Source organism: Hippoglossus hippoglossus, chromosome 13 (genome assembly GCF_009819705.1).
Source record: "Hippoglossus hippoglossus isolate fHipHip1 chromosome 13, fHipHip1.pri, whole genome shotgun sequence".
Classification (NCBI taxonomy): domain Eukaryota; kingdom Metazoa; phylum Chordata; class Actinopteri; order Pleuronectiformes; family Pleuronectidae; genus Hippoglossus; species Hippoglossus hippoglossus.
Window position 1 is genome coordinate 22,614,916 of NC_047163.1, and position 72,089 is coordinate 22,687,004.

At 42.4% G+C, this 72,089-nt stretch overlaps 1 protein-coding gene across 1 annotated transcript; it reads left to right on the forward strand.

The window, feature by feature from the left end:
• The first annotated feature begins 35,418 nt into the window (after nucleotides 1-35,418).
• smtla (somatolactin alpha) lies at nucleotides 35,419-39,638 on the forward strand. The gene is made up of 5 exons (XM_034605527.1): nucleotides 35,419-35,548; nucleotides 35,788-35,975; nucleotides 37,314-37,427; nucleotides 38,812-38,991; nucleotides 39,119-39,638. The coding sequence occupies exons 1-5, from the start codon at nucleotides 35,533-35,535 to the stop codon at nucleotides 39,311-39,313; spliced, it is 693 nt and encodes a 230-aa protein (XP_034461418.1). The 5' UTR covers nucleotides 35,419-35,532; the 3' UTR covers nucleotides 39,314-39,638.
• Nucleotides 39,639-72,089: the final 32,451 nt, after the last annotated feature.

A 72,089-nucleotide genomic window follows, 5' to 3' on the forward strand; every position in this document is an offset into this window, starting at 1 on the left:
AAATTTATATATGCACACTTTTAATGTAAAATCAATGCACTTGCCATTTTTGTCAATCAGTCTACCCTGAATAACTAATTAATTCAACATGACATTTAAAAAAATATATATATATATATATATCCAAAGGCGATTTTAAGATATCACCAGGTCACAGTGACCTTGACCTTTGAATTTCAAATTCCAACCAGATCATCTTTGAGTCCAAGTGAATGTTTGTGCCAAATGTAGTGAAATTCCCTATGGGTGTTCTCTATATATCATGTTCACATGAACATAAGGTCACTGTGACCTTGACCTGCACCAAAATCTTATCAGTTCATCTTTGAGTCCAAGTTAATATTTGTACCCAATTTGAAGAAATGTCCTCAAGGCATTCTTGAGATAGGATGTACACAAGAATGGGACGGAGAGACGTATATGAACAGAACACATGGAAATAATTATGCCTCCTGCCTCTGGCTGTCACCGCCATGGAGTCATAAAAACTGAAACCTCTTAATTACAAAGAATTCAGTACTTAATCAGAACAATGTAGGAACCCCTTCGTCAGTAATTACCGCTTTGATTCTTCTCTCCGAGTAAGTATCTACAAGCTCTGCACACCTGGATTCGGAAAGTTTATCCCATTCTTCCTGGCACATCCTCTCAAGCTCCGTTAAATTGGATGGGAAGTGTCTGTGAACTGTGAAAAGATGGCAGACTTGTCCCATACAACCTCCAGTGTCTATATACCGTGTGCTTCAGGTCATTGTCGTGCTGAAGGTGAATCGTCATCCTGTCACGTACACTGTGGAGCAGGTTTCCATCAGGGACATCCTGCAGTCATTGTTCCCTCAATTCTCACAGTCTCCCTGTGCTTGCCAATGAGAAATCCCCCTGTAGCATGATGCCTCTCTTTATGAGTGTTATTACCCTGGTGATTAGCAGTGCCTGGTGTTAACTAGACATACTTGACAAGCTTGGATTTGGAAGTGTAAATTTGTTTGTCTCACCGTACCAGAGAACATTTTACCTTATACTCCCTCAAGTCTTTTAAAAGCCTTTTGATAAAAACAGGGTCTGATTGATGTAGTGTTTACATCAAAGATATGTTATCCCTTCAGCAGGTTCTCCATCTCTGCAGAGACATTTTAGAGCTCTGCTAGAGGGATTCTCCGGAATGTGGTCACCTCCCCGACCAAGCCCTTTCTTCCCTTGCTCCTCAGTTTGACCCGATGTCCGATCCTGATCGCTCCAAGCTTCTGGAGCATCACCCTTATTCAAACCACTCTGTATTACCCTTACCATAGTTTATGCCTCACTGCAATTTTATAGCAGAGGTCTCATGAGTCTCCCTTGGTTTTGTTTTTGCTCTCCCATGCAGGACAGTGTCCAGTCAGCTCAGATTGCTACAGGTGAAACAAAGTTAGGGAGAAATCTCAAAGATAATTACAGTAAACACAATCCACCTTTTGCACATAAAATCTAAAACCATGTTTTCACCTCGTCATGATGAATGTTTTGGTTGGATTATTGGTGAACCATCGATTGGCTAAAATAGCATCTGCAAATCTATGACACAAAAAGGATCTGATGGTTTCTGAAGTCATTGTATGTAATATCCTATACTGATGTATCAGATATTCATTTTCCAGTGAGAACAGTTCAGTCTGATGTTATGAGTCATATGCCCTGCAGCAGCAACATCAGACACAGTAATGTGGGAATTGACAATAAGATGGAACTTATTGTAGTGTATGTAGAGTTCAATCCTATCCTCAGAGGCTTTAATACAGACTTCAGCACCATGGACAGAGACATTTAACTCTCAAACAGAAGATGCAGTGTTTGACCTGAACACGTTTTACACTGCACTCATGAGTCTGTAGCTACTACATGTGGTTCACTCAGCATCGGATTAAAAGCACGCTTTTCAGAATAAAGTGCAATTACAGCACCTTTAATGGTTAATTCTCTCTATGATTTTCTCATTAGAAATGCAAGTCTTCATGGTGTCTTAGACAAGCAGACTAAAAGAAGATCTTACAGGGCCAGTCAAAACACAGCACTATGTCGGTTGAATAGCATCCGCACTCTTCTGCAATCGGAGGGGAAATTGTGTATTTTTAAAATCTTTTTAAACCAACCGTAGTCATCTTGGGTGGCACAGGATGCAGAAAATAGTGTCGAGGGAAACCTTGTTTTGGCGGTACGTTTGCATGTGGAGTCAGTAAAATGACTCGTTCCCCTGAAAAGACATTGCCCCAAAAAAAGAGTACATCGTCAGCGGGGAGGTTGCTCTTGTTGTTTCCCGAAGCAAAGATTATGAATTATGAAAACAGCAACAGGCCAGAAGTGGAAAGGAAGGAGAATGCTCCCTAAAATGGGTGCCCAATTGTATTACACACACACTCTTCAAACTGCTTTTAATACACAGCCGACTATGCAACAAAACACAATAAATTTACTTTTAAAATAGGTACTGGCATTCGCACACAGCACAAGGTTATTCTTACACAACAGTGCATAAACCATGACAATGTTTGTGTAATGTTCAAGCATTATTGCAAAAGGAAAGATTTCAAGGATAGTGAAGGAGAATTTTCCATAGAAGATGCAGCTGCTTGATTCTTGTAGAAAAATCTAAATGGTTCTTGCTATTGAATCATTCCTTATGCAAGCAAGTCAATTGATGAACTTTAATACATATGGACCTTGAAAATATGTTAACGTACATACCTCCTACACTTAATATTTCAATGTCAGTCGGAATAGTCATGAGCTGCTGCATGTAAATATCCCATATTCACTGAAATAAGCCATACATATCCTATAATAACCCTACTGACTAATAAGACAACTGTAGTTGTTTTTTGGACATTCATATTATTCTACTATAATTATGTTCGTCCATTGGAAGAGGTGGACCGAAACGTCTAAAACCTCGGAGGAAAGACTTCCTCATTTATCTGTACAAGTCTTCCAGTTCAGTTAGTGTTCCCATCGCAGCTGCATGATGAGTCACCTCAGGGAATTTCGTGTTTGTTGGGTTTAATTGCTGTGCTGTAATTTTTAAAATGACTTTAAAGGTGACTCGATCAAGATGTGTCCGCCAACGTCTGCATGCCTGCATGTGCATGGTCACATTCACTGATGTGGTGACTTGAATTTGATACACTTATTCGTGAAGTGACAACTACAACGATTTTTTAAATGTTTAAGTTTAAATCATCTAAATATAATGTACATTACTGCGTTGCCTCTTTTCTCATTCTATCTGTTGGCCATCCTAGCAACAAAAAAAACAAAACTGTATGTTTCTTTTTCTGCCCTTGTTTACCTTTTGTTTTTGGCAAGATGATGAAACAGTTTCCACATGTAGGAATGTTCAACTCGTAGTAAACCGATCTCTGCACATTGAAGTGTGGTGCACAATGTGTGTACAAGTCACTCAATATCTATTTCCACAGACACTATCCTGTAGCTCTGTGCAGCCAGGGCACCTCCCCCAAGCTGGCCACACTCAGCCTGTAAACATCCTATTTCAAATCAAACCGTCACAGGGATATACAGTAAGTCAATATCAAGAAGACTGTGTGCAGTTAAACAGGCCCACTATTTCCTCTGAGTCAGTGATAGTACCCGAAAACACTTCAGTGAAGCCAATGTAATCAGGCTGAGATGGGATTTGTGAATGATCACCCCGGACCTGGAACTGCAGATAAATTGATCACACACTGAGGGGAAAGTGTAGAAACTATAAATCGTATCTTACTATAAGCCAAACGGGGGGATAAGAAGGGTAATGGCCCACTGTCCTTTAAGGTCTGGTCAGTTTGCCCAGACATTAAAACTGGTCTGTCTGGTACGAGTTTCCATCCAATCATCTATTATCTATACTGTTGATCCGTTAAGGGTCACAAGGGGGCAGGAGCCAGCAAACATTGGGCGAGAGGCGGGGTACACTCTGGACAGGCCACCAGCATGTGGCAGGCCTGGTACTTGTTTCATGAAATCTATTATACCACAAGCTGTCCTCAGCCGAGCGTTGTTAATCTGGAGATGGTTTTCAATGAAAACCTTTAGAAGTAAAATTCCATCTGTGGCTTTTATTCATTTGCTTAAACAGTGTAGCCATCTGACAATGGGTAAAATCACTCTGTACTGTCAAGGAGTGGCCGAGACACAAACCCCACATTACACAAGAATTTCTGGAGTCATCGATCAATTTACAATCAAAATTGCTTAACATAAAGTAAGAGCATTCTTTTAGCTTCAGGATGATTAATGTACTGAAATTCAAACGAAACAATAAAACAATAAATGAACTTCCTGACCAGAAACAGGAGAAAACGTGGTCAAAAGGAAAGAGGCAGCCCACACCCTGCTAACCCCTTCCAACCGTGCCATCTTATAGGTAGCGGCAGGCCAATCAGTTGCAAGGTCTCCTGTGGTCCACCAATCACAATGGCACAGACCTATTTGCATAGGAAACAGGCCAAATTTCACCATAAACGACTGTAGCTTAAACAGTAGCATTAGCTGGAAATCCTACTCTTAAATTTACCTATATTGATTTTAGAATGAAGCTTATATTAGGATTTAAGATGATCTATTACTGTATTTAGGTCAAATTTCTAGTATAAAATAAGACTCTTTTTGACTGTGTGTTTTGTTTTTATCACAACGTGAAATAGCGAAGATGCTCCTGTACACAGTCTAAAGTGTGCATAAGCAATTTGTGCAGGATGGAAGGAGCTATGACTAAAAATCTTGGACACTGTCCATAATTGGAATGTGTTTGGTTAGTTGATGTTAAATGTTCATCAACAAAAAACTAGGACATAAGAACATTTCTAAATAAATGCAAGACTTTGTTATTGAGTACCAGCTATAAGGCCATTAATATGGTCATTTTAAAGAAATAGAAAAATATATAATTAAACTGCGAATTGGCCTGATTCAGGCAGGGTTCCATGGCTGCGGGGATACACATTGCACAGAGCAAATGCCTGCAGTCAAAGAAAGCTCACATGACATCTGGGATGGTGTTTGCCAGACGGCATGTGGGAGAGTCTGAGACAAAGTGGGGGAAGGTTCTAAGGTCTGATGATGAGCCTCAAGATGTGCTTTTGACCATCCATCCATCTATCTATGCATAAAAAAACCCTACAAGTTTAACAAGCCCTATTCATAATTTTGAGTACAAAAGACTGTTTTTGAGAGTGAGGAGGATTTGTATTCCCTTGATATTTCCACACCTGGCCAAAGAAACAGCAAAGTGAATACACGATTTGTGTTTTCAAAGTTTCTTCAAAGACACAGCCCGGTTGTCCGGACAGGTTCCACCACCTTACATACAAAATTCAGACATCATCCCAAAGAGGGGAAATGTGCACAGCGCCCTACAAAAGAACAAGTGTAGAAATAAGAAAAAAAGAGAATTAAGTTATTCAAATGCATTTCATTTTTCTCTTCAAAACAACAACAAAACCAAAGAAAACCAGTAGAGTACGTTCACAAAGGCCAAGTTTTAAATCAAGAAACACATATTATTACTTGAGAAATTGCTCAAAATGTTTTAAAATGTTTTAAAATGTCTCATAATGTCATAATGTCTGAAAACTGCCACTTCAACCAGAGCTGCACACAAATCCAAGGGGTCCATTTCCAATTCCTTCACCTAATTTGGTGCAAATCAGCCAATACACTCTCAGTATATTTTGCGTTCTGCTGTTTCAAATTAAAATTCAATTAAAAGAAAAGTGTTCAGTATCCTTGAATAGAGCATTCATTTGTGGGCTTTTTTTATTCTGCTGTCTCAGGTGAGATCGCTTTGTTTAGCATTTTCACTCTGTGCTCTGGAAGCCCTTGACATCAGCTTAATGATTTGAAAAATCAAACAAACAAAAAAAGAGACCGCAGGTAAATCCAACCCTGTGCACCTCTGTATTCTCAGAGAGGGCATTTCTGCATCCGCCAGAGCTATTTTGAACAACACACAGAAACTCATGCATGAATATTGATTTTATTCCCCCCCCCCCCATCCATTGCTGCCAATTACAGAGTGTCAGATAATTGCCTGTAGGCTGAAAGGCAGAGTTAATCTATTTTGTAGAAAGTCTAATAATGTTTGAAGAAAAACTGAATTTACTCACTACATGTGCGTCCCTGTGCGGACTCCTTTGGGACACGGGTTAGGGGGAGGCTCACCCGCTCAGTGCCACATAATTATCAGAATAATCTGTGACACGGATCAAAATTCAGCTCTGATTGCAGGTGGGACACAGCACATTTAGACTCTGTTTTAGACGACTCCAGTTTGCTCTGTTGCTTTTCGACGCCAAACAGAACGCAGCCCTGAATAGACCCGACACTCCTACTTCAATGGCTGTGAGTTCAGGACCTGAAAACTGGCAGAAGTACACAACAACATTCTTCTTCAGACGATTCACAAAATAAGAAGTAAATGTGTTGCGCTACATGAAAAATTCATATTTGGTGCTGCCGGAAAGCAATAAGACAGTGATACGTTTTTCATTGATTCGGTTCAGCACTTCATCACACTGGGTTTGAAAAAGAACAATTGACTATGAGGTTAAAGAGCGACTGTGAAATGTAAAAGTATTTGAACGTTGTCGATTATTGATTATTCCTGCCCTTGTTGCTGGCGCCAAACAACAACAAGAAAGTTTTAATGCACGTGGTTTCTGAACACATGAATGGTCAGCTGTCTGGTTGAGTTGAAGCCTAATACTTACATTCGAAAGTATAAGCATCAAATGTTTTGGTCTCGTCACCATTGCCTCTTTGAAAAGTGTCCTGGGATAGGTTGGGTTGGGAAGGATCTGCCCATTGGAGCTTTCTTTGCTCAAGTTTGGAGGAGGGGGGGGGGGGGCTTAGTCGTGTCCCTGTGATTGCAATCAGTCTTCAAATGCAGCCTCCAATGGATGCAGCCCCTGAATCGAGACAAAGCTATGGACAGGGTATTGTGTGTGTCTAACCAGTAGGTCTGCGTTAAAGGACAATTCTAAACCTGGATGCAAATCAAAGTCTCCAGTGTTTCCAGGTCCGGTGCTTTGTCTAATTACTGTCACTTTTCCATACGACTTGCCTGCAGTAACAAATACGTGGTAGAGGCTTAGCTAAATATATATTTGGGCTGTACCCAACAAGGAATTTGGCCGTTCAACACAAATATCCAATGATGTATCACAGTAAGTGATGTATCACCACTGTGCCATGTGTGTCTCCTTTCAGATCCTGGTCTAGGTGGAACCTGCTCCCACTCCGTCAGTTGTAGTCGTGGCCCGCTCAGCTCAGTGTCCATATCTGGCAGTATAGTTTCTTGTTGTTTTTTGTTGTTGGCTTGAACACAGAAAAGACCTAAAGAGATATGGAGCTTTAGATCTTGAAATCACATGTGCCGTGTTCTTTGTACTTGTGTCAGTTAAATTGTGTCCAACCCCGATATAAAAACTTTCTTCTGAAGGTTTGAAACTTCTGACACTTACTGCACTGTCCTCAGCAGCAACTTATCTGTAACTAAAACAAAGCAGGGATTATTTGCATATTCTATTTATCTCTTCTGTCTCATCCCTAATATGCGTGTTGATATCCAAACCTGTGTCTGTTAGGTTTTGACTGCTCTCATAAAAGTGCCATTCATCATGCCTCAATGGCACCAGTGCTAGCTGCAAATGACAACTACTGTCAGGATCTGACATTGCCATCGCAGCGAGTAGGGCCAAGTGGGAGCGGCTTGAGATAACATAAAGCAGGGTTGTTTGACGTGAGGAGAGCAACCGGTAGTTAGACACTCAATCAGGAGGGGGACAGACGGGCTTGCCAATCTCCAAGGGTCACAAAGCAGCCTCCATCTGTCACTCTGAAGCCCCCAGCTCTCCAATACTCGTCCACATGCAGACAGAGAGACACTGGAAACCACTAAAGGCAGCGATACCACGCAGAGCCAACATAGCAGGAGGAGAGCGACTGCTAATGAGGAGAGTGAAGCTCTTTACAGGCCAGTCACAGGCACTGATGGGGCTTAAAAGACAGTCAAGGAGCCAAAAGGGGATGAGAAAAGCCAACATAATCATTTTGATATCAGGCCAAAGAGGGAAAAGGCTCCTTTAACCAACTCAGTGTTTTGCTAATCAAAACCAGAAAACACTTCATTCAACAGCGTAAAAATGCAAAGGGACTTTCAAGGTAATGGGCGGCATTTATGGTGTTTTTATCTGCGCTGACATGCACATTAAGGTCAGGGGGGCCCATCCATACAGTTACACCTAGAACTGAATCGGGCCTTTCTTCTTGCTTAAGTCTCTTCTTGGGCGTGTAACATTTCTCAGCATATGGTTTATAGACATCGCCCCCATCTAGGCAGCTTATACACTAATGTGGAGGGAAAGGCCCGTCTCCCACAAGAAAGCAAAGTGTACATAATTTAATGCGCCCAACTCAGCAATCTCATGAAATAATGATGTGGCGTCTGTTTGCGCAAAGGGTCCGTTTTATTATTCTGGCAAAAATAAGAGGAAGACAGCAATCAGGTCGCGTAAGTGGTACATTTAAACAATTTTGTTAGCTTGTCTGCTGTCACTCAAATGGGGCTATTTAAGATAAAGGGGCTCTCAGAAAATTCCCTTGAGCTGAAAATGCCAAACATAAGCACTCCTGCCCCCAGAATGCGCCGTTTAAACAGACCACACGGCAAACCAAATTATGATGTGTTATTTCATGTGCATATTTGAACTCTGATATTTGCCTACAGCGTTTGTTTCTATCTGTTCAAACACATCTGCAATTTGTAACGCTCAATATGAATTGTGTTTTTATACTCGTTTTGGTTTCTCTCCTCGTTGGATCAGTTCAATGAATCTTCAGATCCAAACCAGAGGAGCTTCACTTGCAGAGATACACGTGTTGCCACAGTTTTAATTATGAACATCTCAATATAGCATTTCCCTGACGAACTCGTGACATAATACAAGAGGCGGCACGAGGGGGCCAGAGAATGACAGGCGGTGCGGCTGGCAGTGCTGCCAGAGCGGCACGAGGGGCGTAATCTTGTTGTGAAAGCGCTGATATGCCTTGAGACACCACATTAGGAGGCCATCCTCGCTTGTCATCAGAGCTTTAATTGCCACGGCCAGGTGCAAACAGCATGTAATCTTGTTTGTCAGATGCGTAGTTTTATTTTCTAATTTCGTCCTTTTGACAAGCAATTTGGGAACGGCGAGGGATTTGAGGGGGCGAGCAGGCGGCCGCGAGGCTCGCGGGGTGGAGTCGGATTTGGCAAAGCTGTGAGGGGAGGAAACAGGGGTTCTCCAAGGTGAGCGCGTGTGTGTGTGTGCATGCAGGGGTTGGGGGGGGGGGGGTCGTGCAGTTCCCTCATTACTCCTATTCAACCTTGTCCCCAGTAGTCCCTTTGTCCTGAAGAATGCCTGGCTCAGTGAGTGCAGAAAATTACCCTCCTGCTCTGTTCCTCAGCCTCATGAATATCACACACACACACACACACACACACACACACACACACACACACACACACACACATGGTACCCTAAGCTCATCATTAAAATTCGAAGGGATGTGAAATGGGATCATCCGTTTCCAGTTTCTTTCACGGCCACCCGCTCCACGGTTTTGTCCCTAAACACTCCGATAACAATGCATGAGGAGTTAAAACAAAAACCGACCAATTGCATCAGGAGCATTGGCAACAGTCTCCTCTTTGGGCCTGGTGAGTATTTTACACTGCTGTCTCGAGCACTGCAGTTGACCCCAGTAACTAAAGAGAGCAAGCATGGTGGTAGTGACAGTCCTCTACTCAGGGTGTGTGTGTGTGTGTGTGTGTGTGTGTGTGTGTGTGTGTGTGTGTGTGTGTGTGTGTGTGTGTGTGTGTGTGTGTGTGTGTGTGTGTGTGTGTGTGTGTGTGTGTGTGTGTGTGTGTGTGTGTGTGTGTGTGTGTGTGTGTGTGTGTGTGTGTGTGCTCCCGCGTAAGTTTTTAAGTATCTGTGGTACTTAACCTGTGTGTCTCTGATTGTGCGACTCCTCCTCTCTTGCCAAAGTAGCTCTAACTAACAAGGCCAAGTATAAGTGTTTGTGTGTTAGTGTGTGAGTCATCATGTGTACGTACAGGATGTTTGCGAGTACAGGTGGCCCTCGTTCCGACCTCCCCATTACATTTTTGTTACGGAGGGAAGAGCTTCTTTTCCCGGGCTTTCAGTTACACGCCTCTAGTGCTGCTTCATACCGTCTCCTCAGGGAGCTCTCTGACCCACCAACAATCTCTATTCATGTATTTGTCAAATAGTTTAGCAGGTGGCGAGAGCTCTTTTGTGCGGTTAAGGAGCTCGGGTTGAGTTTGGTTCTGACAGGGAATGCTGAGTTAGGAGGGAGCTTTTTGTGCACGAAGCACTTAGATCACTGCACTACCTCTGTCTTGATATTTAAATGAGGGTCGCAGCCTTGGACCGAGCGTCGTCAGGCAGGTAGAGGTCAGGTGCAATAAAAAGCCTGTTTCAGAGACTATGCTGATGCAGTTTTACTCCATAAAACATGAGGGCCAGGTCTGCAAAAAAAAAGAAAAAAGGGGAGTGAGGGCATGCGATGGGGTAAAGAAGAAAAGAGCAGCGCGTCACCTGCTGCGGAGGTGTTTGTCTCTTCCTCGCTGACACAGCTCAGCAGCGTTCTCATGTGGATCCCTGTCTGCAGCCGAGGAGAAGAGCGGAAATTAATTTCTCTGTGTGAGGAAAAATGGAAGTAAACGGAGCAGGAAGAAAATAGCGGGGAATTAAATATATAATTATAACAAAGAATGCAAAAGTTCACACAAACACGCTGGATCCATAAAAGTGGTACGTTTATGCTGGGAAAGGAGTGTGTGTGTGTGTGTGTGTGTGCGAGTAAGTGAGAATAGGATAGAAATAATGAAAAAGAGAGAGACGTGAAAATTGCGACATATTCATCCGAAAACTCTCAAAAATTCTGAAAAGGGCCTGAGTATAATGAGTTTTTTAATTAAGTCCCCACTTAATCGTGTTTTACGTAGCACCAGCCACCATTAACACCCCGGTAATTAATTGTTTGGGGAACTTTTCACTGTGTCTAGTGATAAAGTTTTAATCAAGCAATGTGGTGTTCCTGCCAAGCCATCTCACCCAGATATTTAATTATTTACAGTTTGGTAATGGTTAATGCATATTGGCCGTCAAGTAGCTGTGACAGTGCAGCTACGTCTTGTTGTACTTGGAGCAGCCAAGGCAGACATCATGCTACATTCCTGATGCATGGGGAGGCAGGAGAATGCAGGCTTGTCTCACCTAAGGGTATAGCATGCTACTTCCGCCTGACTGAATACCGGCTGAGAGCAGCAACGCAGGGAGCGAGCAAGACGACTGATCAGGCAACAGCAAGGCGATGAGAGCAGGAGGCCGTGACGTTGAGGATCAAATATTTTCTTCACATCGGAACAAGCAAGAAAATGCATTTCCCATTCCTGACATACCTCAGGTGCATTTCACAGTAAAGCATTAAATCCAAAGTCAGTTTATGTTAAAGGTACGGCGCAACATTCAACCCTGTCACTCTGTCTTAGCCTGAGGTTTAGGTTACATCCCTGTGTGTTCTGAATGGGGAAAAAAAAGGGGTCTGGGTATCTTGTTATTTTCTACAGCTACCAAATGCAAAAGATGGAAGTTTGAGAAAATGATGCTTTGAGAGAGAGGATTGCTTCTCTTCCTGTTAAACTCTTACAGTTACACAGCTGGCACATTACCAGTCCACCTACAGAATTTCCGTGTTGCAACAAATTGCGATGATTATGCAAATGCCACTGCTCCTGTCCTGATCCACATCCAGGTCCCGTGGCTTGCTGTAGGTTCGAAGTGACACCTCTGTCTTCTCCATGCTTATTCAGAGTGGAAGGTCATGTACTGTATGCCTTGCACGTGGATTTGCATAAACTCAGCTCACTTGTTGTATGTCTGTAAAATCAAGCAGGACCTCTGGTCAGCAAAATACATTGTATGGGTTGGACAGCTAATGCAACACTCATATGGTACACCTCTCTATTTATGTTAGACATCGTTGGACAAGAATATTTTAAATATAGTAATTTTGTTGATGAGCTCTGGTGCATGCAGCATATTTTGCATATCATAACCCCAAATTGCCCCTGACTACAGTGGCTTTCTCATACAAAAAGTGATACACATAGATGCACTGTATGAATGTAAAAACTGTGCTATATATATGTACACACACAACCCATAAAATATAGGCTACACAGATAAAATGTGATGGTATGCAACTTAATTGCAACAGCAAATATTGTATAGTTGTTTTTGTACATTATTGAATTGTAAGTCACCTGGATTGCATTTTTAATCAACATAATAAAACGTAATTTATACTGAATGCAAAAAGGACAAAAACTTGAGCAGACATCTGAATTACGACCCTGATGTTTTTTTTTGTAATTATCTTTCCTTGAAATGTATATTTGGGAAAGTAATTTAGGAGTAAATCGAGGGGATATAATGTAAATATGACCGAGTTACATCTACAATTGTATATTTGATCCATTCTCTTTTAAACTCTATAAAAAATATACAGAGTTTAAGGGGGGGGGTTTAGCCAGTATGTCCCCTCAGGGATATTCAGTTTTTGTTGTTGTTTCTTTTGAAAAATGAATGCATTTCACTGAAGCTCACTGTGCCTGCCTCGGGCCTTTGAGACAAGATATTGATCTGTTTCTATTGATATTTACAGATGCCAGATTCATGTGCATATGCAATGTTGCTTTGATTATTGTATTACCCAAAGTTTGCCTGAATTCGATTCAGGCTGAAGTTCTCTGGGAAGGTCGGCGGGTGATTTCGATTGCAGTCTCTTTTCTGTAGCAATGGTGTTTACACAGTGAAATATGGATCTCAATCGTAATTGTAAAACCTTGGGACATGTAAAACGTGAATTGTGAAAATGTTCAGCCTGGGTCATGTTTATGAATTTGAGTATGTAAATGAATAGATAAGAATTTGAACCTTTAATGATAAAAAAAAAGAGTACTTTGTACACTGTCGCAGTTGCACCATAAGATTTACATAGAAGCCAATGCAACGACTGGCAGAGGCGATCAAATGGATTGACAGTGGTTTTTGTCAGTAGTATTCATTTACACACTAACATAGGGCCCAGGCTGAAAAATACCAGAATTCCCCTTAATGTGAATGGCATCCCCAGTAAACACATTATGTACATTTCCTGATTTGTGCATGAAAATATACGTTGGTGTCTTCCATAAAATATCAATCCCACACTGGACAACTTTTCCTTTCATGTCAGAAGCCAAAACCTAATGACAGTATACTGTATTCCCTTTCGTTAAAACTTTTCCTGGACTCTGCAAGGCCTCTGAGGGCAGAGTGCATCTTCTTGCAAAGCTTTCTTTTTTTCCCCCCCAGAAAACAGCTACATCTTATGACTCCTATACCCAGATATACACACACTGCCATCTGCACACACACAAACACAGTCACACACTAACAGAGGCACAAATCCCTCTGGCCCGCCCAGCCTGCCTTCTTCCCCTGCTGCGCTTGATCCGGCGTCCTTTCTTCATCTGCAGAACACAGAGAAATGGCTGAGGTCCCATGTAGCCTTGTTTTCAGCCTGCCTTTTCCATTTTAAGCCCCAGCGCACCAGTGAAAAGGCAGCTTCATTTTGACAAACTCTTTTAGGTGTCCATCTCCTTACTTGTTAGCCTGCCCGGCCAAGCCGCCTGCGAGTCTATAGCGGCGATCCCTTAAACAGCCTCTGTCTCTTGTCGGCTTCAAGGCTCCACCCTGGGAAGTCGTTTTGATGAGGGAACAACTGGCCCTTTGGTCTTGAAGGGTGGAGAAAGAATCTGTTAGAATATTTCTAATAAGGAGAGAAGCCACTGCAACTGGTATTTTTAAGGGTTGTCTGAGTAAGTTGTGATGTGAATAGAATCAAATTTAAGAGAAGGACCTGAGGGGGGTGGATGGATGGATGGATGGATAGAGGACATGTGGATGTACAACCTTCTAAGCCTTTATAGTTCCACTGCCGTTGAAAAACCCAGCTCAAGCCCCATGAATCAGGCACTTTAATTTTCATTTGTAACCATACATAACTGAAAGACCATGTGAGTTTAACACATAATTGGACTTGGAGCTGTTTCCTCTATGGAACCAGTTTGTATGCACAGTCAGTGAGCACTGATTGCCTTCGACTGGAGCTAAAGACAGCTTCGAGAATAAGTATGCCAAATGGGAAAAAGCTGATTTTTAGGTCAGTGGTTAAGGTTAGGATACGGGTAAGTTTAAGGCAAGTAGCTTTGATAAGGAAAAGTCTATGTTAAGGTTGTCTAAACTGAGGATTAAACAAAAGCAAACATTAAAGACACACATTTTTGAGTTTTGATGTTTGTGCTTTTATCTACTTGCCAACGAAACTTGTGAGATGAGTAGCAGATGGAAATACTGGGACAGAGGACCATAGTCTTTTTTGAATGACTGCACTTACTTGAATGATATCACACAGATACATGTTTTTCTTCATTATGACCATTAATACAAATTCACCACAACACATTTTTTATGAACACAAATCAGCCATTGATTTCACTTTCTGTTCACTGTCTGTTCCTCTTTACCCACTAGGTCCTGAAGCAGTATTGATGCTGATTTTGAATGGTTCCGATTATTTTGTGAGAACACTGACCGGAGGCAGACAACAAACCAAACTTTCCGCTCAGCCGATTCACACGTTCTGTGCCCTTCCCGGCTGCCTCCTACCTGCACCGCCCACTGTAGTCCCAGGGCTGAGAGATTATCGTGTTGATCTCAAAGTGTGAATCAATTAAGCTCTCACCACATTTGCAATCAATAAACAGCAAAGCCACTGACAGGCTTTCGCCTCAATACTTCTCCCATTGTCAAAATGTCCTCTAAAGCACCTAAGCCCAAACCCGTGTCGAGACAGCCTAACAAAATGACTATTCCAAGCATGTCTATATCGACCAATATTAAGCAAGAGGACGTGGGGGAACAAGGGGGAACCAGGGGGAACAATTGAAACAGGGTTTTCAAGAATCAGAGATGGATTTGTGTCATGATTGTCAATGATGCATGTTCTTGCCCTCTCAGTCAGACAGTGAAGTCCAATTTGTATTCCTGTCTCTTTTTTGTAACTGTCAGTGAGACAGACGTGTGTCCATGTCTGCTGCTGGGGCAGTCAATGAGCCATTGATTTGGAGAACCTTGCTGATGTCTGAGATGTGGACATGATGGATGGGGCCCTTCTTAATAAATAGTAAAACAGGAATAAAAAACAAGTTAAAGTATGAAACATTATAGCGCTGAAACTTTATAATTTGCCCACACAGCCATTTCATAGTAAGTGCTGCAATGGCCATGTTTTCCTTTGATGGTCTTTTTTGTTTTGTATCTGTCTTTATCTACATACACCGAAACATTGCAGATTCTTCTGCTTTTACCTTTTCAAAAGGCCTGTATCCATTTTAGCTGATTTCAAACATATTTCACATCAAAGAAGAAAATCTGAGCGCAGAACACACGGAAAGTGACAGGATGTGTGTGCTTGTTGGTGTGCTGCACAAAGACCACAAATTAACTATTGTTAGGTACTCCCGTTATTGATGTACTGGCGTTGCAATGCTGTAACTTGACAAGCCTTCTCCGCTTTGACTTCTTCACACTGCTTTATATGATATTCCTATACCAACGTGTGAAACAATAAAAAATAGATGAATAAATAAGATCATATCATCAAACACCAATCACGGTGTCCATTCTTTGTGCTCGGACACCCATATCCAACATAAACTACACGCACATACAGGCGGCTGTGTGTGTGCTGATGTTTTCAGTTTGTCTTTGCTCCAGGGTGTATTTTAGTCCGTCTCAGAGAACATCTACAATACAAAAAGGGCGGAACCCGAGGCAAAATGAAGCCAGTTGATGCACAAAAGTATGACTAATTAGTTCAATAGAGGGTGCCGTCATCATCCCATTCTATCATTGTGTATCCTGTCAGAAAGCAACTGTAATCCACCAATGTCAGATGAAAAAGGGAACAAATGATCTGCTTTGTGATGATGGGCAAACTGTATCACTTGTGCTAGTGTCTTATTGGAATTTAGCTGCGTGGCAGAGACTGATGAAGATGTACTGTCCGTGAACATGCATACAACACATCACATGTTAGCCGCCTATAGCATGTAGTAATGTGTATTATCCGGTATCGTTCTGTCACCACAACTCGTACCATTTGCTTCATCAGTACAAGACTAGCTCATTCGTTGATAAATTTATTTCACGATTATGCAGCTCTAATCATTTAAGACAATCACACCATCTCAACCATTTAGCTTTTCTTTTCCTCAATGGAAACAACATAGTTGCAGACGTACTACTGGCCTGGTTGTGAGTCCTTCTTTGTTAAGAGCATTGCAATCAGGGCCAGATACCTTTTGAGACCCCGGCTGAATAGGTTAAGTGGGTGAACACCGTCTGGAGCTGCTTGCAAAGGCTGACATTTGATAGAATGATCCCTAAATGTGCTGTAATGATGTATAATGGTGGGTTAACACTCCCCATCCCTCCTCATCACCCTGCACCATCCACATTAGTCTAAGTGCCTTGATCATCCATGTGCAAACCCTCTGGGAGAATAGGTTGGGAGGTGTCGGTGGTGAAGGTGTGGTGGCACATTCCTCCTTGCATCATATGAAACCCCCATTTCACGGCTGACTAAGCTGATAGAAAGTAATAGGGGGGGCTGGGGAAATGATGAAGTGACATGGCCAATAACTTTCATTATGTGTCTGTAACCTTGTCCCTCTCACTAATTAATTTTCCACAGGCAGTTATTATGCCACTCTGTGTTGGAGCACGGAGGAACATCCCAGGTAATCTCTCCTCGCTGGCTCCGGCGTGGCATGCGGGGTGGTATTGCCAGGAAGGAGCGGACCATCAAATATTTCTCCAGCCGTAGGTGAGGCTTAGTGGTTGAGACCAATATATCTGTTTGCTTTTGCAGAGTCAGATTTGTCTATCCCTTCCTCGGCTTCTTTTTATAGATCATAGCCCCTTGCCAGATGCAATCTGTCTTTTCTCTCTCCCACATAGCTCTGAGCTGAGAGGTGTTTTTCTTTTTGAAGTTTTGTATTTCCTAGTCTTACAATGTTGTGTAGGATCTGTGTATAAAGTAATAGGTGCACCTTCCAACTATTGATCTGAACCTTTTTTTGCTAGATCGATATCTCCATAGTCTTAAGTTTAAAATGCTTCTTTAGTTTGTAATCTCTTCTCCATGCCTCAAACTGGGGGAAATAATGACATAGGGGCCAGGGGAGAGGCTGAAGTTCTTATTATTTTGCAAACTCAGTGAACACCAAAGTCTGCTACAGTAGAACTAATCATTTAGCTTCTTTTATTTAATGATGCTGTGGGTTTATGCAAACCAGTTGCAACGAGAAGAATCAGCAGCGTGAATAATAGATCACAAGACTGAGTCTGAAAACGGGCTAATACAAGAGAAAGCTCCCTATCAGTTCTTATCTTCATATTACCACTGGTACCAAACAGTGGGCTGCTAAGTGCTCTGCTGTTCAGTGTTTAAACTGGGATTTCTAGAGCCCATTATAGCTTTATTGCATTTCCTATGTCATTATAGCTGTTTATTCCTTCAAAACACAATTAAACCTGGGACTGTAACTCTTGGCTTGTGCCTGCCAAACTCCTTCAACAACAACACAGTCAGCCCCATTTAAGGAAGCCCATGGGGGTCCATTATAGAGCAGGGAGGAGCACAGGATTTCAGCACCACCTAGTGGCAGCCCCTGACACATAACATTGTTTTTTGGGGGATTAGGTTCAAACTGCATCCTATAAAGCGTCCTTCATACTGATGCAGAACAAGGGAATAGATACACAGAGGTAATACTGTAAAGATCACCATCCAGACCCATTAGGAGGAATCTGACAGTGCTGAAGAAAGAGGTACATCCACTTTGTCATTACTGTTTGTTACTTTCAGAGGCATTAGGGAAACAGCACAATGGCTCATAAGCCAAATGGTATGAAACTGTCGTTATAGAAATGATAGTAAGAAAAGCCAATGGGCGATGGAAACGATAAGGGGAGACGATATCATATCATAGTTGCCTGATGTGTATTCTATTTCTCCAGGGCACATCATCAAACCAGAGAATGCTGTGGCCCAATAATGTCTTATTTTCCTTTCAATTATATTTCATACATTCCTAATGGTGATTTTCTCTTTGGAAGCAAACAAAACTAATCCAGCACCATCACTAATGGTTCAGACTTTCCACAGCACAGATCAGTTCTAATGAAGATGCATACACAAACGTGTGTCTCTCTCTCTCTCTCTCTCTCTCTCTCTCTCTCTCTCTCTCTCTCTCTCTCTCTCTCTCTCTCTCTCTCTCTCTCTCTCTCTTTCCTTTTATACATTTTCCTCCTTGTAAATGTGTTTTGTTTTTCTGGGCAAGAAATGCATCAGTGTAATGACATTGTGGCGGCTCCTCATCTATTTCACTCTTCCTCACACTTATCCTTTTCTTTTGAGCATGAATGCAAATGGGAGCAAATTGAACCAAACACCGCCTCCCTGGACTGTATCTCTGGACAGTGCCTGCAAACCGGACCAAAGCCACTGCTGGAAAGAAACAGATTCCTTAACTATGGAGTTTTCATTTTGGCATCGGGGCTCAGCATATACCAGAGAGAGCAGGGAACACACTCATGATAAAAAAGAATGTCCTAGATTTTCAGAGAAAAGAAGGGGGCTGGGGCAAGGGGGAAAAGAGATTAAAGGATATGTTTTGACAGTGGTAGCCTGCTCCATACAAAGTCCTGCACTGCGTTCATGGTCTATACTCTTTCTGCCTTTTTCTACCAATTCCGACTCACTCGTGATACAGATCAGGGTCAAGGTCAGATTATTTTGAAATTTAAAAAAGTAGCAGCTTCCCCATTCACTGCATATATGCAGTGTTATACCTGATTTACTGTAAGGTGTCAAGTGACCACAAGATGAGACATTGCTCTCATAATTTACGAGCTATTTTGCATTTTCACACCTACGGCATCATCCCTCTCTCCTTCTCCTCCTCCCTTATGCCCTCCTTCTGTCCATCCCACCTTAGTCTTAACGAACAAAATCTGCTCCGTCTGCCAGCCTCTCTCGCTCTCTCTGTTACACACACATACTGCCCCTCATAAATCCTCAACCTCCCCTCTGCCCTCTATCTCTACACCTTCCCACGCCTATCTTCAACTAACTGCCTCCCCTCCGTCCACCGCCTCGCCAAGGGTAGGCTCTCTCTTTTGTCTGTCATGTCCCCTTGTCAGTGAAGTATGCCTCTCGCTCTCCGTAATAATAAGGCTTTCAAAAACTGCTGGTACCCCTCTGGCTATTCATTACGGCCTGCCCGTGGTTTCAGAGAGATCACTTGTTGATGCCCATTATAAGGTGAGGCTGAGAGAGAGTGGTGAGATAGAGCGGTCGGTAGGTCTCCGCTAGGCAAACAAAGCCTTGGCTATTTCAAGGCTGTCATGTGTCATGCTGCCCATACTCCTGTCCACACACGGCTATCTTTGCACAAGCCTGTCCATTATGAATGGTTATCGTGGACCCCAACTGTCAATCAAAGCAGTGAGCAGAGGCAAGGACTCAAGGCCGGACTGAATATTAACACTGACAGAGGACAAGTTGGAACAAGCTCATCATTAGCAATCAATAACGATTGTGTCATTTGCATTTGTCGCCCATATTCTTCCTTCGTTTAATCTCTTCTTCTGTATCTATTGTGTTTATTTGTCCCTGAGGAGGCGGTGGGAATGTGAGCACGCCTCAGACCAGGGAGAAGGTCAGCGGCGAGGATCATGTATAATTGTACTTCTGACGTGCTCACATTTTCCATTCAGGTGTGAGAAACGGTTTTCATCACCTCATATGAAAGGCCAAGTTCTTTGCAGAGGGTGAGCAGCATCATAATGCCTGGCTGCTAAATAATGAGTAGACGTAGATTTAAGACAAAAATACTATATCTCCTATTAAACATTATACAGCGGCAAAACAGGGAAGAAGGTAAAAAACAAATCTCTTTTTAGGGTTATTGTAATAAGGAAATGAAGACAAAGGAATGTTATACTATTATATTAGAACTGGTAAAGTTTAACTATCTGATCTTTTCTTTATATTTCAGCTCTGGCTCGACTCTACATCTAACCCCAATCTGCATGTCTGTGGGAGGAAGCCAGATAAAAACCACTCAGACACTGTGAGAGCAGAGCCCTGACCGAACCGGTTTGGAAACAGGAACCTTCTTGATTTGAGGCGACAGTGCGAACCACTGCCCCTCTCATGGTAACTGCGTGATGTTATTTACTCTTCTCTCAGAGAGTGAGATTTAATGTCTTTTGATACATTTGTTTGTAGATCTACAATCCTTTTGTTCCTCATTGGTTATGAGGCAACTGATCATGAGTGGCAGTTTTTCGATTTTATCATTAATATTGGACAATGTTGTGTTTAATGCCTTTTTGCAATAGGTACCTCCAAGTCACACCCCCCTTTAAGCCTGTGTTCACACACTGTGAAGTAGGTCTTACTGCCTTGGTCACACTCTCTGAAGTGTTTGGGTGCCTCACCAATCTCAGCTGCTCCTGTCATGATGAAGGACACTGTACCTCACCTGCATCTCTCATGTGCAACTTTGTGCATAAGGGGACCTTTTTACCTCTTTTCAAGCCTCTCCTCCTCCGTCTCCTCCATCTGCCTTTTTACTTTTAGGAATGCTGTCTATGACTGCTTGGTGAAAAAGAAAATGAGAGGACTGATGCACCTTCTCATTACGATCATAGGTACCAAACAGATGTGAAAGATGTCTGCGAACCAAACGCAGATTGTCTCCCACTGTCTCATTTGGATGAATTGTCTTCAAACTTGCGAGGAGCAAAGGTGTTCAACACAATGGAGCAGACTATTGTGCAGCTGCCCCCTCACATAAATAGAAAGTAGAAAGACCACTGCTTGGCACAACGTGAATCTCTAAAATGTCCCCCCGACAAACGACATAAACTGCTTTCAGACATGCACTGAACTCTGGTTATTCTCCTGAAATTATTTGGAGGGGCCGTATGTGAGAATGCACACGTCTGAGTCAGTTGCTGCGGAAATTGTCTTTGGCTAGCAATTGAGTAAAACCCCATGTGAGAATGAAGTAGGAGATTCTGCTGAGGATTCCCAGCGAGCCAGTGTGCGTGTTGATGACGATTCTAACTCATGTTGGATGCGCCACTGAAGAAACACTGAGGTGTCATACACGTAGAAGAAGCTGAAGATGTCAACTTGGAAAGACAATGATAAAGGAGAGTTTTTTTGGTGAGGGTCGACGCCAGAGTCAATGTTCTGTCAACAAAAACAAGTGGCATCTTCATATGAGGAAGGAAAACACGGGAGAACGTCTGGACCCCATTGTGCAGACCTTCTCCAGAGGTCATGTCTTAAAATGGCCATAGTAACGACAGATATCTCCTCAGGTAGCCCAGTGGAGATTGAGATGGTTTCTGAGTGTAGTGTCACTACGATACAACAAATTGCATAGCCTGCTTCTGCTTGACCAGCCTCCTGATTTCTTTAGTTTTTGCTGGATTACTCTGAATGTGTCTGTCTTTTTGATTTTCTCTTTTTTTCATAGATTCAACGCCTGTTTTTTTTGTATCTCATCTTTTAGGTTTGTTCTGTGAGAGAGAAGAACAGATTCTCGCTGCTCTCTATCCAGTATGTGCAGGATGAAATAAGACATTGTCTGAGAAATACCTGCATTCTGTCCACTGGCCAAGATATTTCTGGGGAGTTAAAGAATGTCCTCTCTCTGGGAAAAGGGAACCGGTCGACTCTTTCTCTGTTCAGACTAAGGCAAGGTTATGTCCGACAATTCTCTTAAACAAATCATTTTGGTCTGTGATAATTATGATGGTTGGATTGATAAGGTGTCCTGATTTATTAACCTCCCACAAGATAGAAAATGGTAGACACAGTCACCAATTAAGAAGTAATCAGCTTTTGTTGACCTGTTATAGAAAGATTAATAATGTGTTTTTGTGAGTTCTATAATTGACTGTGACTATCTATCACCTAGAGCTATAGATTTCCTATTGTTTCACCGTGGACACCATTGTTTGGATGGAGAGCATTTGGTTTTAAGCAAAGGTTTAATTTTGAATTGAAAACAGTGAAAACCTCCTTCCATTATCCTTATCCCTGCATGAGTTCAAATGTGATTAGGGCATTAAAGGACTCCTGTCGCACATGGCCGAAAGTCAACATTTGTATCTTTGTGCAGACTCACACTGAATGGAATGTCTTTGACAACCCAGGTGACCTTTCCCTGCGAGCAGGGGCCTGAAGGTCATTTGTTCAACGTCAGTATATTCTGGATTATGCATGTGAGTTGGGTAACGTGTCAGGAGCTCTGCGTGGCGCGAACCCAACCGCCACGTTCGCATAAACTACCGCTGTAATTGAATCTACTCAGTGCACTCTTGGGGTGTCTGATGAGCAAGAGCAGGAGGCTGAAAGGTTGGTAATTTAGAGAGCAGGGAACTGGGGTTCGGAAGGTGAGCAGGGTTTTTGAAAAAAAGACACCCATAACAAATTCCCATTAATATGCATATGTTCTCTGTAATCATCTTTTGATTCTGCTACCCTGCGCCTGCCCTCACCACTGCTCAGACCCCGAGGCAGCACCTGAGGCTAAAGACTTTACAGGGCTCTGACTCTGACGCATCAACAGTGGGTGGCGGAGCGGAACTGAAGATTAAGAAGGTGCAGCGTGTGCGCGCATAGCTGTGTGTGTGTGTATCCGTGCAGATGTATCGTCAAGAAAGCCAAGAGAAGAGAAGAAAAAAACACATGCTGCCATCAGCCTCTCTTGGGGTGCTCTGGGGATATCAGAGATACCATGAGAAAGGGCCACATTCAACAGAGCAGACGATATGTGGAGAGACTGCAGAGCAACAAGCGGCACAGACCTGAGTCGAACAGATTTGGCAGCTTTTACATTTGTTTCACATTCCCTTGTGTTCGAAATATGTGGGACTTGAGTGAGTCTTGATAATGTCAGGTGAGCTGTCGGTCACTGAAACATGCATCCGTATGCTGAGTTTTTACACAATTATGTAAATACTTAGTGGAAAAGAAGATTGATGTAGCCTAACCGCGAGCACAACACAGCCACAGGTAATTATTATAAAAGCCAATTAGAAGCCTGCAACAAAAGAACATTTTTAAAGTAGCACATTCATTTTCAGGAAACATCAGACATTCAAAAGGACAAATCGCCTTGCCAATAATTACAGGTGCATTTGTAGGAGAAAAAAAAAGAAAAAAGAATCAGCATGTTTAAGAGCTGTACTGGGCAAATATGTAAATAGAGTTTTTCATGTTGAAAACAATCTTCAGAAATTGCATTTCCATGAAAGGAACAGTGATCAAAGAGATGTAGATTAATACAGACCAGGCTTTAAAAGTTCTAATTATCTTGACTGCTTTATATGATACAACAGACTAATAGGGACATATGAAGAAAAAACACTCTGAGATTTGGAGAATAAGAATAAAGTCATTGTTGTGGTCATAATATTACAACAATAAAGTCTTATAATCCAGTTCTGCCTTCTGGATCCAAAGCCCTTATCCAATCTCATTGTTACTTGAGAGACTGGAGCCTGACAATTCCTCCTCCACTAAAAAGGCGACTTCCTCCAAGTCTGTGTGTTTTTTCTTTAGAATAGACACACTTATGGTAGTGTGGTGCTGATGAGCCAAAAGACTATTTTCTTATTTGGGAAATCTATAAGCTTAAGTACAACTTCACAAGATGATCCACATTCCTCATTACAACTCAATTCAACATTACGACTTTATTTTTGTAATTTACAATTTTATTCTCTTCATATTTAGACTTTATTCTCATAATATTCCAACTTTATTCACATATGATGACTTTATTCTTGAAATCTCATTGAATTTCCCTTCAAGTGGCCCTTACACTATGTCATAATATGACCTACATCAATGATACAGTTTATTTTACAGTAATTCCAGTGTGCGGTGGTTAACACTGTTGCATCATGGTAAGGAGGTTCGAGGTTCGAATCCTGGTGTTGGCATGGGTTTTCTGGAGCAGCTCCTGCAGTCCAAAGTCATGCAGATTGGGGTTGGGTATCCTGAAGACTCTAAACTGACTGTGGATGTGAATGTGAACGTTTTTCTCTGTATGTTGGCCCTGTGATACGCTGGCGACCTGTTCAGGCCCCACCTCTTGCCCAATGTCAGCTGGGATTGGCTCCAGCCCCCTCAGAGGATGAGAGGGACAAATGATTGGATGGATCTTGTTTTTTCTCCTGTTATAAATGGTAAACTCTACTGGAAGAAGCAATCCTGCTGGAACCAGGCCTGGTGTGAAATATCACCAATACTGCGGCCGTACATAAATAACATGAATAATTATCATAATTTACATTGTTGGATTGTTTGCTATTTTCTGAATAGGCAAACCATATTACAACGGTAAACTATAGGAAAATAAGAGCGCGCCAAAAGGTATGTCAGCGTGAACATTTGCATAGGATGTAAATATTATTCCAGCTGCGTTGTTGACTTCCAAGGAAGCGACAGAGGAAGCCCACACGACATGTAAAGCAGGCGGGACGTGCGCTGTGAAAACAGTCACACAAAGGAAATGTCACATAAAGTGTTCCTAAAATAAAAGAACTGAACTAATTATGCTCTGTTGTTGTTTATAAGATGCTGGTGCCTCCATCTTTTATTCATCAAGACGCGAGGCGGCTGGAGGTTCGGTGTCTTTCTCTCTCATGCTCACACTCTCAAATCTCATTTCAAACAGAACCCATTGAGCCGTGGAACTGCATTCCGAATCACAATGAACTTGTTTCTCCGCACAGGAAAACAACGGCGGAGAGGGGGAAGAAGAATGGCAAGAATAAAGCTCCAGCATGGCAAACAGATAGAAGGGGAGGGGGCGAGTTACACGGCAGGCAAAGACGCGGACTCACAAAACAGGAAGTACAGTAGTGGCTTGTTTTGGTATCGAGGGCCGGCCAGCAGCTCAGAGGCTGTCGGCCAAAACCCCTCGTATGCCCCGGTGCTCTCATTTCACACACAGTAACAACACAAACAGGCATTCTGATACACAGCACCTTTGATCTGGGAAGAAACTTTCGGAGAGACGATGAATTATAAGTTAGTCATCCCTACCATGGACGCGTTTGCCTTCGAAGCTGCTGTTAATGTGAGATTCACATTATTTAATGGGGGAATTTCACGCTCATCTCCTGAACTGACCACAGTGTAAAGTCTGGCTATGCCTCATTAGACAAACTGCAGGGTTTTCTCCCCATGGATATAAATCGTACCTGCTTCTCTTCGTGTTGGACTAACAGACACGTTACGTTCCTTGTTCTACAGTCACAAGTACCCTGTGGGAATAAATAGTGTCGTCAGGGGATTTGAATTCTTTGTGTTAACAAGACCCATCACAGTTTGACAGCCTTTAGTGAGGGTACACAAAGGAATTTGTATTGTAACAAGTGTATCACAGAAAAAAATAATGAATGTCCAAAATGTGCAGATAACGCTCTTATTCCCTGACTAGTTTCTTTTGGCACACTAAGTCAGATAAGAAATGGCCAGAAATGTTTTCTGAGCAAAGTTTTCTCCGTCAGTACTTTAGTACCACAGATAAAACAGAATGACAGCGAGATAAGATTTAAGTATATTTGCCTCTTCTGATCTTTCCTGAGCCGATGTGAAATCGTAAATTAAGTAACAAGTCCCACACAGGGTTGTGTAGGTGAAATGGTAAAAGTGCAGGTTATTTTTGAGATGCCCAAGAAAGAAGGAGAAGAAGAAGAAAAAAACAAAGTCTGGAACTCACGGAGACCTTCAGAGTTGATATGATCCATCTCTGAGCCGCCATCTGGCCTTGGCTTCTGTTAATAGAGGGTTTTGCTCTGAGCTAGCCAACACGTGGCTGCAGAGAGAGAGAGAGAGATGGACCGAGAGACAGAGAGGAAGAGGAGGCAGAGAGAGAGGAGAGCAGGAGAGAGAGGAGAGCAGGAGGTATGAGATAGAAAGTTAGAGGTGAGAGTGGGTACAAGATAGGGGAGGGGGATGCAGACAAGAGGAACAGCGGGGTGTATAGGGAGAAGACAAGCAAGAGAAATACGGGTAGGTACAGAGAGAATGGAGAAAAAAAAATGGAATTTAAAAGATTGAGCAGGAGAGACATGAGCAGGCGAGGGTGCAGTGCACTCTAGGGGGGAACGTGTACTTAGAATAAGGAGTAAAGCGGAGCAGTGCAGCTTTGGAGTACATGTGCCCCAGGGAGGATGGTGTGAAGTACCTTTTGTCTTCCCACCATCAGGAGCTTCTTTTGAATAAACCTCGCCAAGCATTTCCTTTTTGTAAATCTCACTTTGAAGAAGGGCAAAGCCAAAGCTTCTCCCACAGTGGCGATCGAGTATAGTTGTACCTCGGCCCACGCAAATCCCTTCCTCAATAGCTGTGGGTGTGTAACAGTTTCATTTCCATTTTAGAGCACAGCGAGATTGCTCACCGCCGAGGCGCGCAACGGCGGCTTCACCTTGGTTGTGAGCCTGCATATGTTGTCCACAGTGATTGGCACGGCTGTGTGACCAATTTGATTTAAAGCTTTATGCCTGCTTCCTTTATCCCCCGAGACTTGTCAAAAGTGACGCGTGGCATCATGGCACGGCAGCCATGCCTCCGCCACCGCTGCTGCTTCTGCCACCAAATCCTACTGGGAAATAACAAGCTCCAAAGCCAAATTCATCACCACTGATGATCACGATCGTGCTCTAATTGTCTTTTTTTTGGTTTGTTTGTTTTTTTTGCATGCAGGTGTGCTCCACCGCAGGCCCCATGAGGGAGGGGATCATAAGTACGGCAGGCGGAAGAGAGGTGCCGTTCCTGCTGCAACCAGACTAACAAGTTAGAAGAAGATTGCATGCGAAGGAGAGAGTGTTGCATGTTACTGGAGGGAGATGTTAATTACGCCTGGAGGGGGGGGGGGGATTGGTAATGGATCAGCCCAGAACTGTCATCTGTCACTCTACAGTGCCGTGCCTCAACCATGAGCCGCAGAAATCAAAGATGGGAAAAATGAAAGTGAACTTCAGCTCTTACTTTAGGTGTGGTGTTGATTTAGAATAGGGAGAAGACCATGTATAACACAGATTCTCTTGTTTCTCTTGTTACAGTCTATAAATGATGTCTGGATTTGTCCTATTCAGGATAGAAACTACCATTGGCGTGCATGTGAAGTGATTTGTGAATAAACATGAAATCCAAAACACTAAAAAAGACTGACTTTGCTTTATCTGCAGAAATACTGCATTTTTCTTCCCATCGGTCAGTAAGACCTGTGCTTCTGTGTGGTCGCATCCTGAAATGTAAAAAGCAGTTTTTTGATAGACTACACATTGACATGAAAGAGGTTCAAAAATAATGTGTGCTTTTATTAAGAAACTAATTATGTTTTGCGCAACTAGAAGCCACAATATTCGACCACATTGTCTTCGCTGTAGAGATAACACAAACAAGTATTAAACTCGTGCTTGTCACTATTAAATTTGCAAAGCAAATGTACGCACACACAGGCGCACGCAGCCACACATATACGCAATGACCTGATTGCAGCCGTCATAAAGAGGCATAAAATCATACAAATGTGTAGTTGTCTTCGTTGCCCGGGGACTGTTGGTATATTGCGCTACAAAATTGAGTGTCGCTTTGTATAACAAAGTTCTCATTAAAAAGCGCACATAGTCTGTCTTCTCCATTTCGACTTGTCTCGTGAACAAATAAAAACAGACCTGAGGCCAATCATTCAAATGTTTTTTTTTCTTGCTCATATAAAATTATAATTATAATAATTTACCAGCCCGAGACAAAAAAGGACAATCTGGCTGGTAGCTACAGCGAGTGTGTGGATGAGAGCTGACTGAACACGTCGATTTAAATTTGTCCCTTTTGAAGCCTTAGAAGAAGTCAACATCGTCAAAAACAAGACAGCTGGTAAGAAAAGCAAGCAACAGCTGTAGCCATGCTGCTTGAAGCTGTCGAGGTCCTGTCATTCTTCTGTCCATTTAACTCACAGCAGTACCTGTCATGTATAAACACTGCTGTATTGTCTGCTGACTGTTGCACACAGGGGAGGACCTGAATCCGGGTAAGAAAAACCTGATCCCTCTGTCATAGAAGAAGACTCAGGAGTTTTGAAACATGCTTTTTTTCCAGGAACAAAAAAGATCCAGTAATTCAGTTCAGTCAGACAACTCACGTTCAGGTTTAGTGTTTGGCGTCTAGGCTCCAACTTAATCACTCTCCCATATGTTTCCACAGGAATGATGGGAGTGATGAGCAAATACTTGTAACCCCTGTCAGAGCCTACAGGTGGATACTGGTGTGTATTATAGATGGTTGTGGAGAGTGAGGTATGTCACATGAGGTATGTCACATGATTGGAGCAGCGCAGCTCGAGTTGGCTGCCTGAACTAGCTCGCCGGCGTCGCTCCATTTGTTATTTGGCAAATATCCCGTGATGGTATTTATGTTGTTCGTTTTTTTTTGATAAATTCAATTTTTTCCCGCTACATTCTCAAAACTGATACAGTTATTTTAATTTTCTAATATTTAAATATATATTTATCATTTCTGCATGAATTACATGTCCTACATTACATTATAACGTTTTACACTGAGCCATTCCAAGTTAATAACAGCTGCCCTCACACACACATAAACAGGTCTTCACCTTAAATTTAATGATTTACATTATCAGGCATTCTTTTTGCTTTTTTTGTCCCCATGAGGAAGACACGTCCCCATAATGTGACAACAGGAACAGATTAAGGTTCCCAAAACATCAGTAATACCTGGACCACAAACACACACACCCTCTTTGCGACACCCAATAAGAGACCAAAATGTACCAATGCAAGCGTTGCTAACCGACCTTCAGCAAGTGTGTACATTAACCATCATACTGCGTGAGGGGATAAAATGGGTCTATAGTCTATATAATCAGCCACGGTCTTAACATGGTGCAGAAATCTATTTTCTAACCATATAGCAACGCTGATGCTTTATGTGAAGATATTGTTTAGAGGAAAATGTTTTATTCTCTTTTACTCTATTGTGGTGAAAGGTGTGTACAATGTGTGAACCAAACGTTTTTTTACCTCAAAATGCTGTACTTTAGGTTACTGAACAGCATTTTGTCTCAAACAAACAGATTCTGCTTGCGGCATGAATTCAGATCAAGTGTGCCACATCTCACAGACCCCTGCAGAGAGATTAACGCATGTGATCCCTGCACTGTGCAAGTCCTGTAGCACAAAGTACACGAGCGGCAGCAGCCTCTTATGAATCTCAACGTAAAAAAGCTATCCTCTGAGGAAGTTGAAAGAAAATCCAAATCGACATGTGGTCTCAGACATATATATATATATATATATATATATATATTGAGCCATTTCGAAATATACACAAACTTTATAGTCAGTGAAATCTAGGACAGAGCATAATGCAATGCGGGAGCAAAAAAAAACTATAATATTGGGATCCCAGGCAACACTCTGTTGTTATTTCAGATTTAAGACATAAAAAAATATGTTTTCCGATTTGAACATATTCATTTCTATTCACAATCCAACTCCCTGTTTTTTCCCCCAGATGGGCCGCTTTGAAATTTAGATAACACACCACATACTGAAGGTGCCAGACACAATATCACAGGGACTTGTTTTTGCAAATAGAAAAAATGGTTTGGTGCTGATACGCCATCGTCTCCCCCCCCCCCCCCCCCCCCCCCCCCCGCCTCATGTGTTTCGATGAAAGTGTATTTTTTCCATGTCTTTTTGGTGAAAACAATTATCACCTTTGATTTCGAACCAGAGAATTGCTTTAGATTAAAACGAGGCAAAGCAATGGAACCCTTGGGTGAGTGCACTGGGTGTGTGTGAATGGAACAATAGAACAACAGAACCTAAATGTACCACTGATCTCTCGCTAATATTTACTTGATGGATTTTGAATTATAAGCTTGCCTTGGTTAAAAAAATAAAAAAATTACTGCAGATATTTTCAGCAATTATGAGAAAAAGGCAAATTTATTCCAAAAGCAGAACATATATGTTTTTCAGCCTAAAATAAAACTCATTTTGTTCATTTTAGAAAAACATCATTCAGTTTTAACCTTTATATTTTGTTCAGGATAATGAAAAAACAAGCTCTCTTTGCTAAAAGTAAACTCAATCTATAATATATCTGTAAGAATCTTGGTATCAATGCAACGAGTGCAAGTCTCATTGAAAAGTTGTAAAATAGGCTTCCACAAGTTTCACCATGACTTTACAACAGGTTTCTGAAGACCATAGACAACGTTAAAAAACATTCTGCAATCTCATTTTCAAATTTTAAAAAAGCAATATCAGTGCTCTCCCACCCCCCAGTAGAGTGTGGGTATCTGACACAATGGGTCCCGACAAAATTTCGAAATGGTATTCAGGTTTGGGTTGGGTCGGTCTCGTTGGCTGGGCAGATTTTCCTTCTTCTAATCTGGTAAACAAAACAATAACCATGTCTGTCAGGGACATGGTATCAGAAACTCAATGCAAAATACCTGTTGGTTCAGGTCAGGCTCAGATAGTTTTGTATCTGGATGAGAAAAGTTTGGAAAGAAAAATGAGGCCTGAGCCACTATCTATTATACGACTGAAAATCTAAAATCACACCCTGAGAAAACACATCATGTCTTTACTAGTGAGCTGTGACCCATAGCTTGAGTTGCAAGTGGAGACATATGCTCATGGCGTTTTTAAAACAGATCTAATCTGCTCAATTGCTCAATAAGAATAGACAATAAAGACTCAGCTTTATTTGCCATGTATCTGTACATATACAAGGAATTTGACTCCAGAGACTCAGGGTACTTACACAAATAGCTATACAGTCAACAACAGAGAAACACAGACTATTTAAAGAAAAAGACAGAATATTGACCAATTGTCCGCACCCAACTCAGAAAATAAACTGTCCGTTCAAAAAAGATTCTATAAACAAAACTACGTCTAATGTTTTTACTAAAATGAAATGTAACAAAATTATATTAACACTGAGCTGATGTGTAACCGTCACACTCCCCCCCGATATGATTACATCGATATGATGGGACTGATGAGCAAATACTTGTAACCCCCATTCACCTCCGCGGTGTGCGCCATTCTCCGTAAACGCATTAGCCTGCCGGAGAACATACTACCTAGTGAGACTGCTATGTGTGGGCCTGGAACCAGCCTCAGTGAGCTGCTCCCCATAGCTCTGGGCCGTAGTAGAACATACTACCTAGTGAAGCTGCTACGTGTAGACCTTGCATCAGTCAACGTGAGGCTGTTCCCCCTAAAGGAACCCTGGCTGTCAAGGGATATACCTAGTGAACTTGGATTTCCTGCAAGCACATGAGCAACAAAAAAACCACACCAGAATTGAACACTTTAAACCCAGTAAACCACCGGATATGCAACAATATCATTTGGCTGCAAAGCACATACATATTATTCAATCTAACTTTTGCTTGTATAGCCCATATTCACAAAACACGATTTGTCTCATAGGGTTTTACGAGGTGCAACAGCCTCTGTCCTTAACACTCAACAAGAGGAAGGACAAACTACCAAAAACCCTATCAACAGGGAGAAAACGTAGAAACCTCAACGAGAGCCACATGTGAGGGATCCCTCTCCCAGGGTGGACAGGAGTGCGATAGATGCCGCAAAAAGGGTGTCGCGAATCCTTGGATATGCCACGATGGCATCGGGCAACGGAGAGTACATATTAAAGCATCAAGGGTGGAGCAACTGTTGATCTTTGACAATCAATATTCCTTCTTGTGGAGCCTGACATAGCACGGTAAACACGGATGATGGAGAGCTGCAGTCGTAGCTGTGCCACTTCTTAGGGAGTGAGGGGAATAGTGCTCAGGTGTTAGGCCGCAGCTCTGGCAGAGATTGCGAAGCTTTGAGGAGGTCTCGTCATGGGTTTTCAACCATTGCTGGGGAGCAGGGGTGCCAACAGATGGGATGGGGAGCAATTCAAGTGATTCATCATAGAGGAGAAAGAACAGAAGCAAGTATTATTCTTAGCAATGATAATTTGTATGTCTCTACAAGATCTATCAGTCTTTAAGTGCTTAGAATATATATATGTTTGTCTTTTGGCTAGTTAGCTGTAAAGTTGAGGCACTGGTAGCTTAGTCCTCCGATTCAGCAGTCAACGATTCCAATGCACAAAGATGTATCTCGATGCATTTCAATGTATCACATCCACAATTTACTATATAACTGCACATGGCTGCTTTTTCATCAGTTCATAAAATCAGTCAAATATAAAATCTGTTTTTATTTAGAAATAAAACTTTAAATATGATTATAGACAGTTACTGTTATTACAAGTGTGCTGTAATTTACAAAATAACGTTTTCAATTCAAAAATCCGACTACAGCAGTAAGTCTATGAAAATGGTCAGTGCTCTCCACACTGATTTCCTATTCATTCCCTTTAGACTAGTGTGCTGCATCTAAGGCTTTAAAGGACAAATACTGAAAACAGCCTTAACTGTATTAAGGTGGCCCCACCTGGCCCCACCTGGCCCCACCTGGCCCCACCTGGCCCCACTTGGCCCCACTTGGCTGCACCACTGCAATGAGGCGCACTCCCCCGCAGGTCAACAAGTGACTCTGATCCTCTGATGTTCTCTGATCACCACACTTTGAACCGATCTTTATTAAAACCTGCTGAATTTATAATCATGTTCCTGGATAGAACGGGGCGTCGCTTCTTTCTGCAACAGTGAAGTTACAACACTGCGCCCTGATGTCCGGACTGTGCGCGTCAAGCTACGTCTTGTGTTGTGTAGCAGGTTTAAACGTGTCTCTCAGAATCAAACAAACACAAAGTAAACGTCAGCCCTGTGCGTGTCCGAATAACTTGTGATCAGGGAGGTTGTTTATTGTTAAAGTGTAAAGTGAGCGCAGGTCAGAGGGGGAGTGAGTTTATGGCGGATGACTAATGTACAGGTATATTGTCATTGGATTGTTGCTGACACTGTCGACTGATCCAGTCTTACTCCCTGACAAGGGAAGATTTCTTCAGTCATACGGTAAATACAAACACTGGGTGTTTGTGAATTATGACCACACAGCGACATGGGCTGTTTATAACAACAAGGAAACTTACTGTCTGTCTTATAACCATATTTGTGTTCACGTGTTGGAGGTTAATCATTTTTAAAACTCACAGCAGAAGAAAATATTTCATCACTTTCGCATTATAAACTAAGGTACAAGCAATTCATATTGAATGTTGCCAACTCACACTTTGTAATTCACTTTTATAAAAATGTGCTGATGGATCTTTTAGGAACCAGTCACTCAAGCACTAGAATTCCAGTGGTTGCTGATAAAGGACAGTGTTCAATGTGATTGCACTGGAAGGTTCTATTGAAACTTCAGCAGTTAAACTTAACAACTTTTATAACAATTCAAAGCCTTTCAAACAAATACTCCAGGAGAAAGAATATTCAGTTCTGAAGTAATTTATAGTTGTGTCGCTACTTTATGTTGTGGTTAAATGAAATCAATCAAACCAGAGAACCCTTCATTAAATGAATGTTGTTGTTTTAGGAAGCTCACAGTATCTTTGTACTTGAGAACATTGGGCTAAAATGTTGATGTATTAGAACTTGTTAAGATGACAACAAGCTTTTTATTTATTCCTGTGGGGTTCATGGGTATTGTGTTTTAAATGTTTTATGATATTAAACATTTGTTGAATCTGTTGTTATTGTGTATTTCGGCTTTGATTGAAATCTATATCTCACCTTCTTTGTGACAACCTCTTCGTCGTCTTTTTAATTGTTATTAACACTGCTTTAAAATACTGGTAATAACAGACATTAGTTTTACATTTCCATGCACGCCATCATTTGATGTGTGCAAAAAGCAAAAGTAAAAAAAAATATGAATGCTCAGAACAAGCTTGAATGTACAAATCATTTACATTAACTACATACACAGCTCTATCAATCTCTGCGTACATTAACCGGAACAATGTGTTTTGGAGAGATCTGCCTGTCTCGGAAGCGGAGAGGGGGAAAAAGTGGAGGCGTGAAGGAGAGATGTCAAGAAGAGAGAACATTATTTCATATGAAACAGGTTGACTTGTGTGACACACGGCTTCAGGTGTCTTGAAGATGTTCGTGAATAGGAATCATCCGCGCGACGCCAAGTTTGGTAACACGACGCCCGTCCGCTGCTGCTTTTTGATGCCCAGCTGTCTCCTGCTTATCTTTAAACATGTCTCACTGAAGAAAACAGACGTCTGAGCTCAGGCCTGCAGTCCACGTACACAATTCTATTCAGTATTCTGAATGACTGTCATTGTTTTAATGTACAGTATAATTGTGTTTTACATTGAACAGTATTTGGCTATTGTATTTCATCTATTAAAAAATGCCCCATATTGATGTATCTTAAATATGTGATGTATTTATGACCCCAAACTGACGTATAAATCATTCTCTACAGTATTCCAGGAGGATTACACAAATAACAGAAGGATAAAACAAGTAGTGGAGCGAGTGTTCAGGGCTAAAAAAGAAAATATGGCAAAATGGAGCATTTCATGGACTCCTTTATGCCCATTCACCGCGGCTGGCACTGTTTTGAAACAGGCATGGATTACTTCTCAAATATGTGCTTCCTTCGCTCTACGACAGCTAGACACATTCATTACAATTGGGACATCATAGCTTCTGGGTCGAGCGCACACCCGAGGTTCTCAGAGCAGAAAAGAGTAGGAATGTCAAAATTATACATACAAAACAGATTTCAGGGGTTTTCGTGGATCCCAGTGACTCTCATTCATCCAGCCCCTTTGTGCTGTGTCCGTTACAGTTACACACCGTCTTTTCCTCTGTCACACATGTTTAAATCTGCATTACGTATTTACCTCAGCTGAAAAGATCTTTTTTTATAGCCCATTCATTTTTTTGTGTAATTCTTGTTTCATGACTCTAATCTCTTTTAGCCCTCATGCTTGGCTTATTGTCCAATCTGATCAGCGTGTTGGATAGAATGAAAGTGTGCAGAAACATTTGTTCCTGTTTGAAATGAGGTTTCAACCGTCCACGTAAAATAAAACACATCCGGTTACCATCTTGCTTCTTTTTTCTTTTTTTTTACAAGAACCCATGCATGCCCAAAAGGACCTTTTCCTTTATACATGACCTGGTCAGGGTCTATAAAAGAAGTCAGGATGGGTTAGAACGGCAAGAAGGACCTGAAGACTCCTGACAGCATGAACATGATGACAGGTAAATGACGCTGGTTGTTGTGAGTATGTATTGTAACTGTGGGGTCATCAGATATAAATTAGGACCCTTTAATTATTTGTGCGGTGATTTCCATGTACAGTATGTAGTCTGAAGAAGGTAAACCAGGCCCTACTAGACAACTAATGATAAGAGACAGAAGACGTTCTTTTCCTGTGCAGATTTGGGTGAGTATTTACTCATGAACATTCACGTACACGTCTGCATGTGTTCGTCTTCAGTCAAGCAGGGTGTGTGGGCTGCGTTGCTCTGGCCCTATTTGCTCGCTGCGAGCATCCCACTAGACTGCAAGGACGAGCAGGGCAGCTTCTCCCGCTGCCCCTCCATCTCGCAAGAGAAACTTCTAGACCGAGTCATCCAGCACGCCGAGCTCATCTACCGCGTGTCGGAGGAGTCGTGTTCTATGTTTGTGAGTAAAGCCGAGCAAAACAGGAATCTTCACACTTGTGCACCGTATTCGAAAAAAAATCATATATTGTAGGCACATGCAGGCTCTTGCAGAATATTTCTTCAAGAGAAAACTGAATCAATCTTCACACATGATCACATGAAAAATAATAAAAAAAGAAACATTGTACCTGGACTGAGAGGTTTCAGCTGCAGTGCAATTAGGAAAAGAGTTAGGAAATTCAGATTTGAAGCTGTTGGGCATGTGTTCAGATTTTAAAACATATATATTTAATGAAGCGCTGTAGAAACGTAGCCTTAGGCTCCAGTGACAGCGATGCTAAATGCTACGTTTGAGGAGCTGTCTAACATCACTTTTTATGGAGGAGAAAAATAATCTTGTTAGGCAATAAAATGGAGTCATCCAGAGAGCAATGGCATTCAGTTGTTTTTATAACACGTCAATGCTAAAAAAAGTAATTAAAAAGACATCGTTCATTTGTTATAGTCTCAGCAGCTCACCCTACATGTTGCAAACTCAATTATTTTTGTATCATGGGCTCCACAGCCTACAAACTAGCACCACTTGGACTGAATCATACAAAGCGAGCAAAGTGTTTTTTTGCTGGTTTGTGTTACAATATGCTGGACAGAGAGAACTGACTGATTTTGTTAGATACTCTGTGTTATTTGCTGTGTTATTCTGACATGATCATCGCCTCACTGTGCGGCTTCAAAGTAATCTTCCCTCTTTCTTCTGAGCCAAAGATGTTTTATTGAAGGAGCAGGCCTACAGTGGAGTGTGTGATAATGGTATACCACAGCAGCCAGAGCACAGGTTTTTCCAGCCTGTTGAATCGCCTTTTTTTTTTTTAACTCCGCTGCGGCTTGAGAGGCAAAATTGTCTTTGAAATGGGGTGATGTAGACCTTGTTACAGAGAAGACGCTGCATGGGGTCTACAGATGAGAACAAGCTGGATAACAAAATGGGGCTCCGCTGTGTTTTCAGTGGCTGAGACTGGTGAAGCTTCGGCCACCGTTTCCCCGAGTTGGAGGAGTCCACTCCTCACCTAGTCTGAGAGGGTCAGGGCTACAGGGCTGAGTCCAAAAAACAAAGGCACAATGCGATGATGCTGCTGCTTATACTCTTCAATACTGAATATAGAGAATAAACCTGAAAAAAGATAAACCTATTCTTATAACTGTACATGCCACGTTATAATGGGCAGTTCAAGGATAAATGTTGGTTTAAGGTCAAAGTCATCAGATGCATTTTAACAAAAATATGCACGCGTGCACATGGGTGTCTGTGATTTGATTTTGCTTTATTTTATTTACACCCATTCCTCGTGGATTGTAGGAGGAGATGTTTGTCCCGTTTCCATTGCGGCTCCAGAGGAACCAGGCTGGCTATGCATGCATCACCAAAGCCTTACCCATCCCAAGCTCCAAAAGTGAAATCCAACAGATATCTGTAAGTGCATGGTCACACGTTACTAGTTTCCTTTGTCAGGAACTGTATTCTCAATCTACTAAGTGTGTTCGTGTGAGTGCGTTTCAGCTATGTGATTGTTCATAATCAAAAGAAATGAAGGAATGGATTGTTGCATGTATTTGTGTGAGTGCATGCGTGTATGTGTGCAGGAATATTACTACCACTGTCTGGTTGTCCATGTGCCTGTTCATAATAATTGTGCTTGTGTGTTTGTTTCTGTGTGTGTGTGTGTGTGTGTGTGCGTGTTTGCTTTTAGGTGGTGTTGATGCATGATACTTGATATGCATATTGATAACTCACTTTGCAGTGCTAAAGTGTGCAAGTGAATGTTTGCAGTAATTAAAATAAAAAGCTCATCAAATTTCATTAATGTGCAATAACATTTCCAAACCCTCTTGTCTGTTGCCTGTGTGAGGTTTTAGTGTTTGTCCAGCCAGGTGGCTGAAAGGTCAACTCGATCAGTTGGCTGGAAACTGAACTGAGCCAAAGGGCCGGGGACGGGGGATTTGGCTCATGTGAGCTGTAGCTCTGTTAGTTGAAGGAGGATTATTGTCGAGCATTGACAAACACCAAGTCCAGAAAATAATGTAAAAATGCAATTTAGTCAAGGACTCCTCGTTGGTATCATGCAACTGCTGGTTGAAAGTTGTGTCATCACTATAATACTAAATGTGATCTTTAAAACTGCATATACCGCAAGGCTCTTCTTAATGTTAGTAATTTATCCTCTGCCCTTTCTGCTGAAATATTGCCTCCTCTGCACTTTAACGGCCATTTGTGCGATGGTCATTTGCTCTTGCTTTAAAGTCTGCTCTGCTTAAGGGGAATTTAAGCAGACTGCTTCACCCACGGCTTTTCAACCTACTTTTTTGTCGCTGAATGTTTTGCAGCTGACAAGCCATTGATTTAAAACCAGACTGTTATTAAGTCTATAGTTCTTAACACTTCTAAAGTCTATTTTGATCGCTCCTGACTCTCTTTCAGAAGTCCTGAAGGACAAATGGCTTGTTATTGAATGCAAAAATGAATGTTCGCAGAGCTGTAGCTGTGTCATGTTTGTTTTTGCTGTGTCTTTTGTATTTATACGTGTCGCAGTTTCTTAGGTCTTGCTGCTGTTAGAATGTACAATCAGTACAATTATGTACAATTATATTGTATTTTTTACTAACTTTGTTAAAGACCCTGAAAAAGGTAAAGACCTTTTACTGTGCCTTTCACTTTTCCCTTTAACAGAGTATTGTTTCCCATGCATAGTCGGATAAAGGATAATCTTTTCTAATATAATCTTTATGTTTGAGGAGATATTTGTGGTCCGTTTATGTTTTAATTCATTAGTTTGACTCCTCATCTGTGTGCCCTGCAGGATACATGGCTGCTCCACTCCGTGCTGTTGCTGGTCCAGTCGTGGATCGAGCCCCTGGTCTACCTGCAGACCACGCTAGATCGCTACGACAACGCTTCGGAAATGCTCCTCAACAAGACCAAGTGGGTGTCTGACAAACTGATCAGTCTGGAGCAAGGGGTGGTGGTGCTTATCAGGAAGGTGGGTCGCATCAGGGTTACAGTGCAGTCAATTTAAAGTTTAATTAGTTTCATCCCAATTACACATTAGAAACCTGTTTCTCCATTCAAACTCCATTTCTTATTCTTTCCTCAACGCTTCCACGCAGATGTTGGACGAGGGCATGTTGACTGCAACCTACAACGAACAAGGCCTGTTCCAGTACGACGTGCTGCCAGATATGCTGGAATCGGTGATGAGAGACTATACCCTGCTCAGCTGCTTCAAGAAAGATGCCCATAAGATGGAGATCTTCCTCAAGCTCCTCAAGTGTCGACAAACTGACAAATACAACTGCGCATAAAACATGTTGTGCAGCTTTTTAAATAATACACTGTTTATCTTTAAATTAATTCCTGAGGTTGGTAGCGGTGCATTTATAGATATGACCATGCCTCGGGCCATTCTGCCTTGCTTGAAAATGCAGTGCATTCGTTATTGATTGTTTTGGAGCACCTTCACACAAAACTAAGTAGGTGTAATGCTTTGCCCTTTCTTCATCACGCTGAATTTTATAGACTCCACATCTCAGTTGTTATTTTAACCTAGCGGAGGCAACAGAGGGCAAACTCCCAAAAGATTATTTTGCGTGTTGAGCTGTCAAATAAATCTGCATATCCTGCCATTGATTTCCATTTCCTTTGTTCCTAACTGGAGTTTGTATTCCTCGCTGACTCTTGCGGTGTTTTGATTATTCCCACGGCCCCTTGAGTATTCAGCGAGACTCCCTTTTTAAATGGAGTTGGTTTCACTTCTGCATTAGTGAAATGAAACACTTTCACCGGAGACGGGAATCAAACAGGGAGCAGCAGGCGCTCAGAAAAAGAAACACAGTTTGATTGGCGAAAGAGAGTGTGAGGGAGACAGAGCGAAAGAAGACAAACAACAGCTAGGATGGAGAGGGAAAGATTTATCTGGGGTTTGTGGTTTGACCCCGGCTGAGATTTGTTGAGTGCTCCTCAAAGAATTGTGAACATATCAATGCCTAAATGTGCCTAATTCAACCTGAATGTAATGTGTTATTCACTTTGAATGCATAATTCAAATGGGTGAATATCCTATTATTTTCATTCTAAATGTTAGATGTGAATATGTCATGCAGAATGCAAACATACTTTTTTATGCTTTCATGTGTAAAGAAAGGAAGTTGCATGCACTGCTGATTTAAGAAGCTAATAAAGCAAGTTGTGGAAAAATATATATTACCAATATTTTATGTGTTATCTTAAAAGAGTGAGTGAAACCATCTCCAAAGTCACAATGACGGAGAGGCATGTCTAAGCTTTTATTCTGCCCTTTCCACCCCCAAACACAAGAGGGCAGTAGTGCTCTGCCATGAAGGTTATCTTAATCATTAAATTATTTACTTGAACTACCATGCAATTTATAGCATTGCATCGTACATTGCCAAGTGCAAAGATAACACGCACTGGATTGGTGAAGACAATTTTTAACATGTGCATGTTTTCTCTTTGGACAAGTTATTCCTCTTTTTCTTTCCTAAGAGAGATATGAATCCAAATGTGGGACAATGCATGAGTCATATATGAGCCCATGTCGCAAAGTTTTCATATCAGGAAAAGAAAACTAAGGCAATTTCATATGCCTTGACCCATGTGATCCTTGAACCCAAAATGAAGCACCTGCAGTGCAGCTAATAGACTTGAATTGCTTGTTCCTGTTTACATCCAGCACCATGGTGCACGCCACGAAACAAGGAAACAATAAAGAGAGCAGTTTCCACATGCATTTCTCTTTATTCCTTTTCACTCATCTCGGGTTTCTTCTTGCCCCTCTTTTTTTTGGGTCTCCCGAGTGTCCTGCTGCATCCTCTGCTCCTCCATCCTCTGTGAACATATCACCAGAGGTAAATCAGCCTTGTGGTGGCCACAGCGAGTCCGGTGTCAGTATCGAGAGGTGGTGTCATGTGGTGTGGGTGGATGTTGAGGCAGGATGTGGTAAGGGGGCCTAGTGTCAGCAATGTCAGGTTCAGCTTCCTGTGGCCTAATCACTTCAGTATGGGGGCCCAGAGATCTATGTTCTGTTCTGTTCTGCTCTGCTGCTCCACAGCGCGACGCTCACCTTACCTCGTTTGGTTCCCTCCCAACACGTGGGTAATCATCGGCGAGCTGAAGCCCCGTGCTCCCACCCACTCCTCAAGCTTTGAGGCCATAAATATTAAAGATTGGCTATAAGTAGTTAGAGGAGGGAGGGGATCAGAGGAGGGAGATAAAGATGTTGGGGAGTGGAAGGGGAAAGAAGGACACACAGATGAAGGGAGGGGTGTGTACGGGGCCCGGGTGATTTCACAGTCTAACTATTATAACCTCAGGAAAGGAAACCTAGACTGCTGAGATGCATAAGTGGAGCAGAGGAGGCAGACAGAGAGGGAGAGGGAAGGAGCAGGAAATGTAAAGAAAACAGACTGAGAGAAGGAGGCAACGAGAAGGAAAGAGGGCTTTCTTTATTTCCTCTCTCCTCAGTAGTGATTTGAAATGTGTCAGTTAATTTGAGAGAGTGGAAGAAGCAGGAAAAATATGAGAGGAAAAAAAAAACGATATGACCAGAATGATTGGGAGCGGTTCTGAGCACAGCTCTGAGCGGTGTGACATGCAGGGAACTAGGTTGGATCTGGAGAGAAAATGGATGGCTGGAGGGCAGGTACACAGCCAGAGGAGTTAGGCCAGGAAGTGGAGTTGGCTTGATATGAAACCCAGACTCAAAAGTATGAAGTCCATGAGCCTCCACTGGCTCAGCTGGCTCCCACACTGTTGTTGTGCTTTCATTTAGGGCTCAGAACGACAGCTTGGAAAGACCTGAAACGGTCGCACAGCCGCTGTATGATCTCCCATACTGGAAAACCATGTAGCGACGGCTCTGTGCCCTTTCCTTCCACATTTTCTTTCTGCCATAATGAAATATTCAGGCTGTATCTGGAACTTGTCACTTCTGTTTGCTGATGTAGAGGTCGGAAATAAGGAATGAGCGGAGGTGCGAGCGGGAGAGGAGGATGGGTCTTCTCCTTTGCATCTCAACTTCTGACAACCAGTGCTGCTGCTTTTGCGATACAGGCCTTTTCGTCACACCACATGCACACCATGGGGAAATTGTTTGGGCCATCAAAGAGTGGCGTAAGTACAATGGCCGAGACCAACTAACACAAGTGCCTTGACGGAAATCATGAGTGCAAAAGCCACAACACAAATACTTTGCACTTTATATCTGCTTCCTATAGGCAATATTATCTGAAAGCACAACATACATTGCCATTGTTACGCAGATTAAAGACATTCAGACCTGGTTGACCCAGAAAGCATTGTACTTGGCCCTAAACACCTTAGAGAAACATTGTCTGAGCAGATAGTCACGTTGGATGGGGACAGCTTTCCCTCAGCTTTGGAACCTTACGGGTTAATTTTGACAAGGACATGTTATTTGACTGACACATAACACAGCTCTCGAGGACAGCCTTCTTCCACCTGCAATATTATGAAAATTAGTAAAATATTGTGGAAATTAGAAACATCCTTTCTCAAAAGGATGCTGAGAAACTAGTCGTGCATTTGTTACCTCTAGATGTAAGTGCTTAGAGTGTCCAAAAAGGACTCTACCGTAACACCTCAAAAAGACAAGCATCACATTTTAAGCAGCGACTAACTTAAAAAAATAACGTCTCACTTAACTGCAGTGAGTAACTCTGCTCGTTTCACTGTCAGCATCCATTGTCACTCACTTCCATTGTTGTTTTGTTGCGTCTGATTTTGTAGTTGTGTTGTGGTTTTAGCATTCATGTTTCCCATTAATGCGCTTGTGTGAGAAGTCTCGGCCACCGCACATAAGGTCTCAAACAGAGCCAGCCAACCAATCCTGGGCTCAGCATGGCCCGGAGGCTACGACAAACTCGGCTGCTTGCGCGCGTGTGTGTGTTAATCTTGAAATCAAGCGCGTCTCTTGGAGCAGTGGAAACATCTTGAACCTCTGGAGCTCCACCCCTCACCCTCAGCCTCTCCCCTTGCTCCCAAGGCGAGGCATATCTTCAAGGCTCTGTGGAGACGCGAGTGCAGGTCGAGAGGTCGCAGGGATCAAGGCCATCCTAACCGTTCCAATGTGTTTAAAGATGTCAGGTTGTAGCAGCCGCAGGCTCGAGTTTCACCCAGGAAAGACAGCGTTATAGTGGATGCAAAAAAAAGTCACGATGACAGATGAATACAGCTGAAACACATGGAGACTCGATTAAATAAAATAATTTTACCATACTATTATGATTGCATTACAGCCTTTAGGGATAACTAAGAGATGAGCAAACATTTTTTTGGGGCTCAAGTGAAATAACTCTTTGGTGTTGTGTCCTGTTTACCCAACCGTTAAATCACTGCAGTGTTATCTGAAAGCTTCCTGTACAGTGGCTTTCACGGCTGTTGCCATTACATAACCTGCATGTGGCACAGACACTGAAAGAGGATGCCTCAACATGCGGCTATGATTAATAGGGGGAATGTGTCGGTCATGGTGAAACAAGCCCTATGGGGTGTCTTCTTGGTTTGTGGCAGTTGAGCACTGCAAACGGCAGGATTTACACCACCAGGAAATTAGGTGATTACCCTGGAGAAGGTGGGGAAAGCAGCGGATGCAATGTGAACTCAGCGGGGGGGCAACTATCAATTGTCCCGAACTGAAGCCACCTAGCCGTGGTAAGGAATCGCAGATCTGTTGTCCTACAGAGCATTCCTAAGCTGTGAAGACACCGAGACAAACAGGAGGAGAACGTCAACAAGTTGTAAATAAAAGCTGCAGACAAGGTGCTAAAAATATGCACTCAAACTTAGATTTGTCACAGCTTCCATAGATTCCCTCATGTTGTTCCTAAAACACAGTCTACCTATAGAGCAGCAATGGTGATAACTGAAAAACATTAAAATCCTGATATTAATATTAGGAATATATCGATTTCACTTACTCTTTGCACTTTCTTCCTTAAAAGGTCAAGTAATTTCAGGACTGTGAAAATGTTTGTTTTTTTCTACGATGAACATGAGACACAAACTTCATCAAGCAACAGATAAAATAAAAAATGAACTCTAATCCGCTCTACTAACTGATGCTAAATGGGCCCTGACCAAGCGTCCATATGTGGGACGTAGAGAATGTTTTGGCCTTTGGCTAAATCTACACGACAAGACAGAAAAGACTGATCATCAGAAGAGGAGGAAGAACTCAAACATTTCACTAAAGTAAAGGTACAGATAAATACCCCAAAAATTGAAAGTAAAACTACCACATTCAATTTTCTACTTGCAGTAATAACTTAAATTATCAAAGTAAAAGTACTTGCAGAGCTTCTACACCATTGTGTCTCATTGAGTCTTGGCGATGGCCTTTTCCAAATCCATTTAAAGTCATTTGTTGATGCTGCTGCTGTACAGGCGCTCTTGGTGTAGGAGGCGGGGTCTAATGTTACCTGCTCACCAATTACCCTCTTTACCCTCTCATTATTGATTACGTTGATTACAACGTGAACATGAACAGATTAACACATTTAAAGAAAGTATCATCCTCACTGAACGCAGCCTTGTAAGTTTCATTTATGAATGAAAAAGTTTACGTCTGTTCTGGCTTGTCCACAGAAAAAGAAATCTGTCTGTAGTTGAAGTTTTCTAGTGTTTGCTACAAAGCAGTGAGATACCGCCGCTTACGTCCACTCATCAGCTTACTGTGGATATAACGAGAGACAAAGAAAAACATCTTAGCTGACTGTATCTAAACCAGCGGATGTGGAACAAACGGCCTCACTTTAGGAAAGAAAAACGAAGACAGCGGACAGATGCCAAAAGAAACTGAGCTTAAATCAACGCAATTTCCTCCCTTCACGTCTCTGGCTAGAAGGACCTTTTGGAGTTTTCCACCAATTCTGCTTTTTTTATTTGAAAAATCTTCCTGCTTTGAGATATATTGTGAATCAAAGTGCACATGGAGGGGCTTTCTGCCAGTGCGCGTCTGCTTATGTTTTTCTTAGATCAAGACACAGGCCTAAGAATCTCGTGCATTTCCTCTACTTCAGGAAGCACTTTCATAACTTCAAATATAATAATTTCCTTTTTGGACAGACGCCAGGGATTATCCTTGTGTATTTGAATTTCATTTATCTGTTTTCTTCTCCTGAAAGAAAAGGATTGGGGTAAAAAAAAAAAAAGGGGGAGCTCACAAATGGTAAATGGTTGGACCTCTGGCCTCTGATCCTAAATGGGTTTTGATCGGTGGGGTGAATTCAGTTTCGGCTCAGGGATTATGATTTACCGCATCTCTGGTTTGGCTTGGGGAAAGCGTCGTTCACGTCATCTGCCTTTTTTCCTGTTTGTTTTGCCTTCCCCTGATGGCAGCAATCCTGAATATAAAAAGGTATGCAGGAAGAATACATCCCTCCTCTGACATATGGTACAATAAAGAGGAATGGCTGAGGCTGGGTGAGTGTGATGCATTTCAAATTTACCAAAGTGTATCAATCAAAATATGATAGATTTATTTTAGAAGTCAAAACAAAGAAAGTACTGAGGAACATGATTGTGCCATGAACACACAAACAAACTCAAAAAGTTGAACTCGGGAGTGGATTAAGAACTAAGTCAGTCATAACTTTAGAATTTATTTAACCAGGTTGTTGCCTCATTAAGACTAAAAATGTTGAGATTGAAACAAGGTTGGCGAGTGGAGAAGGTCAGCAGAGGTTTATGTGTATTGATCTGTTGTGCTCGGATAATGGCTTCACATTGTAGTTACTGTATTTGCAGATATTTGTGTGACTTCTTGACATTTGGACCCTGCTTTCAGTCTGTGGGCGACTCTTGTCAGATTCAGATGAGGCCCCTTTGACCTTTGTTGCAGTGTTTTCTGCTCACGCTGCTCCTGATTCCGGGCGTAGCCAGCACAGTGGGCCACCAGTACACCATTAATGATGTAATGCCCCAGCGAAGTTTGCGCGGTTGTTAATGAAACTGCCAGAGCCGCGATACTGACTGTGTTGTATGTGAACAAGGGTGAATTTTTCTAAACGTATTCAAGCATTCCAGTTAAATTCTTTGAGAGGTGACCACCAGAGCTTCTGTATTCATATGGATGGATTGGATGGTGGAGTTTTAAACCATTATAATCCTCCTCTCGGCGTGATCCTGCCGCTCATATGTTAAACAACTTTCAGTTTGGCAGCGAGTCAAATTTAAAAAGTACATCCAATATTAATTTGGGTCTAAATGCTACACGCTGTCTGTTACTGGGACCCATCCACTCACGATCAAGACTCCATGAATGATGCTGGAAATTACAATGTTTACTTGCTGTGGTCCCCCCCCCGTACTCTACCCCCAAATTTGTGGCTTCCTCCCATGCCCTCTGCAGCTGACCAACTGTTTATGTAGCTCCAAACCACTTGAAGCAGGCCGTGAGGGTGGTTGGATTTTCATCTGGTGAAAAGTGAGGTCAGATGCTACTTGACAATAATAGAGGAAGAGTGATATATTTGGTCCCGAGGCAGCAGATTTAGGGATGGAGACATTACGTCATGGTTGTGTCAGACCGGTGAAGAGAGACCGATGGCCCCCACACCTATTTTCTGACAGCATTTGCATGTAGCTGTTACAGTTTATTTTAGTATTGCACATGATTGAGAGGTTGTACTCTGCCACAGCACAACCATGTAAGTGTGACTTTAAAAGCCTATCCTGAACGGCCTGGCAAGTACATTTGTATAGCACATTTCAATATGAAGGCAATTCAAGGAGAATTCAAGACAATACACAGAAAGCATCGTTTTAAAAGAAAGTGAAGACGTATATTGAGAATTTGATAAAAAAATCGATAAAAATGAGGAATAAAATTGAAAGTGAAACAGCAGCGTGTAAGAAATGAGTCATAAAAAAGTAAGTCAAATGAGTTCAGCATTGATTTAAAAGAACTAAGAGTTGCAGAGGACCTGCAGTTCTCTGGGAGCATGTTCCATAAATGTATAGAATACAAACTGAACTCTGCTTCTCCATGTTTGGCTTTGACTATGGGGACAGAAAACAGACCTGTTCCTGACGACTTGAGGGGAATGAATGGTTCATAACGTGGCAGCAGATCAGAGATGTATAGATGCCCTAAACCATTCAGGGCTTTATAAACCAACGGGAGGTATTTGAGGTCAACTCTTTGACAATCAGGGAGTCAGTGTGGAGATCTGAGACTTGGAGTGACATCGGTGTTAGTGAAGACTCGAGCTGCTGCAGGTCTCTGGTCGACTTTTAGAGACCCCGTAAACACACCTTTACAGTCACGTCGACTGAAGAGAAAGGCATGGACAAGTTTCTCCAAGGGAGAGACCATAACTCTGCTCAAAGGGGCCAAGCAGATGTGATGCAAACACTTTAACATGGCAGGTGATGTTTCAAGGTTGTGTAGGTAGCTCCAGATCATTTTGAAGACACAGTATTAACCTTTGAGACAAGAGTTACATTGTGAGTGACAGGAGGATAGAGAGAGGACAAGGGCACAAGTTCGGCAGCTGCACGTGGGCCATGTTTTTCTCAAAGTACATACTTGATCTCAAGTAGTGACATTAACTAAGTGAAGATCCTTTGCCAGCTGCATTAATGGCAAATTGCATATACTTCAAATACATTTCAGAGTTGAAATGTTTTCATCTTGATCCAGGAATTATTCTCTGAGAAATCAAGAAAGGCGTTCAAAATATCTCATTGTGTCAAATAAAGTAAGAAAAAAAACGTGGATCCGCCCCCTAATCCAGATCGGGAACAATATTAAACGGGCTCCTCCCTGACCCGTACCACATCGATCCAACAGATCTCACTGTAATCCGTGCCGTAGTTTTTGTGTGATCTACCTAACCAACAAATAAACAAACAAACATTGGTGAAAACATAACCTCCCTGGGTTGTATAAGTGAGTTGTTGTCTGAAAACATGTGTTTTCACTTGCATTGCTGTTTCTTATTATATGCAATAAAAAAAACCCCGTACTGGATGATTAATAGAAACACTACTCCTGCCTTGAGTTAGTTTTCAAACCAAACCTTCATAGCAACATTCATCTGATTGTGTTGTAAATTTATCTGTGGCTTATCTGGCTGGAAGGAGAAGCAGAGAGGGGCTGCAGCAAGGTGGAGTGTTCGGATTGCGAAAGTGCTTGCGTGCACGTGTGGGCCGGGTGTGAAAGAGGTCCATGTTTTTGTACACGCCTGATTAAGGTCTGACTGTAAATCAGACAGGGAGCCGAGCTGGTGATGGCAGTTTGTTTTCAGCCCAAACCACAAACTAAGCCCTGCAGCTGCTTTGCACCGAAACAGACACGTAGACACACTGACACAACTTCAGTGCGAGCTCAATTTTCACTATCTTTATGGCATTGCAGGATTCCTATAGGTGTCATCTGGAGGGATGCCTTAATCCAACAGAATGCACCGGAGCCATGTGTCATTTTGCTCTCAGTTTTTCTATTATTATTAATTTGTCTCTCTGAATGTTGATACATCAAACTGTGGCTCGAATGCATTTGGAGTGGAAATCACTGAGAGTACGAGGGATGTACATGATACAGACAAACTACATAGTTTTTATGGCAAAATAAGTTTAAGTGTGTTGAAGGTGCATTTAAGTTGGAAAAAACCACTTGAGAAAAGAAATAAAGATCTAACATTTTGTGGAGCAGGCTGAGGATTTATCTTTAAGACAAAGGGCCTTTTAACGACATACGTCACAAAACACAATCGAATCCGAGAAAATAAATGTTGCTCTGATTGTCCCGCAATCGTTTTCACCTTTTTCTTGTTTTGTTTTTCATTTTCGTATTGCTAAACCCAACCCCCGTCCTATTGTTCCAGCGATGTGGCGTGAACACCGCTTCCTGGATTCCCACTCAGCGAGGCGAAGGACAGCACTCCAGCTCCCTGCCAAGACACCTTATCTGTGCCTGGCAGCCTGCAGACAGGATGGAGGGGTGAGGGTGAGGTGGGGGGGGGGGGGGGGGGGGGGGGAGAGGGTAAAGGCTACAGGATGGGATGGGGAAAGTACATGAAAGGGCTTGGTGTATTATGTAGAGTGTAGGAGCAACGAATTGAATAAATATAACGGAGGGGAAATTATTTTTGACCCTGCAATAAAAAGTTCAATAAAATTATTAAAGAAAAGACATGACCACTGATTTCTTCCACCAAGGAGGTTTTGTTTTCACCCCTGTCTGATTGTTGGTTGTCTTTAAGCTAAATTACACAGAAAACTACTGAACATATTTGCATCAAACATGCTGGGGGGATGTGGTATGAGTTAAAGAGGGACCCATTTAATTTTGGCACCGATCAGGGAATCTCGTTTCACTTTTTTCAAACATTGTGTTTTTCAACCTTTGTGCCATTTTCTTATGTCTGTGAGTGTGTGGAAATTCCATTTGAATTTAAGGTGACTATTTGGCAGAAGTCCGTGCTCGACTGGCTTTATATTCATCGTTGGCAATCGTTCGATGAATTGAAGCTCAGTCCTCTTGAGCTACACGTGTTGATAAAACGGCAGTATATGGACTGACTGAAGGTGGACAGGATATGGCCTGGGGGGGGGGGATACATGCTCAATGAGCAGCAGTCTATTCTTTGACACGCACACTACTGTAAGCTGTTTGGCTCCCAGAACGTCCTGAGGGTTTGGCATTGTTTCCAGTTTCTTTGACATGAATGAGCGGCGGACGCATCTGAGGGCAGCGCTCCTCTGTTTTTGTTTTGGCCGTCTCAAGGCCACGTGGCTGCCAACTGGTGACTTTTAAAAGGCAAATGTCTAATTAAAGGTACAAAAAACACAAGGTCTTGGTTGGCAGCGGCACGATTCACTGGCTCTCCCTGTTTGAAACTGATAACAGTGATTTATTTGACTTTCCAATTCTCTGCTGATGTCTTTTTGTTGTTTGTTTTGGTGGGCTTTGGCATTGAAGCATAACTTGACATCAAATTGATTTTTAGGTGTGAACAAGATTGAAAGTTCACCGTTTTGCTGGAGCTCCAACTTCACATTGATTAGTTGTTTTTGAGTGTGTGTGTGTGCACAGGCTCTGTATTGCTCATGTTGTGGGGACCTAAATCTAACAACACACTACATTGTGGGGACATGTCTTCCTTTTGGGGACAGAGAGCAAGTCCCTGTAAGGTAAAATCATAATAAATTAAGGTTAAGTGTGGGTTCAGGTTTGGTTAGACGTGAGGTAGTTATGGTTAAGGTTAGAGAACGTCTCCAGGAAATGAATGTAAGTCAAAGTAATGTCCTCTGAAGACATGAAGACACCTCTGTGTCTGTGCATGTGTGTGTTTGTGCCTGTACATGTGCAGAGATCTCAGCTCCAAGCAGGGATAACCTGCAGCCTGCAGAGCCCCTGGCTTCAGGATGCAATATGGGAGCTTTCTATATGGTACCACATGCATTTATGAATTTTTCAGATTTTTCTTAAGTGTATTGAAAACAAGTTGTCGGCTCCCTGCCTCAGATGAAATCATGCAGATTCAGTTCCCATGTTGATTTTATCATTTCTCTTCGTTAGTACAGCCGGAACTATCTGAGATCAGCTGATGCACCTGTCTATGATGTCTCGAGTACTTTCCCATGACATTACAAGAAAATATAAAACACTCTCTGGCGTACAGCTCAGTACTGAAGAAAATAAGAATATGTGCATTCTGTATCATGGCACACTGTTGTTCAGGGATATGAGCTCCTCATTCAGCTGACAGCTCTGATATGGAACATTTTGATACTCACTTTGTACTTGTGGATATATATTTGTCAGGTAATAGGATGTATATAACTAAATAATTAAAAGTCTAACTCAAATTAAATCTATCCATATATCTCTATTATTGAATTCCAACAGGATCTTTGGATAAAATGTCCCCACATTTTTTTTTCAATTGGTGAAATAATCTTTTAATTTATTAACTCAAAATATATTTAAATAATGTGTCAACCACATTCTACATTTATACACTATACTGTATTAATGACGATTTAAACCAAGGCAACATTAAAGTCCATGTTAAATAAATACAGAGGTTTATTTTTAAATGTAAATTGTTAATTAAATTGTTTTTTCACAACAAAGTTTTTTCATTATTTGGTGTTATTTGATCGATTAGCATCAGTGGTTCAGTGCAAGATACTCCACCTGCTACAGCCTCCAGATTACTCCAGAACAGCATCTTTCCTGTGAGCCACAGTTTGCAGAACAGCTCGCCTTATTCAAATTCTATAAGACTCACAAGATGACAAGAGCTGAGTATCACCACCAACAGCACACTTCAGCCCCTTTACACCAGGTGAAATTCTGACACCTCACTCCTCATCCCCCCATTCCAAAGACATCTGTCCCATCATCTGCAGCATGTGTCCACCAATGAGAGAGAGAGCTGCTTTGTGATGCTGTGATTTGACATGTTTAATGGCAAACTGAGGGACACCTCGTTGTCTGTGGCACCCACCACCCAAATACAGGTGATTTGTCACTACTGGCATCTAATGTTACAGGTCGAAAAAAGGTAAGGCATGCTTTGGACATCTTCTGCAGACAAGCCCCCAGAGTTTCAGAGCAGGCTTATTTTTTTTATTTTATTTTGAAATCTGATTTTATGTACAGTGATACAGTTTGTGTTTTTGGTTTGGATGGGTGGTGAACAACACATTTTTCTGTGGTGTGAAAAACTCAGGACAGATATATATTACTCGTGTACACAGGCCCAAAGGACTTGATCAAAGTCTCTTTGTGTGTATGTGTATTAGGCAGAGAGAACAACAAAACGTGTGAAGGGAGAGAAATTAAAAGGGTCTCAGAATCATTTAGCAGCCTCAGATTGTCACTGTGAGTTCTTAGCTGTCACATCCAGCAGGTTTCACAACATCTGGCATCCTGATGCACTGCAACATCTCTCAAAACACAGCGGGAATACCTGGAAATGACAAACCACATGAAAAAATGACTTGCAGCTACTAGAGGTATCCACTAGATGTCAGACATGTTCCTGAAATGTTCTGTGTTTCGCTGGAAAAAGCATTTGCAGCATGAACAGTACTAGTTGTTATTGTGACGTTGGGATAACACTCCAGGCCTACCTTCTTTGACTTTGAGTGTGTTTGATGTGATATGCAGATGGAGGGACACACAGCGACGTATACACGTGGATGTTCATTCACTTCAACAGCTGCTTCTTTCATTCCATCTTTCACACTTTTTCTCTGTTGTATGTGTGTGATGTTTCACAAAACCATATCAGAGACAGACTGTAGTGTTCCAATATGGAATATTGGGAAAGGGAAAAATAATGATAGTAGTGAAGACTATAGGAATATGGGTATTTGGGGGGCAATGCAGCAATATTAGGGTGTAATATACCAATATAGGTGCAGGTATATATATTTGTAAAAAAAAAAGTTTTGGCAGTGATTCATTGTCATTATCAAACACTCATGACACAAAGAATTGTAAATGAGGCTTGATATTTTTAAGTGTAATCATGTAATAAAAACAAAACACAAACCCAACCAAATATATTCAAGTTGAATACAAAAATGTTTTTATATAAAATGTACAGAAAGATATACAATAATTGAGCAATGTCTATTTAGTTTCAGACATTTGTATTGAGGAAAAATCCCCAAAGCATCATTTGACATGGCATATATGTGTCTTTTCTTTGTTAGAGCAAACAAACACAGACAGTGATTAGGACTATTCCCCAGCTGCTATGAGAAGAAACAATCCTGGCGTCAGACAGTGAGCAGCAGTTGATTCTGCAAAATAAAAGCTTTCATATCAGCAAACAAATGCTGATACCAATATGTCAATGAAAGACTCATATCGGATGATTTTTGTTGGCAAACCTATGAATGTGTCAGACTTTACTATGATTAACGCGGTGCGTTCAAGGTTCTGCTTTACCCCGTCTGTCATGCATGAGCGTGTGAGACAGTGTGTAAATGAGCGACATGACTGAGACAGGTCGTCGGCTGAAGCTTCTGGGAACCTGAATGCACTTATGCACAAATAAAAATGAAAAAAAGATTATGAACTGTTGTGGTAAATCATGATTAAAGCCTCAATTCCCTCTCAAGTATTTAATTGCTCACAATACTTAAGATATATTGTCGGGGAATACATCACATTTTTTTATTTCTTTAAAATGACCATATGCAATCTAGGGAAAAGTTTACCTTAGAAATATTAGATTTGCAAAGTCCTCTCTTATTTGCCACCATGGTTCGACAGTGGTTTTCAATAATTCTGCTCTCAAATTATAAAAAAAAGGTAAAAATGTGACAAAATAATGATTCTTATCAGACAGGATGAGTTAAAGATCAGATGGTTTATAGTTCAGTAGATGTGGTCGATGCAGTATATTTGTCTGATATTTCCTTCCTTCCTTCCTTCCTTCCTTCCTTCCTTCCTTCCTCGGTCCTTCCTTCTTGCCCTCCTTCCTTCCTTCCTTTCACACTTTCCCTTGCCCCTGCACTCTCTCTCTCTCTCTCTCTCTCTCTCTCTCTCTCCCTCTATCTCAGTGGGCCCTCGTGCAGACTCTGCCCAGACACTGGGCTCTTGTTTAGGGCTGGGCGAGTTCTCTGTCTGACCACTCCCTGGGCCTAATCGCCTCAGAGTTCTTTCCAAATTGCAATTACTGATAAACAGAGTTGGCTGATGGGGACAAGTGATTGCAGAGGCCACAGAGGGCAGTATCTGGCATCACCCTAATTGTCACAAACAATCTGCCTCATTTCTTTATCCTCGCTGCTCGAGAGTGATTGCGCCGAGCACACTTGAGGGGCAAAAAAACATTTATGAGTCCGCTCATTTGGGACCACTTTGAAGTGTTCTCCAGAAGATTTTCCTCCCCTCAACAGCCTGCGTTCTGGGATTGTCTCTAAACAGTTGTTTTAGTCCCTGGTGATAAACAGCCTCCATTTAGAGTTGTTTTGATTTGTCATCAGAGATGGGAGAATATATGCAAGTGAGTATGACACACAACATTCACCGTTTGATGTTGTTTTCCCAGGATGCTGTGAGCAAATTCAAGTTTTTAAGTTTTTTTGTATTTTCCTTTCATTTTTTTTATATAATAAGCCTTTTTTTCTGGTAACTGTCATTTGTACATATTCTACATCCAGAAAATAATTTAGCAACACATCGCCTCACCTCCTACCGTTGATGAATGACTGCACATCTGGGAGCTGAAACCACAGCCTCACACACACACACACTTCTTGCCCTCCTGGATCAGGTAAGTTCCTTGCTCAAGGGCACACTGCCATTCCTTGAGAATTTTTCCGATTACCAGGCGAAACCAGCAACGTTCCTGTCACAAACCTGTTTTTCAGCCCTTTATACCGCCATGATCCCCTTATTTAGAATTATACGAGTCTCACAGCTTCACAAGGCCTCATTCCGCCCAGATGTGAATTTAAGCAAATGTGCTACATGGGGCTTATACGGCCCATAAAGTCACTGGTGTGCAGAGTCTTCGACTGAAAACAGGGAACAACAAAATAAAATCTGCTCTCTGTGTCTTTCTTCACATTATGTGTGAGTGTGTTAAAGACAGGTTAAAGGTGATAAAAGGGAGGAAACTGTGCCCTTGTCCTCTCTTCATCCCTCCTGTGCTCCGACATCCGTGAAGCCGAAACCCTCCCAACACAGAGAATGAGGAAATGACCTAACTCGTGCAGGAAGTGCTGCAAGGTGACCAGTAGCAGTCTGCAGGGAGGTGGGCATGCTCTCATTGATATATGTGTGGCAGATGGAGGGAGTTTGGTTTGTGCAGGCCCACCTCTGGTCCTGGTACGTACACACCACTGTTTCAGCAGTTTGGGGCAGGAAACAGCTGTGGAGAGCGAGGCCCAGTCTGCACATATGCAGCCGTTTGAGGGTTACAGTGCGCCAGTAGCCAATATCAATCAAATTGCATGGAGCTGGGCTTTTACCGAGCTAGAAAAACCGCATCATGTTAGCACATTCACACAGACACGGGGTCCAACACACTGTCAGTCATGCTGGAAAATATGTGGCCACCCTGATGTAGGTGGATCACGATTATAAATTTAGCTCATGGGTTCCAGAGGGGCTTTCATGTCAGGGAGCGAAAATCCGACAAGTTTGCCAATTGTTTTATGGGGAGATTTATGTGCGTTTTTTTGGAGATGAAAGTGGCCTGGATGAAGAAAAATATCAAGCAGATGAGGAGAAAAAGTGAAGTAAAGATGAATAAACACTTGAGTGAAACGAGGACAGAGTCACTGGAATATTTCAGACCTCGCATCTCGCAATGAGGACGTGTCACTTTCTGGGTGAATTAGTCACACCCCTCGCTCAAATGGCCACATCACCACAATTGACTGGGTGGCTTTACTGCAGCTTTTTGCCATTGACAGTTAAGATGTTTTCTCGACTAATGAAAACCATTATAGTGTGTGTGTGTGTGTGTGTGTGTGTGTGTGTGTGTGTGTGTGTGTGCGCGTGTGTGTGTGTCTGGGTAAAGGATGTTGACAGGACTGTTATTTATGGAACAAAAAACAACACGATTGATTCCTGAAGCACAGCTAGAAGCTAAATTAATTTGTGTGCACACACTTTCCGAGTCGGGCTACCAGTGGCTGTATAGTCCCTGACAAAGTAATGGCATGTTTGTGTATGCAAGAGCCATGAGAGGCTCTGTCAGGTAAAGGTGAGCCGTGCCACTTCTATCAAGCCTGCAGGCAACTCCCAGATCCAGATACCCCCCCCCCCCCCCCACACCGTCTACCTAAGCAGCAATATCGAAAAAAAACAAAAACCGAAAAGAGGACAACCAGACCCCCAACTCAAAGGGAAACTAACAACACACTGCCACGATGACACAGGCTGCTGGCATTCAGGGGACAGACTGACAGACAGACAGACCAACAGACAGAGACACAGACAGAGACACAGACAGAGACAGACAGACGGACAGACAGAGAGAGTCTCTCCAGCTTCCCGTAAATCCCCCTGCTCGTAATCACACTCATCACAAGCACCTGAGAGGAAAGAGTGAGGAAAAGGAGGAGAAAAAAAAAAAAGGGGGGGGGGGGGCGGGGGCGTAACATGCAGGAAATATATCATGAAGACTGACTCAGCTGGCTCCATCCAGAATGGATCGGAGTTTGAACGATGAGATGGTTTGAGAAAGATGTAAAACCTTATGGGCTTAGTTTGACACCACATCTTCCCTTTCATTCCCTTCAAAGATGAGACGTATGTAGAGACGCCAACAGAAACATTTTTTAAATGTAATGCAATGACAATGCTCCGGACTGAGGTCTCAAAATACCCTCTGACGTTGACCGTTAGATTGTGGATAAGCCAGTACTCCGATTATGATAAGATAAGATAAGACAAAACAAAATTCTGTTGTTAGAATGAAGAAGACAAGAGAATGAAGATATAAAAGGGCAATAGAATAAAAAAAATGCAGAGTTTGTACATAATATACACCTTTCACTGTAGAAGTGGTTTGTGTAGAAATGTTATTGAGTAAAATGCAGCAGCACAGGATGATTGCACATGAAGTAAAAAACTGCTCGTACATAAGTATAAGGAGAGATTGTGAAGTGGGCACTAATGTGCAAAATGATATTTTTCCGTTAGAAATAGTTCAAGTCATATAGTAGAGTGACAGAAAAACTGAGAAAAACCAGTCGGGTATTTTATTTTTCATTTCAGATAGAGTCTGACAGCAGTGGGGGTGAAGGATTGTGATGTTTACGTGAGCTGCTATTAAATTATTCCATTCATCTTCCATCTTCCGTCTTACAAAGCATAGTCTGAATATGACTCACGTCAACATTGCGTCATAAATACAACATTCCCACCAGAATGTTAAGACCCCAACCTGAAAGAGTTCAATGCACTATGCTGCCGTTTACCCTTTTGAGCATTTTCTTTCTAATTTTGCGAAACCTTCAGCTACTTGTTGTTGTTCCATCTTATTTGAACCAGGCACGTGTGTCGTCAGGCACCTTGTTAAGCCCTATAGGCAAATTGTGATTTGTGAATATAAGCTGTAGCAGGGGTTCTCAAATGGGGTCCTCAGGGTGACCTGATCCAAAAAGGGGAATCATTTATTTTCACTGTAATTTGCTTCCATAAGTAACACACTGAGACAACATATGACTATTTTGGTCCAGAATTTCATACATTTCCTGGAATAAAACATCTAAAACCAAAAGTCTTGTCAAATGAGGGTCTGTGGTCTGGTTCGGGTCAGTTAAGGGATCCTTTAGGTTCAAACGTTTGAGAACCGCTAAATAAAATTATATTTATTGATTGAAGCAGTTGGTAAGTATTGTATGTTGATGTTGCAAAATGCTGTGAAAACTCCAATAGGACGTTATGATGTGATTAAGACATATACATGTGTACATAATATGTCTGAATACTGAATTCCATTATTCAGAACATGACCTTATTTGGGTTAAGGTAATCAGAAGATGCTGTTTGCATGGCAGGGTCTTCTTCAGGGTCATATCAAGTATTGGTGTCCATGTAAACATGTCAACAATTGAATGTCATGAGTTTTGGAATTCCAATGCTCACAGCATATTGTACCGATATTACAATTATTTTGTCTGTCAGCTCGGCAGTAGTGGACTCCGGTTTGTGTTTGCATGTCCAACACTTTTTGGACAAATGTCGAGCACCAGAACGTAACGTGACACAAACTGCAGAAAGAAAGTTGAAACTCCAAACCTTTTCCGAAGTTATGTTCAACCCAAAGGCCAGGCCGGGAGACATGGAGGCATTAGCAGGTAACAGGAGAAGCTCCCCTGGGAACAGATGGGGGCAGCTGGGTGGGTATAGACCAGTGAAAGATGCTGTCAGTCCCCACGTCCATGACCCCCACATATTATTTCTTGCAAAAACCTTACACATTAACTAATGCAACAGGAGAGACGGCGTGAAAAAACAAAGAGCTCAGTCCCAGGGGACCCCACAACATGAGCCAGCCAGGCAAAATACCTCATCATCCATTCCTTGTCACATCAGTTTAAGTCTCTCATTTATTAGCTCAGACCTCTTTCTGTCACAGTGCCCACCCGCCTCCCCTGCCTCTTGTTTGTGATGAGTGGTTTGTGCAGGGAGAAGGGCGATATTGCTCCATGGCTGATAAACGGTTAATCTGCGGTGCTTTTTAATAATCATCTGACATTAACTGGGAGCAGCTGGTCGCGGTATTTATAGAATGATCTGAGATTTCATTGTGTCTGTTATCCAGCTGCAGAGAGTCCATCTGGCAGGCAGCCTGCTGCTATACCTTGGAAGCCTATTTCTCCCTGTCTCTCTCTTTCCCAGCTCTGTCTTTCTTTTCCGCTCTCTATCTTTTGTTTCACAAAGCTGATTTTTACTGAATATTAAAACGGGAACAAGGTCAACTTTGGCAAAGAGTATAGCACTGCATATAAGCCCAGCCTGGATAAAGAACGTCCAGCTTTATGAAGGAAACTAATCACTGTAGCAATCTGTCTAGAAAGGATAAACAGCTATGTTAATGTACAGAGTGTATAGAAGCTCCATTGATGTAGCCTCTGAAATTGAATGTGCTTCCGTTTCCAAGGCCAATGTTTTCTCTAAAAGTGTGAATACGGTCTGTTATTTAGTTCACAGATCAGTGCTCCCTCCAGTGAGAACATGTTAAGTATATTTAGATCCTGTCATAAGTGCAGACACTCCACAGAGCTATTTACAGCACCCCGTGTCCAAGTTGTAAATTATATGGCCAGTGTGAGAGTTGGTTTGGAAGCTCTCTCCAAAATTTTTATGGAATACAGTTCCTTAAATTGAAATTCCATGCGAAAGCTGAATTCCCACATGTGTCAGCAATGGCAGACGGTTCAACCTGCAATGGTGAATGTAAAAATGGCTCTCGCAGACTGGGGCTGTAATTCTGATCTGAGATTCTCTATGTCCTTTCAATCGACAATGCATTCATTTATTAGTTGTTTTCTTTTTTGGAAACTAATGAAAACCCTTTTGCTCGCTACATCTGAAACAAAGGCAGAGGTCACTGATGGCCCAGCACCCCTGCTTCGGCTCTGTTCTCAGCGTCTCGTTCAAAGGCCTTGTTCTGCAGGGTGGATGTTTGCTGTCATGGTTGCTTTAGGCCCCCGCTGTGTTTGTGGATCCAGTCTCTTACTGTTGATTTCATAGTTCACCGAAGACTTCACAGATTTTTCTTGTCTTCTGTAGCCTCTTCACTTTCTTTACATTTGGGAGAAAGTTGTTAATCATGAAAATCTGTGTTTGGGTGGAATCTTTCCTCAGAGTTTTTAAAGACACACGATTTTCTCATTCCAGCAGCTATAAAACAAGGTCAATGTCAGACAAAAATACATGACACACACACACGCTACACACACACACGCTACACACACACACACACACACACACACACACACACACACACACACACACACACACACACACACACAGGGCAGAGGATTTCACACCCTTTTAAGCCCTATGAGACAAACTGTGATTTGTGAATATGGGCTACAACGATAAAATTAGTTTGATCGATTGATTGAAAACACACACACACACACACACACACACTCACACGCAAACACACTGTGCTAAATGCACCTTATATTTACAGACTGTCTGTCTGGTGAATCTGGCCAAGCAGATTCCTCTCAATCCTCCCACAGTCACGCTACACCCAGATCTGTGGAATGCCACTCCCTCTGTTATGTGTCCCTGTGGATAAAACCGTCACAGATGACCTGAGTGTGCCTCTAACAGCAACATGTGAAACAACAAACAACCTGTTTACACAATACATGTGACAATTCAATCAGATGTCATTGTCATGAACGTACAATTTGAAACCCTACACTGAACGACAATAGGTAACACATATTAATTTCGTTTTTCTCAAAGAAAAGTAAAATATAACTTGTTGAATGAGGTTATGTTGTGAACGTTATGTGTCCAAAACAATTAATACATTTCATTAAGTTTTTGTACTACAGACAAATTTAAGGCAGACCAATAGCGACATTTATCAAATTGAATACATAACAGATGAGGAAAATACAATTTGTGATGATAATTTTACCAAATATTTCTGTGCTCAGTAACTTTAACCAAATGATCTTGCCACCGAGTCCCTGATTGACCACATATAGAGCAGTGTTCTTCCATAAACTGTGTCAGTAAACATTTGTCAAATACAGGTTCATCACAGAAATCCCCTCTGCGAGTTGCTCAGTGCGGCACGTTGTGTTTGGAGGTTTTGGGTGTGTTGCAGTAGTTTCAGTTCTGTGGTTCAGTTTCAGTTAATGGTTCTTAAACTAAATGTGTTTGTACGCCACATGTCATAGGAGGCATCAAAACATGCACAGTACTGCTGATCTTCCATTGTTTCCTTTTGTGTTAATTAGATTGTTGTTATTCTTTGGTCTCACACCCCTGACTCAGTGTCGACTCATCTTGCCGAGGACGGTGACAGAGCTTCTGAAGAATGTCTGTTAAATTTTCGAACACGTGGCCCCCGTCTGACTTAGATTGGTGTCAGAGTGGCACGTTCCAGCGAGACGCACGTTAGGACCTCGCTGGAACACACAGTCTGTTGCTGTTGGAGCATCAGGCCACATATTTGAGCCACATGTGTGTTTGAGACAGAGAGCCCAAATGAAATACACACTGGGACACAGAAGTGCTGCGTCTGCAGTTGCATTCCTGGAATCAGACGCACAGGCTGACAAAAGAGATGATGCCTGTCACGGCTGAAATGGTATTCCGAGAATAATTTGATGGACATCTCATTGTTATGGTTTTATCTATTTCTGAATAGATTGGACGCTTCTGCTACTGTGTCTGTTTTTCATGCCTTTGCATGCAGTTACCGTCGTTTTGTGACAGAGGGCAGCAGTAAGCCATTAAAAACAAACATGCTCGGCTTTGGTCTCAGACCAGAGCCTCATGCCAAATACAAGCCATGAACTTAAGTTGATCACACTCTGCCTAATTTTCCCAATTTAAGCTTGTCTGATTCATTAGTTGAAAATTATCTGTCTGACGGGAGCCAAACCGCCATTTGCTCCATCTCCAACACATACTTGAAAGTCTGCCAGTTATATTTAGGGTTGCGTTCACATTAGTATATTGAAACAATATGTCAGTTTGAAGCGTGACTGAATTTGAGCAATGACTAAACATGTTGAGCCATCTCCATACTGTGCAACAAAAAGGATGACAAGGGGAGTAACAGGGGTTAAAGACATATCAACCTTTTGTCATCGTTTTTTCTCTCTCAAATCTTTGGGATTGTTGTCGTGGCCTCTTGAGACATTTTTATGACTTCAGTCTTCCATATAAGAGAATCTAATGGTCCTTATGCGTCCCCCTTAAGACTTTATATCACCCTGTACAGCCAAATTGTGAAAAGTGATCTCCGCTATGACAGGTTGTAAATTCTGTCATTGTCCTCACTCCAGACTTCTGAACTCAGCGGACATTTTTCCCATGTGCTGCGTTGATGCAAAACACTAACGGTGGCGTCAATTAAAAACCATACCACTCACAGACGCTTGTTTACTGGAATCTGAGGCAGATAGGAGAGGGATTGTGCATGAACTGTGACTGAACTCCAGCAGACATTACAGTAACATGCACAGGTGTTTTTGAGAGACTAGAAAAGATTCATAGATTATTACTAGGTAATAAAAAAATAGAGATCCTGTTCAGGATGACAATGGTGCTTGCATGGAGCGGCCTATAGTGGAAAATTAAGGTGGCCCTGAAAGTGCAAATCATAATGGCAGATAAGAAAACACAGCAGCCGATTAGAAAACACAACAACAAATAAGAAAACACAACAACATATGAGAATCGGAGAACCCATCTAATCGGCAGTGTGCCTTGTCAATAGCAGGTACCTTTTACGTTAGAAGTTAATGCTGTTCTGTAATTGTGTTTTGTCGTTGTGTTTTCATTATTGCCTTTAAGTCATCTTACTTGCCGATTTAGACTTCAGGGCCATGTTCTCTGATGTGCTCTCTGGCTCACATAATGTTTCTGATGAAGTGTTTTCACAAGGGGTCCACCGCCCTCCTGTTCAGGGAACAGTGGACTATTTAGCTGAGTGAGATGGATACTGTAATTCCTGTCGGGTTGGACGGAGCAGGGGGAGGGCAGAGGATTAAAACATTCCAAGAACTGACCGTTATTCGTTGGCGTCCACCAAGGCTCTGTCACGGGCCCACACTTGCTTGTCTTCATAAACAGAGGTTACTATTCATTCCTGCATGGGTTCATGTACTTGTGCTTGGCATTTTTCATATTTACTTTGCTTGATAGTTTCAGATGATCTGTTTATGATATTCCCTCCTCACTGTTTGTTTGTAGTTCTTTCTTCTCAGCTAATGCTCCCTCTCTCTCCCCCTCCCTCCGTCTTGCGCTCTCTCTTTTTATCTCGCTCTACTGTCAGTGTGATATGCTGCATCTTCGGTTTTTCTAAATTGCCTCGATAAAATATTTTTCCCATTCTTCTCTCAGTAAACTGCACTTCATTTGATATACTTAACCTAACTTTATTTTTTTTACCCACAAGAGGACACATTTAAATTTCAAACATACAGAAAATTGACAGGCTACTTGTTTTGACAGCAGTTCTGACACAATCACAGCTAACGTGTGACTATGAAGTGAACAGAGACAGAAACCAGACTGTTTTTGATTGCAGCAGCAAAATCTATTTCCCCTGGCAAACCTGTAAAAGAAAAAAAAGAAAAAGAAAGAAACAGCCACAAAATTTTGAAGCCGACCTATTTCCACTGCGCTCAGTTTACTTTTAACTGTTTCAGCCCGTCTGTCCCACACCTGGCTGCTGAGCGTGGCACTGAACAGAGCACACTCTGTTCTGCGCCCAGACAAATCTGCAGAGCCATACGGAAAATAAATCAGCTCCACGTTCATTAAACAAAAAAGCTGTGGGCAGATTTATTTCATTATTGGGTCTCTCTCATTTTTACCATCCGCTTAGCTTTTCTCCCTCTACCTTTGACTTTTTTTCTCCCCCTATCTTCACATACAGCAATTCAACTCTCTAAGGTAATCATTCATCCCATTTCTTTTGGCTCGTTGTGGAGCTCAGGGCCTCCGCCATACTTCTCTCGGTGGATCCTCTTCAAAGGGGGAAAGCAGCGTATTGGTTTTGAGTCTCCACCTCTTTGCTATCTCATGCGCTTGCGGTTTGCGAGGTGCTGTGAAATATGCTGGCCCAGCCACCCAAATTGCTGCATAATGACCCAGTGAAATGTCCCCTGCCAGGAGAGCCCGGGCTTTCTGAAACAACACAGACAGACCTGCATAAATACGCCGCTCTGTTTATGGAGAGGCAAAGCCCTCGTGGAAATAATCAGCCTATTAGGGTCAAATATTTCAAAGTGGCGCTATCTGTTTTCCCTCTTTACCCTAACTTATGGCCTTTGATACGTTTCCCGAACCCTGTCCCCCGAACAGCAGCGATTCTCTATGATATAATCCATCCCTCGCTAATTTTCTCCCTCTCGTTCTGTCTCTCTGCACACGGTGCAGCGGTAAAAGTGTTGATTTGTTATCATTCTAAATTTACAGGGGTTGGTACACACTGAGGTCACGCAGCAGAAAAAACTGAAACCACAATACCCAAATGAAAATAAATACATCGATAAGTCTGTTTATTTAAACAGCGTGTTCATTTTGGTTTTTGCTCGCCTTTTCTTTTTAAAACTCGAAAACAGAATTATAGCTGATGAGCTGATTATAACAACTAGTCATGAACTCAACATTTGAGAAAACTTTGAGAATATACTTTATCATTGTTTCTGGAACGGGCATTGAAAAGTATCACCTGGTCTGCACACATGTTAACCAAGTACCTTTTATCTGTGTCTTCCCAGCTGCTGACAGTACAACTAACTTTGAGCCGCTATCAGCTCAATACTCTCAGCATCCTCTGAGGAAGGAAGCGGGGCAAGCTGCATTAGTGCCCCCCTAGCTTTGCACTGCCATCTCCTGCGGGGACACTGGTTATTTTTGGACCGAGGGTGGATCGTGTTACGACTACAAGAAGACCCCTCAGACAGGAAATCACCCAGCACGCCACCCAGCAGCTCCTGCATTCTTGGCCCTAGGCCCGACTGGCTGAGCACCGGTTAGTGATTCAGCCCTGTGCGCAGACTGCGATCTGAGGGAGGAAAGCCCCACAGAACAAGAGAGCCATCTTCTTTTCAACTCCGGATGACCTCTTCCTCTCTGAAGTCTTTGCGCACACACCCCATCAGCCCTGTGTGACACGAATATATATCACCACCACACCCAGTGAGCTCGGGCACACAACGTATTACCAAGTAGAGCTTGCTGTGGAACACGTATATGTTTGGCCAAACAAGCAGTTACAGCCATGGCTATATGTGGCTTCAAAATGTGTGAATTACGTGAAACCAAATGCTTTTAATAGATTTTGTTATTTGCTATTAAAACATTAAGGTAAATAGCAGCATGCAACATGTTAATACCCAGCACATGACTCTGTATCCAAACAGTAAATTTAAGTCTTTGATTTTTTTTGAAATTTGTCTTTTTTTCCATCAAATTATAATTGTCTTACCATGAAGGACAAATGAAGCTTAGAGAAAGTTCAGTCAGAAAGACTTTTTGTCTTCTTGCCCATGCCTCCCACAGTAATGCTACTGGAAGGGCCACCGGAACAAAAAGACTTGCTTTTTATTGTAACGCCATCAGGTTAGAGCGGCTACACTGCCTGCGTGAGCCCGTGCTTTTCTCCATGGGTACCACAAGCAGACAAGACAGTGATGGTGATCTTTTACCACAGTTTCAATGTCGAATTCGTCATAAACATAAATATTTGCAACACTTCCTGTACCTGTTTCAGAGTAAAAGCATTTCCGTCATCTGTAATTATTGCAGGACAGGAAGATGCACAGCTTCATGTCATAGAGTCTTCATATTTAGTGAAGTACATCGGTCAACTTTTATTCAAGGAATTACCGTCGTCATAACAGAAACCTCACGTAGAAGCTCCGCAGCAAACATGCTCCCCGTGTGAGACGCAGCAGATCAGTGACGCAGCCGTCGCGGGCACAGCTCTTGCTATCTCTGCTCCACCGGCTCATTCTCTCTTTTCATCCAATCACAACCTGACATGCTCGCCTTGAGCCAATCGCCTGGAAGCTGTCAAACCTGAAAATGTTCTCTCTTCACCCATCTCCGACACAAACTCAGCTCTGGATACCTGGTCAGCTCCCTTTAACTGTCCAATCAGAGCTGTCAATCTAGAGCAACTACTGCATAGGACTGCAACCATGGTATTCTCCTTCCTGCTATCCGCTTAATATATTCCTCTAGTTCACAATGAATTTAAGTTCATTATAATTTACTCATTCTAATTTGAATGATTAAAGTGTCTCCTGACTGAAATAGAAATACACACGTAACTCCACTCATCACGCCAGGTCATTCACGCACACCTCTGTTTCTCTACAAGCATCAGCAAAGCTTGCTTAGACCTTCTCACACTGAGGTACACACTAATGCTTGCACAAATTCTGGCTTAATCCTGCGACGGTCTAAAGAGGTGAAAGCAAGATTAAATCAAGCTTTGACATGACTGAAATATTTCCTCTGTCATTATTGTGCGCCGGCAAGACACTGCGTTACACAATCGTGTTTTAGTGCTGTTTGTTTCATATGAACATTCCTGGGGTTAGCTGAAAAAACCACACAGTTATTATGTGGGAAATATCAAAGGCTGCACGGCCACCAGGGCTGAAGTGGAGAGCGTGGGAGGTTTGTGACATACCCCGAGATGTCTCTCCATCTGCCCACCGAAAACATGCGTGTACTGCACTCGTGTGTGTGTGTGTGTGTGTGTGTGTGTGTGTGTGTGTGTGTGTGTGTGTGTGTGTGTGTGTGTGTGTGTGTGTGTGTGTGTGTGTGTGTGTGTGTGTGTGTGTGTGTGTGTGTGTGTGTGTGTGCGTGTGTGTGTGTGCGCAGCTTGTGTGTCTGTCTGCGCATGTGTGTCTGTCTGGCAGGATAGGGGAGCTTTGCTGTGTATAATGAGGCTGTTTGACTGTGCTGCAGTGGCCTCACACCTCATTTCAATGAGGAATCATCCCACCCTCGGCCAAACACCTCCTGGGGGGAAACCCTCGTTAAGTCCTCGTGAAATATTTAGAAGAAGGACAGTACATCCCTCTTGTGTAGAGAGTTATAAATGGTACAAAATAATTAATTAATTATGTGGTTATAAACTCCTACGATTAGATTTTGAAGGTTTGGTTTGCCCGTGCACCTCTGTGTGTTTGAGGAGAAGGAATGTGTGTGCCAGTGCCTGGTGTTCACATCAGTGTGACCTCAGGGTGCAAACGGCTGTTTCTTCACCATTACTTCACCAGCTCAGGTTACAAATCTCGGGAAAAATCAAGATGGAGGGGACCACTGCCCTCGGTCCTAATCCCTCACATGCAAAGTAAGAAATCATCAGATCTCAACATTTGGCAGGCATTGATTGTCTCTTATGGCCGAAAGCACATTTAACACTACAGCAAATGCCATAAATGTGAACGCCCTTGTAAGCATGTTTACAGTCCCCAGAAGTCCAGTAGTCAGACAGATATCCTCTGGTGTGGGGTTTCAGCTAAATGATGGACATCATCGCCCTTTGCAGGTGTGTGTGTTATACTGACACCGATATCACAGAGTATTTATGGCTCTGGTTTGTGAACCTCAACACTGCACCATGCTGGTCTGATAGAAATGTGCTTCTCCAAAGATTCACACAAGACACAATACATCCTATTGAATACTTTATGTCTCGTAGCATCGCAAGTAAGAGAATGTGTTTAAAATGATGTGTGTGTGTGGTCCAGGTATAACTCATGTTGTGGGGACCTAAATCTGTTTTCACAGTCACATCATGGGGACTTGGGCACGGGCCCTGAAGGCTGCCACAGGTACAGCTCAGAGGATCGGACAAACACATACAAAAGGCAAGTGCCATATTAGTGTAACACAGTGGTACCCCACCAGAATTAAAATATGGGGGCTCCACCGGAAGTGAATAAAGTGCTCAATTAAAAAAGTGCTTTTAAAATCCAATGAAATACATAAGAGGGGATAATCCAGTCCCACGGCCTCAATAAATAAGTAATACACATGAGTTAAAATATCCACATATAAATAAATATATATACAAGAATAAATTAGTTAATAGGAAAGGAGTAAATTCATGAGAGACGTATAACTACAGCAACCAACAGGGGTCAAAGCAGTCACATCATGGGGAAAATGGGCTAAGACATGTTTTCTGGTTAGGGTTAGGTTAAGGTTAAGGTTAAGGTTAAGTCCAACGTTCATCATATTCTGTTTCTGACTTTAAGTAGCAAACAGCCTCACATCTCAGTTCCTCAGTTCCTACCTATGTACGATGAAGTTCACTCTTATGATCCACTCTCAGTGACTGAGGAAGCTAGAAAACAGCACAGGAGCCAACAATAAATATATAAATGGATCACAGTCAAACCTGCCCCCCTCCATTCGAGCCCTGGCACAGTACATTCATTGGTTGGAAGGCACAGGGAGAGTGAGGAAGAGGGAGTCACCCCCCCACCCCCCCACCCCCACCCCTTTCATCATTACCCCACCACTCCCTCCACGCTGCCCGAGAACCCACCTTCATTAAAACTCACTAGAGGGTTATGAATGGGCCTGTCTGGCGCGCTGCACAGCCTTGAAAGCCCAGCTGGTTCCTATTACAGACTCTCACAGTGCACAAGTGTGTGTGCGTGTGTGTGTGTGTGCGCGCGTGCGTGTGTGCGTGCGTGTGTGCGTGCGTGTGTGTGTGTGTGCGTGTGTGTGTGTGTAGGTGTAGGTGTGGGTGAAAGATAGACATAGAGCGAGAGAGAGAGAGAGAGAGAGGAAAAGAGAGAGAGCCCAGTCATTTGACACTGAGGGGTAACAGGTTCTGGTTAATCCCTGGCAGGTAGTTCTGATGGGACCCAGGATTCGGGTGCTGCCAGATTGGAGCAGAGGTGGGGTACAGAGGAAGGGGAGTGACTGTCTGCAGATAAAGAGAGAGAGAAGAGAGATGCAACCCATGTTGTCTTTAAAGCCTTATTGGGCGTCCGACCCAACCTCCTGCAGCACCTTCATCTCGCTTTTTTTCGCCCATCCTCATCCGCGTCCCCCGTGCCTTCTTTGTATTGCTCCTGCTTCCACTCTCCTCCTCCTCCGTCCCCCACTTTCAACCCCACCAACTGACATCACTCACCTAGTTCACAGCCCCTCTGCTCTTCCTCTTTCACCTGCCCTTTGTAATTTATTGTAAAAAAAAAAAAAGTGCCCTCTTTTTTTCCTGGCAGCGCTCCAAACATGAGGATGGGATATTGGGCCCCCAGCCAGACGTTTTGGGCCCAGTTTTTATGAAAGTGTATAAATCTGAAGGCTGAAGCGTATATGCTCAGTCCCATGGCCTTTTGTTCTCATGTTGGTCTCTTACATGAGCGAGGGGGGGGGGGGGGGGGTCGAGCACTGAGATAAGAGCCCATGGTACAGTAGCGTGATGTTTCATCCAAAGAAGGGTACAACTCACACGTCCGAGTCTCATCTGTCTTATTTGTTAGGGTGAATAACGGGAGGTACGAGCTTATGAATCATAACCACGGCATAAATCTGAATTATATTCCTTGATGTGCTATTAAGCTGCAGGCCCACATAAGAAGAGACTTAAGGGGGAAAACATGACAGTACGACTGGTATAAAGGGGAATCGGTCATAATTGAGCAATATGTGCATTGGCTTCTTTGAGTGACAGATTAAATAGCTGCACATTGCAGGTGACAAGGGAGAAGAAGAGCGGGAAAGAGGACATGTCTTTTTTTATGACGTCACTTTGTTTGAAAAGATGTTTCAAGATGTTTCACCCCCCCCCCCCCCCTCCACTTTGTATTCCCAGGCCTTTAGCAAATCGCATGACTCGTGTCCAGCTTTAAATTCTCATGCCCTCCCCAACCACCAGTGACTCCTGGCGCACACCCTCCCCGACAAACTGTTTTTTTCTCTACCCCTCCCCTTCCCTCTTTCTTTCTCCCATCAATAACACCCTCTTTCACAATAGCAACCTACAACCCCACCACCCCCATCCCACCCCAACCATCCTAAATTGCCGCACAGTGCAACACATGTGCTTCCAATTAGGTTTTTTTTCCTTTTGTGAAGAAGTGACTGCTCCTCAGACCACCGCCTCCCTTATTGCATTCACACACCCCCACTTCAGTTCACATGAAACACAGATATGTGTACAAAACATATCTGTGCACCCTTGCGTGACACCCACTTTGGCACAATGCACACCCGAGTAGTCTCAATGCTTGAAAACAGGTTTCTTTACTCTGCCCTGTATTCAGTGTTTGAAGAGGATTCGTCAGATGTTATCAGATGTAAATACGAAAGGAAATTCAGAAATATGCAATGCACACACAAAAATCTCTGCATATGCGTTCCTTTTTTTTTATCACTTTGCTTTTCATTGCAGAGATTGTACAGAAGACAATTACAATTTTTTTAATTCATGCCTGTTTTGACAATTTATATATCACAACAAAAACTGTTGCATATTTCGTTGGCGTCAACTGTTTCTGGCACAGACCTAAACTAAGAGCATCAGAAGATAAAACAACACAATTAGGACTGGTAAATTAATTTTGGTGCAGTGTAAAGGGGATTTTGTCAACTTCTCTATAATATGCTTTTTGATGATCTAACCAGTCCTCAATCAAGGGAGGATTATCATGAGGGCTCAGTCTTTGAAGAAGACAAAGGCTGTGTCTGAAGTCACCCACTCACCCACTAACACCTACCTAACTATGCAGGGACCTCTATGTAGAGACCTATATAGTGAGCTCATCGGCAAAAGAAAAAAACGCTTTTGGACACTACTTGGCACATTTTCACTGCACCGGTAATTACATAATTTTAGCAGGATTATGACGTAGGACAACAACAGCACCAGCCGGAGGAAAACTCCACAGTAAATCTAACATTTTGATTTTATATTTTATATTTTAATTGTAGAAACGGACACAGACAGATTCAAAAAATTGTGAATACCCCCTCGAAAGTCTGATGGATGTTCTCTATTCATACCACTAAGTGTTCATTAGACAATGCAAATATATGTTGTATGTGTTAGCATACAGAAAGTCATTATTGTTGTCTCATTGAGCTGTTACTGTACTACTGTGACTCTGAGTCACTGACACTCAGTGGGCAGTTCTGGTTGTGACCACTAGAGGAGCCCCTACAACACATGAACACCACAGTCCACTGAGTGACAAACTGCAACTCGATGAAGGACTCTGCAGAGACGCAGGCTTTTTATTTGTCACACTGAAGTCCTTGCAATCAACTTTGCATCATCTTATAGCCACTAATGGCTAATGTGAATAATGTGGTCTAGTCTTACCCTAAAACAGCCAGTGGTGTCATAGAGGTCTTCCATTGAACATCATTCAACATTAGGGCGTATATGAAGTTTTATAAAGCATGAGGATATGAGCGTGTCACACACACACACACACACACACACACACACACACACACACACACACACACACACACACACACACACACACACACACACATACACGTGTTGTAGTTCATTGTTTACTGGTGACTCACATAGCAACATTGTTTAAGTGAAGTTGTTTTCTAGGCCGCTGCTGCTGTGTGGCTTGTAATTGAAATTACTGTTGCCAGGGAAACGCTCTAATTTGGCTTCACAGTAGACATTGTGGTTTGAGCAACAGGTGCCTGTTATTTTTGGTGGCTTTGTTGCAGGGTGCTGTTTTTTTTTTTTTAAGTACCTTTGGTGTGTGTGAGTGTGTGCGTGCATGCATGTGTGTGTGTGTGTGTGTGCACATCTGTAAGGGTGTATGCACACAGTCTGCGTGCTGATGTGCGTCCTACCATGCTACCTTTGCATCTTCACAGGGACAGAAATACACAGCCGCAAGCAGAGACAAGCAGGAGCAAATAAGGCTCTGCGGTTCGCCGAGCTGCACACCCATGGGATCCATAGCATTTGTTTACCGACCCACCTAGAAGGTGTGAGATGTCTAAAAAAAACATAGTTCTTTAAACCTCAGTTTGGTTCACATAAGATTTGAGGGGGGAAAAAACCATGTAACCAAAGATGTTGTGTGTTCTGAATCAACCGCCGCTCAATGTGACCTTTCAGTTTTTTCCATTCCTCTGTTCAACTGATGCACAAGGGTTTGGGCAGACAGGTGAGAGTTATTTATCTGTGTTATCAAACCAACAGCCGTCCATACGTCTACCTATTCCATACTTACTATCAAGTCACAGTTTGTCTTAATAACTTTGGCTCATTTGCTGAAACAACTGTAAGTGCAACTGCCACGGCTGTTTCATGAGACATCAGAATTCTACAGCATGTTTGCAAAAGGTAGGAACCCACACAAAACCTTTCAATTGTGTTTCATGACCTAGTTTTTGTGTCAGTAACTTGGCTCAGGAGGTAGAACGGGTCATCCACTTATTAAAAGGTTGGTGGCTCGATCCCTTTCTCCCGTATTCTGCATGTCCAGTGTTGTTGGGCAAGATAATCAACTCCAAATTCATACACTGCTGTGCCGGCTGTATGAACTTTACTGTGAAGTACTTGAGTGGTTAATACAGACCATTGTACCTGTTGTTTTGTTTTTTGTTGCTTTTCACCAGGCGACCCAGGAAACATTTTTTTTGATTACATTGTCGGCTTGTATGGTTGTGATTGGTTGACTGTGATTCCTGGTTTATTACTGTTACCTGCTAATGCAGCATGTCAAAGATATTTATGGAGAAAATGTCTAAAAGATTTTGACAATTGAATGGATCCTTCTGAATGTGGTGGCTAAAATGATGAAAGAATGTTTAGAGGTTGTGAAGAGGATGACAACTTCACTGAGAATCAACTCATCAGTTTGGATCAGTAAGTC

Excerpts from the sequence above, each read along its gene's own strand:
- smtla (XM_034605527.1), top strand. Across the intron at positions 35,976-37,313 it reads AGGAGTCGTGTTCTATGTTT|GAGGAGATGTTTGTCCCGTT; the intron begins GTGAGTAAAGCC and ends CGTGGATTGTAG. Across the intron at positions 37,428-38,811 it reads GTGAAATCCAACAGATATCT|GATACATGGCTGCTCCACTC; the intron begins GTAAGTGCATGG and ends TGTGCCCTGCAG.